The 72089-nt window shown below is 37.5% G+C and overlaps 3 protein-coding genes and 1 long non-coding RNA gene across 9 annotated transcripts; 2 read left to right on the forward strand and 2 right to left on the reverse strand.

Annotated features, from left to right (window-relative positions):
• The first annotated feature begins 4662 nt into the window (after window positions 1–4662).
• Window positions 4663–16315, forward strand: LOC149966700 (trehalose transporter 1-like protein). Of its 5 annotated transcripts, none has more exons than XM_090172209.1 (5): window positions 4669–4813; window positions 4891–4927; window positions 4997–5317; window positions 9333–9605; window positions 14961–16315. In XM_090172209.1, coding segments are annotated over exons 3-5 (1512 nt in total). In that variant the 5' UTR covers window positions 4669–4813; window positions 4891–4927; window positions 4997–5316; the 3' UTR covers window positions 16199–16315. The 5 variants fall into 5 exon arrangements, 4 of the variants coding, with proteins under 4 accessions (XP_090028335.1, XP_090028343.1, XP_090028354.1 ...); XM_090172217.1 differs by having other exon boundaries at window positions 4894–4927; XR_016480383.1 differs by lacking the exons at window positions 9333–9605; window positions 14961–16315 and adding an exon at window positions 6025–6219 and having other exon boundaries at window positions 4663–4813.
• A 15123-nt stretch (window positions 16316–31438) lies between these two features.
• On the reverse strand, window positions 31439–44518 carry Galphai (G protein alpha i subunit). Its single transcript, XM_090153822.1, has 7 exons — window positions 44043–44518; window positions 39524–39566; window positions 37701–37845; window positions 36516–36673; window positions 35453–35581; window positions 35095–35378; window positions 31439–32394 (listed from the first exon to the last, which is right to left on the reverse strand). The coding sequence occupies exons 1-7, from the start codon at window positions 44161–44163 to the stop codon at window positions 32204–32206; spliced, it is 1071 nt and encodes a 356-aa protein (XP_090009948.1). The 5' UTR covers window positions 44164–44518; the 3' UTR covers window positions 31439–32203.
• A 1757-nt stretch (window positions 44519–46275) lies between these two features.
• Window positions 46276–47727, forward strand: LOC149966702 (uncharacterized). Its single transcript, XR_016480387.1, has 5 exons — window positions 46276–46388; window positions 46478–46705; window positions 46768–46858; window positions 46930–47077; window positions 47237–47727. It is a non-coding gene; the product is annotated as an uncharacterized LOC149966702 (long non-coding RNA).
• A 16577-nt stretch (window positions 47728–64304) lies between these two features.
• LOC149966703 (uncharacterized) lies at window positions 64305–70827 on the reverse strand. Of its 2 annotated transcripts, none has more exons than XM_090153834.1 (2): window positions 70779–70827; window positions 64305–70715 (listed from the first exon to the last, which is right to left on the reverse strand). In XM_090153834.1, the coding sequence occupies exon 2, from the start codon at window positions 70138–70140 to the stop codon at window positions 67906–67908; it is 2235 nt and encodes a 744-aa protein (XP_090009960.1). In that variant the 5' UTR covers window positions 70141–70715; window positions 70779–70827; the 3' UTR covers window positions 64305–67905. The 2 variants fall into 2 exon arrangements, with proteins under 2 accessions (XP_090009960.1, XP_090009957.1); XM_090153831.1 differs by having other exon boundaries at window positions 64305–70719; window positions 70779–70820.
• Window positions 70828–72089: the final 1262 nt, after the last annotated feature.

Consider the following 72089-nt stretch of genomic DNA (forward strand, 5'->3'; position numbering starts at 1 on the left):
TATTTCCAAAACCAGGTAACTCGAAAAAATAATTTTCTATAAAATTCATCTTGGGTTTATTAAGTTAAGGTATAAGATGATGAAAATTGGTTCGAATTTAAATTTAATATTTAAAATATAGTTATAACATCGGGATAATTGTGTGTACTTAAATGTCCGCGACATCTTGTTGTAAATTGGAAAGGGATGATAATACCAAGAATGTATTTATTTATATTTAGGAAGAATGATTATGTTTCGACAATCGCCGGGCACGTTGAACGCCTTTCCCCGTCTCGCGCGGGGGGAAAGACAAAACGTCACCGGCATTTGATTTCCATCGCGTTAGGTGACGTAAATTTTAGGCAGCCAATGAAATACCGGGACTATTCGTTTTATTTTAAGTGGAGGAGCGTACTGGGGGGACCAACGGGTGGATTGAGAGAAAGGCTAAAAACCGTCTCGACATAGACATTCTCCCTAGGTATAAATAAATACATTCTTGATAATACTATAACACAAAAGATTGGGACGAACGCATTGCGTCGTCTTGTAAATATGGGTCTACTACTTGTTCGCCTACCTAAAACAAAATCCTGGTAAAATAAATAAATTACATGTCAAGCTAAGGATCGAACCTTATGTTTACACCGAGAGGTTCGACATTTGCTAATTTTTGCGTACGGGATTTTGAATCTCAAAGTGATTTCAGAAATCAGAAACCGATTCTGAGATTTCAGAGTACGATTTTCTTGTTAATTTCGGGTTTTTTAGGCACATTTCGAGATTTGAGAACTGATTTTCACCCAGATTTCGAGTTTTTCGAGGCAATTTCTAGATTTCTAAAATAATTTTTCTATAGATTGTACGGGATTGTTGATAATTTCGGACCTTTATTATCTAAAATTTCGCAAAAAAGACCGCCTTGTAGCAATGAAATAAATTCCTGTTATTTCTTCCAAAATGAAACAGAATCGACCGCTACCTCGAAACCGGACAAGATCTATTTTTCGTCAGATCACAGCGACTGCAATACGCCAAATACATTTACAAGGAAAGCGAGCAAGTGTCCCAGTTGTTTGAGCCGGCCAGAGCGGTGGGACTAGCGCCAGTCTTCAAAATATTAATCATTGGTTTGACTTGTTCTATAGTAGTTTGTGTAATAGAAGTGGATTTATTTGGTATTACACTTCGAAATGAACTTAAAATCACTGGGCTTTTATAAATTATTATTATTATACAATAATAATTACAAATTTATCTACGTTTTCTGAGCATATAAACAGTGTTCCGAGGTGGTATTTCACACTTTTAAATATTGTTATGGAACAAAATGTGGTAAATATGAAAGATAATGGTAAATAACGTTATGAAATGAAATGTAATCTATGGTAGATAATGGTAAGTAACGTTATGGTGTAAAATGTGTGGGGTGGCAGAGTGGTTAGCACTTTCGCCTCGCAGCAAGAGGAGCCGGGTACGATCCCAGCTTGTGGCACTAAGTGAAAACCGAGGGGTAAGACACTCTGCGAACTCGGTGTACACTGCCGTACCTTTGACAGTGCTAAATGGAACTCGTGAACTCTGGAAAATATGTACCTTTAACAGTGCTAAATGCACGAACTCGGTGTACAGATTATCTGTGACTGTCTTACCCCTCGGTGAAAACTCGGAACAACTCCTGCGTTGAGTTTGCAAGTTATCTCCCCACTGGGTTAAGGTGTTTTTCCCCGAGATCTTCGGTTTCCCCTTCCATAAAACTTGTTGAGGTTAACCGCAATAGTTAGTGTAGGAAGCTGTTAGCTCGCGTGGCATGCAGGGCTGGCCACCACCCTCCTACGCTTTGCAACCCGGCCACCTGAATTAATGGCTCTTAAAGTCGCTTGATGACTTAGGCCTAAAGGGGTGCCTTGGGTATTAGCCTAGCTGATTATTATCTGTACATATGGTAGGTAACGTTATGGTGTAAAATGTAATCTGTGGTACATATGGAAGATAATGGTAAATAACCTAATGAAATGTAATCTGTGGTACATATGGTAGATAATGAAATGTAATCTGTGGTACATATGGTAGATAATGAAATGTAATCTGTGGTACATATGGTAGATAATGAAATGTAATCTGTGGTACATATGGTAGATAATGAAATGTAATCTGTGGTACATATGGTAGATAATGAAATGTAATCTGTGGTACATATGGTAGATAATGAAATGTAATCTGTGGTACATATTTTAGATAATGAAATGTAATCTGTGGTACATATGGTAGATAATGAAATGTAATCTGTGGTACATATGGTAGATAATGAAATGTAATCTGTGGTACATATGGTAGATAATGAAATGTAATCTGTGGTACATATGGTAGATAATGAAATGTAATCTGTGGTACATATGGTAGATAATTAAATGTAATCTGTGGTACATATGGTAGATAATGAAATGTAATCTGTGGTACATATGGTAGATAATGAAATGTAATCTGTGGTACATATGGTAGATAATGAAATGTAATCTGTGGTACATATGGTAGATAATGGTAAATAAAGTTATGATATAAAATATAGAAAGTGGTAAATATGGTAGATGATTGCAAATAATAAATTACTGTGAATTATTTACAAAAATAAATTTAACTGAACGTTTACAACATATAATGAATAAATTTCTGATTTTATCCAAAATTATTTTGTATTTATCAATTATATTTACCGTTATTTACTATTAACATTATGCATAATATTTGAAAGGAAAAAACTTTAAAACACTGAAAACGAATTTTACAGCTGCCACCTAAGATATTCCAGGTTGAAGTTAAAATTAAACATTTTCTTCAAAACCATTGCCATTAAGAAAAAAAATTCATGTAATGTTGGTTAGACATTGAATCTCTTGGAAATAATCCGTAGTTCTGTCTGTTCTAATTCTGCTTAGAACAGCATATCGGCGCTATTTTGATATATTAATCTAAGTGAGTGTAGTGGGGAATTTGAACTCGAGAACTTCCTTTATCTGAAATTAGTTATTTAAGGAAATGAGTACCGCTATACCGTCAATAATACATGAGCCTCTTCAATCACTAAGCACTTCAAAAACTGTGAAAAAGGTGATTGACTTCGTATAAGATTACGGGAACACAAGAATGTGTATTTTTTAGTTCTAATGTAATGGCTTGTACGATTGTAATAGAATACCCCACTTCAGAATTTAATTGTGGCGCCATCTACGTCCGTTTTTCGAAAATTGATAGTATTTAAGGTTTGTAGAATATTCTCCTTTCTGATAGTAGATGGGGCTAGCATAAATCTTATTAATTTAATGTAATGTAAATTTTAAAAGTGTACAGTTTTACCCTAAAACGATTTATTCGCCTGTTCCGGGGATGAGAATTACTCCGCCCCATCAGGCCCAAGGTTCGTAAAAAAGGGGGACTATATAAGGTTGCCTCGATCCCATGGTTTATTTATCAAAATATTGCGGCTTTTGCGTTGCTAGGAAAAATCGTGACGTCACCCAGAGGAGATCGTATTGAAAATCGACGGAGACTCATCTGGGTGACGTCATCAATTTTAACTCGTACAGAAATGATTCCAAACATCTTCTTGGTCGAGACCCCCTTTGCATCAGGCCCGGGTTGGCCAGGTCAACTGGTCGGCGGCCCATAAACTATTCGCTTGTTCCGGAGTGTTAGAGCTACTCTTTTTACTCCTTCTGAAAAGGAGGTGGTTATGAGTAAATCGGATTTTGTCGTCTGCTAGCCAGAATTTATCTGCTAAAAAGGCCACAGGCAGCTATATTGGAATAACGTTTTTACTCCGACTCGAACTATTCGCCACCACAAAATCGGTGTAAAATGACGTCATAGCCTTACTCTTCTTACATTACTCCGAAATCCCGGAACAAGTGGAGGGGGGGGGGGAGTTTATTCTTCGAGAATGAGCCATGAGTGTTATTGGGATCCACGCTAACAATCTTCTCAAGATAGTTATTGTCTGTTGATATTGGAAAAAGTCTTGTACATTTGTACATTTATTAATTTGAAAATTAAAAATTAAATAAAACCACTATTGTAAAACAGTTTAATTTCAAAACCATTACGGCCGTTTCGACGCTCTAACCAGCGTGTTTGTCAGGCGAATACCAAAAATAAATTTCACCTTGACGCAAAAATTATCCTGACACGCGTTTTCCGCGTCGACACTCCCTTTTACAAGGACCATATAAAGAGTAGCTTGCACGCCGAGGCTTTATGTATTAATACTTCCTAGCAAATCGCTAAATGGAATGAATTTCTTTAGCAAGCGCCAAGCAGTCAAGCACTCTTCTTCCTATCCCTGAATCCCTTTATCGAGAAAAATATGCGTAACAGCGATTGCGCAAGTGCGCAGGTATCACAAGGAGCGGCCATGTATAAAACCTGTAGAAGTGTAGACGGAACTACGGATTTTTCCTTATCATACCCTCGCGCATGCGCAAAATGAGCTACGCACATTTTTAGTCGGGAGGAGGATGGTAAGATAATAATAATAATAATAATAATACTTTTTTTATTTTGAAACAATAATTGGTTTATTTACAGTTTGTAAGGGCTAAGTCGACATAGCGACTTTTATGCCACACACAGTCGTAAGTTTTAATTTGCTTTGTAGGTTTTTTTTTTTAAATAATTATACAATAACTACCTATGTTACATGTTTAAAAGATAAAATACAAAAGTTTATAAGATGTAAGAAGTAGTTGAGCTGATACGTCCCTGTATTAATTAGTCCCAGGTAGCATCATTCAGTAAATCTTTCGCATTGAAAATTATCGGATTGGACACACTTTTGGTAATTATGTAACTTTTGGTAAAAGACTATTAATTTTTCTTATTTGCATTCGTTTAATTGCGCTATTTCACGATTAGAAGTAGCGGTCTCGAGAATTATTATTTATTTACCGAGGTAAGGCTAATGCTCCGACGCAATCGAATAATCTAATTAACGGTAAAGGTTTGTTTTCATTCTTATTAGTGATCGGTACGCCTTGGCATTCCACAGCTTGCGATCGCAGTCGCCTATTCCGAATAATTCTCTGGCGATGAGGAGAGGTGCCTCTCAAAGTGTTCCAAATTATATAAGTAGATAAGACACTTTCAACGTCAATTAAACGGCCCCAAATTTGAGGCCAGTAATGGCATTCCGAGCTGCTTTCTCGAGAAAATCGTTTTAGACGACTTTCATTTTCGGCGACCACGAGTTCCTCACTGTCTCGGACATTTACAGTTATTCTCCTCTTTCGTCGCCCGTTTTTGACCTTTACAAAGAAGATTCATCTTCGGAACAAGTTTCAAAGTACGTTTTTTTTTTCAATTTCCCAGTTTTGAGATAAGATGTAAAATTAATTTATCTCGCGCCACAGATTATCCAGGGCTGCCCTAATATTTTCAGATTCAAATTCCTCTTTTCTGACCTTTTTAAGGGCAAGGTTTACATTTGAATTCCCTGACCTTTTTAAAGACCCAATCAGTAATTTTTTTACTTTATATTAGGGCTATCTGAAGTTAATGAATTTACAACAACTTATATTTTACTATAAACGTGATTCTTTAGGTTATATTTAACTAAATAACGTTTTTTTTTGAAATTCCAACTTTCAAAAATTATATGGAAGTTTAACGATTTAAATATTAATCTCAGAATTGAACAGTATTGCATTCATAAAATTATCAATATAAATTTATATTCCCAGACTTTACAAATTATCAATATAAATTTAAATTCCCAAACTTTGCAAATTATCAATATAAATTTAAATTCACAGACTTCTCAAATGATCAATATACATTTAAATTCCCAGACTTTACAAATTATCAATATAAATTTAAATTCCCAGACTTTACAAATTCATAAAATTTCCTGACTTTTTACCAATTCATAAAATTTACTGACTTTTTACCAATTCTTAAAATTCCCCGACTTTTTACAAATTCTTAAAATTCCCATAATTTTCCCATAGCGTACCAATTTTTAATTCCCTGACTTCCCTGTTTTCCCCATAGAAATAGAAATGAGTCACTGCGCTTTCCGCCAATCCCAAAGGAAACGGGCAAGCAAGAAGGCTGCCATTAGGGTGGAATCGGGTTTTCCACGCCATCTGACAAGCGAGCGCCTTAAACATTGTCGCCATGGTTACGGCGGAAATCTTTAAGGTGGCGAGCCATTTGCGTATGCATTTTTCGCGTCTATAAACAAAACCATGGAAAATTAAAAATGGTAAAAAATTGCGTTTTCTTTTTGCACTGTAAAAACAGATTTCGACAATAAATAAAATTATCATTTCATATATAATATTATAGGAATTATTTTATACTAATCTCGGAATATAAATGTTTTCCATTTTCACCGAGCTTAAAGACTTGACAGAGACCAAAACCTGGAAATGAAAGGGTTATAAATTAGACATAAGCTTTCTAAGCTTATTTTATTTCGAGGCCAGTAAATTTAAAATGTGTATAAAATTGGCTTACCTGTAATTTACGGTAATGTAGATTTTTGTGAACGTAATGATCATGTCGTTGAAATAATAAATCTGTCTTTTTTACAACTCAACAATGTTGAAAACCGATCGTGATGGAAGAACATAAACCAACCAGACGACGTTGCATACATTATTCCACGTGATCATATTTAGTTTCAATTTATTTTATTAGATGGCGCGGATATGCGCAATTCCACTCTAATGGTGGCCTTCTAGCTGGTACATCAACCAAATCCGATTGTGGTTCTAGTCTCATTTCTATTTCTATTATTTTCCCTGACCCGATAGCGTACCGCGGTGAATTTTAATTTTATTCATCGACTGAAAAATATACCTTACGAAAATGTAAAAACTACAATTTGTAGGAATATTTATGACCCATGTTTTGCCCAGGTAATACTTTCAGCCAGTCACTACTATTGTGACTTTTTTCCCTTACACATTTTTTTCAAGAATTAAGGCATTATTACGAAATTCTTGCCCGATTTCTATAATTATAGATTAATTAATTAATTTTACGATTTATAGAATAATCTGTTAATATTAAGATTTTCTTTTAATGATTTTCTGGGTTTTTACAAATTACGAAAATTTTCGCCGATTTCTAAACATTTTGTTTGATTCAAAATGACTTTATGATTCCTAAAATAATATTTTATTTTTAAGATTTCTATTAAAGATTTCCCCATTTTTCTGGATTTTTTGGTTTCTCAGATTAATTTCGGTTATTTTTTAAATTAACTGATTACTTAGGATTAAGAAATCTTTAGGTAATTTTATTTGATATAATTGCTTATTAAGAAATCGGGTAATCGATTTTTTTTCTAAACGATTTCTCGAGTTGCTGGGCTTTTTTGAGAATAATTTAATAATAATTATATTTCTTGAATAATTGCAATTTCAATCTAATATTTGAAATACAATAAAAAGAAAGTTATAGCATCATTAAAAATTAAGTATTGAGTCAACCTAACACTATAAATACTACAGGAATCTTATTTCGAGTTCCCCAAACGTTGTTGGTCTTTTTACCTCTTCAACTAGGTTTGAAATACTATCCCCTAAACAATAATTCAGAAAAACTGCTAAGCATAACGTATTACCCTCTCCAATGATATGATAATTATTGTTTTCAATGTAAATAAAACCATAAAAAGTCTTTGGAAAACAATTAATTCTCTCATCATTAAATTCGTGAAACACTTCCGTGTTTGAGTTATCGCTAGACGCTTCCATTGCAGCAGCAGAATTAGCCAGAGCAGACAAAAAATCAGACGTGTTTTTAAGCAATTTACACCGATTTCCCCTACTACCGACGAGGGGTAAGAGGTGTAGCACCAAAAGTCCCAAATACACCGAAACTCTACCATTAGTTTACAGTGTAGTGTATTTTGGGTAAAATTGAGACGCGAATAATTTGCAAAAGCTTAAAAAGTATACACTTTTCGTCCCGGTGTAAGCGAATAATTTTCGCCAACGGATATATTTTCCAGTGGAACACGCTTGGAAATTTTAATCAACCTTCTTGTGAAGTTAAAATGCCGGTACTACAAAGACAAGGCTTAACTACTTACCTCGTTATCGTCATAATTCATAACCACATCATTTACATAATTAATAATTTTGAGTGCATAATATTCTAACGCTATAGCTTCCAATTCTTCATCAGAGCTGTCAGAAGATGACTCCAATAACAGCCGAAATTGAGAATTTCTGTCTTTAGCAGCCGACATTTCACTCATAATAAATGCTCCCAATTTGTTGATCTGCCAAATTTTCGGATCAACTTCGAGCGCTCGCTGCTAGATCGCGATCGCCAGTCGAACAGACGAATCTCGGCGAGACCTGCTCTCGATTTCCCAGTGGAACTTAAAATCAAAAATCGAGCGATCTCGGAGCGCCCGAGATCAGCCAGTGGAACGCGCTACAAGAATTTTCCAATTTGCGTGTGAAACAAGATTTTCTTGAAATGTTTTCTATGACATACTTCTGAGTGATTATATTACTCTGCCTCTCACCTGTCAGAATGATAATGATTCTAATATAATAAAACATTCATGATTTCCATACCTTCTCCATTTTAAACCAAAATAATTTTATAAAATATTCCTGTTATTTTCCTCCGTCAGCGAAATGAAAACCATGGTGATCTAGAAAATAGCTGCTCTGAAATAGTCTATCGCAATGGTCTTAGGAGCACTCTGGGAGCAATCGCTGCTGCCAATATTTATTTATAACTCGCAAATTTGAAGTTTAGAGTTGACCAAAACGTTGGAGGGGTAAAAGAAAAAGTTTGCGGTTGCATTGACAAGTGTTTGCCCTATTACTATGTCTATATTTTAGCCTTTCATTCGGAAATCCACTAATAAGTCACAATTTTTTTTCATAAAATAGTGGTTTATCCCTATGAATGATTTTCTACGTCACTGGCTGTATCTATTATAACCAAAAAAGGGGCGGTTGATGGTTGGCTAACGAAGCGATTACCCACTTCCGGCACGAGACCCACGAAGATAATAGGTTCAATCGGTTGCTTCAGTGCTATTTATTTGCTTTACCACCACGGAAACTACGAAGCTTATTTTTCGGAGTTCCGGCAAGAAGTGGGTAAACGCTATGGACTACGCGCAAGGAAGTTATTTCGAATCTAGGGTATGAGCAAAGATAATATAGGCAGAAATCTAAACCTTGATTGCCCAATAGATCTGAAAATCAGTTCGGTGATAATTTTTGCTAATTGACATACTTATAGTTATTATGTTACTTATGCTATGATCTATTTGATTGATTGTATTTTTGAAAAAATGAAGTTTTTTTCTGTTTCTGTAGTGCCACTCAATATTACCCAGAGTAAAGGATCAGTGACTGATCGACCAAATGAAGATGGAAGCACCCATTCTCGGAAACTTTGGAAGATGTACCTCGCCGGGTTGAGCGCTTGTTTGGGGTCCATGGCAATCGGTGGAGCCATGGGATATTCCTCACCGGCTCTCGTCAGTATGGCCAAAAACGATTCTAACTTTGAGCCTCTGGACAAGGAGCAAAAGACGTGGATCGGAAGTATCTTGACTTTCGGCGCTTTGCTCGGAGGACTTATAGCTGGTATGTTGAAGTCCTGTTTAAGATTGCCCTGGTTCGCACTTCCCTCACGTCTCTACAAAAAAGATTACGTACTAAAAATGTTATTACACTACAAAATGTCAAAGCAACTGATCATTACTCGTTCTCAGGTGCTAGTGAAGGTCAAGACAATGGGCCCCTATCTTACCGGGCCCCGGGTATTTTGACCCCCTCTGCACGGCCCGGTTTTTATTTAGTTCATAGATGTCCTTTGAGTTAAACGGAAAGAAATTAGCCTCGAAATATTTTTAATTTCAAAATGCGGGCAATCATTTTAAACTTCTCCAAGTTCACCGAAATTTTCTCCCCTGAATGAGCTTATGCTGCAATCTATGCTGGTAATTTGGCATTTAAAAATAACTCTTTGAATTTTGTCCCTTCGGTGCAAACATACGGCATGGAAAATGAACATATATGAGAAAGTAAAAAATTTTCAGTTATATATATTTCGACGTCTATTCAGTCCCGGGTCCCAGTAAAACAAATCTTTGGGGCCCCAGAGAGCCGCCTGCGGGTTTCCTGGGATAATGGTCCAAATCCAGGGCTCCAGGTTAGAGAGCTGCAACGGAGCGGAAATTATTCCGTTTCCGCGGACTCCGTTCCGTTCCGCGGCGCTGGAATGAAATTGGAGCTAATTTATAAGAAAGTAGAGGAACGGAATGGAATCGGAGCAAATTTCCGAAAATTTGTTTTAACGGAACGGAATCGGAGCAATTTCCGAAAATTTGTTGTAACGGAACGGAATCGGAGCAAATTTCCGAAAAATCGTTGTAACGGAACGGGATCGGAGTAAAATTTTCCAAAACCTTTCTAATGGAACGGGATCGGTGCAAATTTCCGAAAAAAACGTCGTATATTGAAGCATGGACACTGTTTTCATTTCTCTCTTGGCTGCTGATCGGGTCTCCCACTTTTCCAGACAGTGAGATCATAATTCCCTTTCTTCGCCGGCTCGTGGGAAACATAACTGCAACTGAAGCCTTTTTCTCTACGACTACGTTGCGTACATCAATGCGCAGTATCGCAAAAGGTACAAAGGCCGTTTAGCGAAAAGGGGGAATAAACTGGCGGGGTGACCCGGCTTGCGGTAAAGTTTTAGTTTTACATTCAATTCAATAGAAATAATAATTGTTTCTGTAAATTTCTGTATTCCGGAAAATAAAATAATTTTTCCTCAATTTTCAAGACTATAGACTCTGAAACGCGCCTTCCCAATCGACCTCCATTACCTTACAGTCTACGGGGAGGGTGATGAGATAACCGGTTTTGGGGGGATGAAATTTCTGCGATAGAGGTCTTGCTTGTTGGTTGTCTGTACGATAATGGCGGCGCCCAGTAAACGTTTCTAAAAAGAGTGTATACGGAGGGAAAGCAAAATATAAAACGGGAGCGGAAATAAATATCAAGTAATATAGACGATTAATGAAACTGAGCGGAACACGAACGGAAATAATATCGGAAAAACAAACGGAGCGGAAACGGGCGGAAAATATTGACGATAAATGAAACGTAGCGGAAACGGATCGAAATGATAGGCGACAAACAAAACGGAGCAGAAATGGACGGAAATAATGGGCTAGAAATAAACCAGAGCGGAAACGGACGGAAATAATGGGCTAGAAATAAACCGGAGCGGAAACGGACGGAAATATTGGGCTAGAAATAAACCGGAGCGGAAACGGAGCGAAATAACGGACGAGAAACAAAGCGGACCGGAAACGGAGGGAAATAACGGACGAGAAACAAAGCGGACGGAAATAATAGTCGTGAAACTAAACGGACCGGAAACGGACGGAAACAAAGCGGACCGGAAACGGATTTATGTACCATACCGGGAAACAAAACGGAGCGGAAACGGTATGGTATTTTCGCTGCTCTGCAGCTCTCTACTCCAGGTGGAAGCAGCTCATTTAACATATACTTTTAAGAAACGCATTATAATACTATCGGTAAAAACAAAATAAGCAAAGTAGACCCACGAGGGATAATACGTTTTTAACCATGAAGTAACAGTTTCTTTTATTTAAAAATTTGACAATGTTTGTTCACAGTTTTTTAGTGTCTTTTCAGAAGAAATGACGACAAAATTTTTCAATATATAGCGAGTAATAGGCTCCGAAATGGGTAAGGCATAACGCATTACACACGTTTCTGAAATTTATGAGCTACTCGAGCACAGCAATTTTGAAGGATCTACCCTTTGAATGTTATTCAGATAAAGCAAAGCGATTCTGCGGATTATTTTTCAATTTTTCGGTTAAAATACGTTTATACATCGACCATATGTAACATAATTACTCATAAGTATGCCACTGTACCTTTATTCCATTCAAAAATCTTCACTAACGGTTTGTTTCACCACGAACCAGTAAAAAGGTGGACTACGTTAGATTTTAACCTTTTTATTAATCCTAGTAATTTTGGAAGTCACACTATTGGCTACTAACATATTTATTTCAGCCATTGGAAAATCTCTAAATTGAGATGGAATTTTTTGCTTCGGAATTTTAGTCAGCCCAATGTAGCGCTTCATGAAATTTATAAACTCGCTCGGTTTGTGCGGATGAAGTTAAATAATGAGTAGTTTAGAAAAATAAAAGGTTGTGGAAAATGACCAATATGGTTCAGTGATATCTTTCCAAAAATGTAACAAGTCGTCGAAGTGGGATATTTCCAAAACAATCTGCAAAGACTCCAGGCTTGTATAGATGCCCCAGAAAAGCCTAACCTGAATTTCAACAATTTTTTCCAATAAACCTGCTTCTTAGCCTTCATTTATTTGACAATGCAAATTTATTTTAGAACCTGAGTCTACGAAAACTTCATTAATTTGCAAATGCATTGCATTAACCACTGGACACTATTGTATCTCATTTTAACTCCTAAGCCTTGGTTGTTCAAACAGGTTTGTTTACTAAAATAATTGCCGTCGATTTATCAGACGTAGAGGTAATTGTGCGATGGCATAATCGGCATTTGAGATTCGATGACGTCAAATATGACATCAAATATGACGTCAAATATTACGTAGAGTACGGATGACGCAATATCTGTGAAACAAACCGTTACGCTCGGTCGAACCGTTAGTGAAGAAATAGAGCTAGTGGCATACTTAAATTACTTATGAGTAATTATTTTACATATGATCGACGTATCTCAGTAACTATAAGGGCAAGAAATAAACGTATTTCAGATTCTAACAAAATTCAAATTGAAAACCTACATGTAAAATTGGTTGACAACATTGAGTTGGGAATATTAATCTAGAGATCCAATCAAATTTGCTCCCCGCGATACAAGTTTTTGAAAAATACGAATGTGCCGTCTGCTCTAAAATAACGAGCAAACGTTATCATATGACCCGTGGCGCCATCCATTATTTTGAAAAAAAAAATCTTTTTCCCGGAAAACGCGTCATATTTGAACGAACCATTGAGAGATAGACGGCGCCACGGGATGAATGATAACGTTTTCTCGTCATTTGGGACTCCGATGGGAGCAGACGACAGTATCCTTATTTTTTAAAAACTTGTTTCGCGAAATACTGAAATCCGACGTATTGATTGGACCTCTAGATTAATATTCCAACTCAATGGTTGACAATGCGTTTCTGAAAAGTTTGGAATACATAGGAAAATCATAATTACCAATTGGGTCAAATGAAGAGTTTTTAAATGAATGTTACTCGCGAAGTGCAAGTTATGACTCTTGGGAGGTAATGAAGTTAGAAAGTAGAAAATTATAGTGTCGCCTTGTGAGGGCTTCGAAAACTAAGGAAGCGCTGGAGAAGGCTAGCAGACTTAATGAATTTTTGGACACTCTATGGAAACGCTACTGCCATCTATCTACGTTTTAATACAAAACACGAAATAACAAACTAGAAAGTGGTCCATCCCAAGCCACGGTCCCCATAGAAATCTCATAGGTAACTAGAATGCTGCCGCCTACAGCCGAGCTTGTCGCCAGTTCGTTTTGAACCTTAAGCCAATGAGAGGCGGTAGAGTGGTTCCGCCAAGGAGGATAATAATCCTCCTTGGTTCCGCTACTATCGCGGTGAAAGGTGACGTCATTCTCTCTGGTGACATTAAATTCTTGGCAGAACCACTCTTTGAGCTCTGATTGGCTGAGATCTGGCTATCGTCTGTCACGGCGTTTGGTCCATTTGCCAGTTACACGGCAGCATTCTAGTTACCTATGAGATTTCTATGACGGTCCCACTAGAGCTTAGAACCCAGTTTATGTCGGTTTGAATGCCAGTTTTGACCGCCGACGATTATTCTTGGTTCACACGTGCGAAATCGCTTCACCGCGGTTCGCTTATAGCCAAAGCTTAACGTCATTTCAAATTATTTTGAAAATACTAAAATTTTTCCCAAAACAATTAGTTAATCATGTTTACTATACATACAATAATTTTATTCGACATTATTTAGAATTTTATTCCCATTATTTTTGAAAATACGTGCAATTTTACTACCCCGTCTTGTCGTTTTGAAAGCGAATCTAAAACGAAGTGAATTTAGGGGTAAGTGTGAAACTGTCTCAAGTATAGCCTAAAATACGATTTGTTTCAATAGTATTATTCGATAAATCATAAGCATTGGAGAGTGTATAGGTACTGACACACCTTTTGTTATTATGTCACTTTGGTATTGGTAAAGTATGAAATACTCTTACGGAAGAAGTATACTATCCTGCTGATGTTATTCGCTTGAAACATATACCTTCCCAGGTTCCCGCTGATATTTCAAAATGCTTTTTAGGAAGCAACCGTAGTACGGGACTAAATACACCCTATTGCGAGTTCTAAAACTATTCGCGACCGAAAACTATCGCTACGCCCCCTTTGGTTCGCCATTGAAAGCTAGATAGGTAGCGGCTAAGCCGACGCTATTAGTTTTTATTCGTAAATTTAACTTTATAAATAATAATTCTTGCATTATAATATAATTTTGAATCGTTTTATTTTGATGAGTTTATTTTAAAAAACACTTATGACTTTTTAATTGGCGCTACCTCGGGGAAGCTAGCGCCGTTACGCCACCTTGACTCGTTTCGGTCACGAATTACATCGGGAAAATGTTTTATTAATTAGTAAGTACATTTTCCTACGCAGTATAATTTTAACATTTTACACGTTAGGAGAAGTAGTACGCGTGGTAAATTTCGAGTCGTCATGCGATGTACACATCCGCGGTTTGACGGTAAATTTGCAGGCCATGGCATCTGTGTCGAGCCAGGAAGGTACATGTTTCATTTTTATGCCCTAGATGTATTCTACACTTCCGATACTAGGTAAGATAAATGGAATCTGTTTTGAAATCGATTATTTAACAGGGCCTTTGATTGATCGTTTCGGTCGCAGAAGTGTGTTGCTCTTCTTTGTGGTTCCTTTCATAATTGGTTGGATACTGATAGCTTTCTCTGGGAAATTTATTCTGATGATGATTGGCCGGTTTGTTACCGGTATTTGCTGCGGCGCACTATCACTCGTGGTACCAATCTATCTGTCGGAATCCTCCTCCGCGGACATCAGAGGTTTCTTTGGATCGTACCTTCAGCTGTTTGCCTTCATTGGCACTCTCGTTAGTTTCGGCGTGGGAATCGTTGTCGAATGGAAAACGCTGGCCTTGGTCTTAGCGGTGATTCCGTTGACGCTCGCCGCCTGCATGTTTTTCATGCCAGAAAGCCCGCGCTACCTGCTATTCAAAGGGAGAAAGTACGACGCCATCAAGTCGATCGAATTTCTTTACGGTTCTGACTGCGACGTCGACTTGATTTGCAACGAGATGGAGCAGACTTTCAAACATCAAACCACCAGGAGTATCTCGCTGAGGGAGGCCATGGAACCGCGCATTCTAAAACCATTAGCTCTCTCATTGGCTCTAATGGTTTTTCAACAATGGTGCGGGTTCAACGGAGTTCAATTTTACGCCGGGGATATATTTATCGAATCAGGCTTCGACTCCATCGACCCTTTAGTGAGCGGCATCATTCTGGGAGTAGCCCAAATGGTCAGTACTTTCGCGTCTTCGTTTCTAATTGACCGATTCGGCCGCCGTTTTGTTCTTCTTGTGTCGGGTGGCGGAATGGTCGTCGGTTTGACGGCTTTGGCCATTTTCTTCATAGTGAAAGAGAAAGTCGGAGACGATTTAGCGACGAACTACGGCTGGATAACGATCGTCAGTTTGTGCCTCTATTGCGCCGCGTTTGCCATTGGATACGGCCCCATCGCGTGGTTAATGATGGGCGAAATGCTGCCGGTCCGAGTGAAGGGTCCTGCCAGCGCCATTTCAACGGCCTTCAACTGGCTCAATTGCTTTTTGGTGACCAAAACGATCGAGTCCATGAAGAACACCATGACTATTTACGGAACTTACTTATTTTACGACGCCATTTGCGTTGTCGGGTGTTTGTTCGTTATTTTTCTGTTGCCAGAAACCAAGGGCAAAAGTTTGGAGGAAATAGAAACCCTTTTCGATTCTCGAAAGAAAATTGACCATGAAAGCGATTCACAATCGAACGAGTGCGACGTTAGTAGTACCAATCTTCAAACTCGAGCTGGCGTTTACTAAATTGGATTCTTGGGTTACGTTTTTATTAAAATTCAGTTTCGTACCATTTGGGTATTTCATTAAGCTTGGGCACGGTTTCCAGAGCTCAGTTGCGTTACGTTATAATAAAATTGTACCGGCAGAAGACTATCCGTTTATCCGTAAATATTCTATACAAAGATAATATAATCCTCGTACCCTAGATTAGAATTCTGAGAGCTTTCCGATTGACGGTTTTGTAACGAAACGTTTACCTACTTCCGTGACCTCCGAAAAATCGGCCTCCATAGGTCGCTGTATCAAGATTTTTTATTTGCTCGTACAAAGTAGACCCCGACGTCGCCGAACGATTTTGAACGTAGCGCCGCCGACAGTTTATAATTTTTTTTTAACAGGGCTACCCGATTTTCGGTTGATATCAGTCTCTTTGCAGCTTTAACCATAATGTAGTTCTTTCTTTATCACATTCTAGGTGTTTACGCGAACGTCTCAAACTCCTAGATAAGAGATTGCTAAAATATCCTACAATGAAAACAAAATTTCATATAAACGCCGCGACAAAAAATTAAATTATAATTTAATTTCTAATACAGACAAGATCAAAGTAACTCGTTTAAATGGTACTTTTATTTTAAAATGCTACCTTTCTAGCTTTCGATTTTGCCAATATATTTATTATCTCTTCCCATCTGATTTGGTTTCATAAATTCGTTTCTATGGCGAGTAGAGCTAAAGAAGTCTTTCTTGCGAAATTGTTGTAGTTTTCAACTCTTTTAAGAGCTGAAAAAGACCGCTTCCCAGAACAGTTACAACAAGGCAAAGATATAACCATAGAAATCTCATAGGTAACTAGAATGCTGCCGCCTACGGCCGAGCTTGACGCCAGTTCGCCTTGAACCTTCAGCCAATGAGAGGCCGTAGACTGGTTCCGCCAAGGAGGATAATAATCCTCCTTGGATCCGCTACTATAGCGGGAGATAGGTGACGTCATTCTCTCTGGTGACATTAAATTCTTGGCAGAACCACTCTTTTAGCTCTGATTGGCTGAGATCTGGCTATCGTCTGCCACGGCGTTTGGCCCATTTGCCAGTTACACGGCAGCATTCTAGTTACCTATGAGATTTCTATGACGGTCCCACTAGAGCTTAGAACCCAGTTTATGTCGGTTTGAATGCCAGTTTTGACCGCCGACGATTATTCTTGGTTCACACGTGCGAAATCGCTTCACCGCGGTTCGCTTATAGCCAAAGCTTTCTATGGATATAACCGTCACACTATCTCGATATTAGTAAATGCGCCAACTAATTTCTTCTCAGTTAACATACATCTTTAATAGTTTTTGAACATTTAAATATTATTTAGTTTTCATTTCTGATGAAGAAAGTTATCTCTTGGTTGAACCATATTTCAGCATAGCATTAACTCCTGGTACCATCCTCACAGCTTTTGTGGAGAAAGTTCGTCTGCATTTAGGGGGCATTCAAGGTTATACCATATAGCAAACTTGAATTTGAAAGCAGACGAATTCAAGCTACAAAGGCTGCGAGGATGGGAATCAGAATCATGTAGTCCAATATTCTTATGAACTTCAATACATTCTTGGTTGAACTTATGAAGTCTTCTAGCGATTTAGAAACTTTGACGACTGTTAAGAGTTCCACTTTTTCGAATTGTAAAATCTTTTTAATTTTTCTCTTGGGGTTTTAGCGCTTCGTGGCGGATCGCGGATTTTTGCGAATCGTCCTCGTGTACTTCATCTAAAGCGTCTTTAACTTTATTGTAACTATAAAAAGAGCTTCGTAAGCATCGTCTCTACTTTCCGGAAGCGACTTAACAATTTTAGATCAAATGATTCTTAAGTTTTCCAATTTCCAATCGATGTGTTGCAGCCGAAAAATAGTTGGCTTGCAAAAAATATGAAAAAATCTGTGGAGAGTGTGGTGCAGTCGGCGACACAATTTCCATAGAGGTTAAAGGGAAAAAAAACGGTATTGACCCTACTTATTTTCCCAAAATTTACTGTTTATCTAGGTTCTGCATAGTGGCGTCATCACAATTTTGCGGCCGCTTTTGTAATTACTTTCAAGGTTGAAGAGGGTGCGGGATTTATGGGTTTGGCTAGAGATAATGTGCTGAACACGGCAAGTAATCGGCTTCTCCTTGAATACGTCCCTGCAGGCCGTTTTACAATCCTGACATATTGGCTGCATTGTCATAAGATTGTTCCCTGCAGTTTTTTATATCTATGCCGTGCTCTTTAAATTCTAAGAGAATTAAGAGCTTGAAATATTTCAAGGCCTTCATGTCCAATCGATGACAGAAACTTAAAAAACCTCTCTTGGAGAACATATATAAAAATTACAGTTAACTGATCAAGTTTAGCAATGTCGGGAGTCGAATCCACAATAATTGCAAAACATTTTACATTTTGCATTTCTAGCAGTATCACTCAAACATGGGCAAGATGCGATTGCTTAGATGTAAATAATCACGTTCAAAAAGTAAGCCGAAAAAAGTTCGTGTCCGTTTGCTTAATAAAAAAGCAAGCTAAGAAACAATATTTTTGTTGTTTGTTTGCTGAGCTATTACACATCGATTTCTTAAAATATCACAAAATTAACTAAAGAGGATTTGTAAGCGAGCGAGCTAAATCTATGCTACACAAAACCGCTCTCTACTCGTTCGCTTTCTCTTTAGCGAGCGAGCTTTCTCTAAACGTGGAGATGCCGCGATCACCGGTAGCCGCTTACGGCGCGACAAACGAGTCTGTCGCGAACGAAGAGGATTTTTGCTCGCTTTCATCGCTCTCGCGGACGTGGGCAAAATTGTGAGTACAAAATAAACAGTGAGAATTCATGTGTTGAAACTTTGCTTCTTTTAAATAGAGTTATTAAAGACGGTTAGTTGAACCAACGGATCTCTATGTGAGCAATCTCAATCTAAGCTAAACGAATCCCGCTCTCTCCTCGTTCGCTCTCTCTTCAGTGAGGGAGCTTTCTCTAAACGTCTAGATGCCGCGATCAGCTGGTAACCGCTTACGACGCGACGAATGAGACTATCGCGAAAGAAGAGGGCTCTCGCTCGCTGAAATCGCTCTCGGCGCAGAGATAGAACGCGCCCGAAACCTCACCGTCGCGTTCGCATTGAGCTGATTTTTTATTGAACGATGGGGCCCTTCTCTTTCGCTTCCATCTTTCCAATGAAATTCAGTTTTCAAAATAAAGCGTTTTATTTGACCTCGGCCTTGACACGGTGCACGGAAACAATTTCGAGGTTTGACGGTTAATAGGCCATCTACTTGGGGTTTTCGGAATTAAATTTGTATTCTTTTTACGATAGTATAGGGACTTGGCAGTGCTACGTCACAGTTTTTTTTTCAATAGTTTTTATCCTGGGGAGAAAAAGTATACCAGAATGGCGGCCATGGCCAAAGGTACGGCGTGACGTCATGCTTCCAAGTCCCTATTAACCTTTAAAATTTCCTAGAAAAACATTTCATATAGTTTTGAAATCGACCTTGAAAATTAGGTTTGGCAGTTAAAGCGACATCTACTGGGATATTTAGAGAAAAATGGCTTTTGGGGTGCTGTTATGTCAACCCCCTGAGAGGAGAACGGTACTGCAGCTTTTACCTCCAATATTGGACCTTCTTGCCAGTTCTTTTATTTAATTTGGAAACCGATTGTTCAATTAAGTTGTGGTTAAAAAGTCTTAACCTAACTCATTTGGGCAGGCAGTTTAAAAAAAAAATTGTTGACTAAGATTATTGAAAATATGATGAAGGTATACTTATTTGTTGCCTAACTTTAAATACACATTAAGCTTCAACATTTATAAATAAAACTTAAATTTTATATTTAATTGATTGTTTCACCGGTAGTTAAAATTCAAAAATACAGATCATTAAGTAAGAAACATAGTGTGATTATACTGCACTATTAAATTATTTGCAATAGGAAACGTAGAATAGTAATAGGCTTGGTGATAAAAATATTTTGAGTATGGTTAATTTGATTTAACAAACGCTTTGTTTTAAAATCTGAATTTCATTGGAAAGATAGAAGCGTGAGAGGAGACCCCATCGTTCAATAAAAAATCAGCGGCATGCGAACGTGACGGTGAGGTTTTCGGGCAAGTTCTCTCTCTGCGCCGAGAGCGATTTCAGCGAGCGAGAGCCCTCTTCGTTCGCGACAGAATCGTTCGTCGCGCCGTAAGCGCCTACCCGTTATCGCGGCCTCTCTACGTTTAGAGAAAGCTCGCTCACTGAAAAGAGAGCGAACGAGGAGAGAGCGGGATTCGTTTAGCTTAGATTTAGATTGCCCACATAGAGATCCGTCGGTTCAACTCACCGTCTTTAATAACTCTATTTAAAAGTAAAAACGTTTCGACACTTGAATTCTCACTGTTTATTTAGTACTCACAATTTTGCCCACGTCTTCAAGAGCGATTAAAGCGAGCGAAAATCCTCTTCGTTCGCGACCGACTCGTTCGTCGCGCCGTAAGCGGCTACCGTTGAACGCGGCATCTCCACGTTTAACGAAAGCTTGCTCACTGAAGAGAGAGCGAACGAGGAGAGAGCGGGATTCGTTTAGCTTAGATTGAGATTGCTCGCATAGAGATCCGTCGATTCAACTCACGGTCTTTAATAACTCTACTTATAAGTAATTAAAGTTTCGACACTTGAATTCTTACTGTTTATTTAGTACTCAGAACTTTGCCCATGTCTGGTATCACTTGATGAAAATGTACACCCATGATTTCTAAAAAATTCGTTACATATAGTAGAAGACACGTACGAAATGCGTCCTTTCCCCATATTCGCGTGTTCTTCAAAATGTTTAGCCAAAATCCCAAAATCCTTAATTAATTCCCGGGATCCAAGTTAATTAACATTAGGTTTAGACCCAATGGTCTCGTTTTCTCCTTTAAAGGCTAGGCCTCTTGAAGCTAAAAACTTTATCGTTGCAACTATTCTTTTCTAGACATTTCTCCAATATTGTTCTTTAGTTTCAAATTGTAACTTTAAAAAATTATCTACTGATTAAATTTGCGATTACAGTATCTACAGCGTAAAACGAGCTTACTGTGAGGAACCGTGTGAGTTTTATTTTTGAGTTAATCAAAACTAGGCGCAATAATGCCATCTGAAACCTAAAGAGCATTTTGTAGTTCGGGTTTCAAAATAACAAACAATTCTGCCTTAATTCAAGGTTCTTACAAGCGGCACTATAGAGTAGTTTCAGTTCGTAGCTTTGGCTATGGTCGCCATTTTGTGCAGGATTTTTTCTCTATGGGAAAAAGCATAGGTGACGTCGTGCCACGTGATATTGAAATCACTGTATAAGGTTGGCGCACATAAAAGTGGCAGGAAACTAGTTTTCGGCAACCGCGCGGGAGGGTGAGTTTCCCCTAGTCTGGTGACGTCGTTGGTTAGAATAAAACGAAACAAGACTCCGCGGGAAATGATATTGGTTATAGCAACACTGCGCAGGCGCCAAAGTAAAAAAGGGAAAATTAAAGCTACAGGTCTTTCAACTTATCGTTATAGTAGCCCAATTTGGCTATATACAACAAAACATTGAATTTTTATTTACGTTATAACACTTTGTATTTAACAGCACTATTTTGTTCGTTGTTCGTATTTTCGAAAAATGCCTATATCATTCTGTATTTTTAAACTGATTAATTTAAGGTAGTAGAGCGAAACTTTTATTTTAATTTATATAATTTTCTTTGGCGGTATTTATCATAAAAGGCATTGGGCCTGGTTCAAGGTTATTTTCCGAGATAGATCTTTTCGTCTCCTTTATGATTATCTACCAAACACGTGGCCTCGTTTCCTGTTAAAATTGTGTATTTTGTAAGTAATGTTTTAATTTACAATTAATTTTGATTACACTACGGAAATCTTTAACTTTTTTTCAAAACTTATATATTTTCATATCAATGCTGTATATTAGGCCGTATTCTTAAACTAGCTCAATTCATGAGATTTATTACTTAGAATGTTGGTATAATATACTAAAAATTATGTATATAAAAATATCCAAAAGAAACTATTTTATCTCTGTAAAGTTCTTTCCAACTTTAAAGGAATTTTTTTTAACTCCACAAATTATATCGATTTTCTAAATATCTACAAAATTAATAATACTTCGCATACCAGAATGAAACGCGACTTAAGAGACAGACGAAGATAGAGACAAACGTAGTTACCCTATAAATCGCTCTCTCTTGAAAATGTAGCCAGTGACGTCACTAGTCAGATGCCTCGCTACCTCTCTCTCTGCGTTTCGACCATAGATATAACAAATGTATATAAAGGTCTAGATAAATTTCGGGACGTCTAAGACTAACATAAAATACGGAATTGACACCTAGCTAGCAGACACCGAGGAAATCACGTGACCAAGAGCGCGAGCTCTCTAAGCATTTTAGTACTAAGTACTTGACCTTTCCGCAGGCCGTAGTCTTTAGACACCATCTGTGGGTGACCTTTAGTATAATTTTTAAGCAGGAGACAATGGCTCTCGCGACGATAGCACGAGCTTTTTTAGATAGCGCCTTATAAGGATAGCCTGCAGAAATTGCGCGTTTCTGCTAGCTGTCACCTCCCTTTGAAATATTTTATCTAGACCTTTATATACGTTTCCGATATCTATGGTTTCGACTTTCTCTCCAAAAACGAGTATCAGAGATGCGCCCCCGTTGGCCTTAATTCAAGCTCCTAGAAAGCGCTTTCTATCACAATAAATATTGCAATAAGTTTAGAGAAAACCCAATAGGCCTAGACGCTTCAATAAATCATCTTCCCAGGAAATCCCCAAGAAGTAATATTTCGGAGAGCCAACCTCAGCCAGGTCCTGCAAGTCACTGTATATATATATATAGTGCTTGTTAAAATAATGGAAATTTTTCACCTTTACGGCAGCACTGCCGTGCAAAGCACAAAAGCATTAACGACCAAATTTTCGATTTACATATTTTGGTTTTATTTCTCCTTATTTTATACGGTAAATTCAATTTTTAACTAATTTTCGAATTTAAAATTTTTGTTCTTAGAGAAATGACTTGTTGCAAAACGCATTATTTTAGGTTTTTGCATTATTTTCAAACCAAAAACGCATTAATGTGTTTATTTTCTTTAAAAATCAAATCAAAACGCATTTTTTCGCGTTTTAAGACATGGTTTTAATGATATTTCTGAAATATCGTTTGGCCAGTAAATTGTTCAGTATCAGAATATAATTTGAGTGGAAAAATCCAAGTCTACTATATAAACTTGAAAGATGTAAGTTGGGGTATCTTAAGGCCAAGAAAGTTTGAATTTCGCGACTTTTCTCCATATTTTGGTTTTGGTCGTTAATGCTTTTGTGCTTTGCACGGCAGAGCAACAACCGTTCCCTTTTAACCAGGTAGCTTTTTTTTACATATTAAGGCCGTAACGTCAAACTGCCATTACTCTATAAATATATATAGCAAATTCACGAGTTTTAACCTTTCTTAGGTAGTATTTTCTGTAAATCTAATTAGTTTTAAGAGTAAGAATCTTAAAACTAATATAATTGAAGATATAAGGTGCTTAGGTACATTATTGGAACTTAATAGGTAAAAAATAGAAATATTCATCACAATACCTTAGTGTTGCGTACCATATTATACATCAAACCATGTAAATAGAAAAGACCTACCTTTTCACGAGTTTACTAACGAAGAAAGCCTTAGAAGTTTAAGGTTAAAAAAACATTAGTTGGGATGATTTATACCAAAAGATACACAGATGGTCTGCAGCCTGCATTTCAAGGAGGATGATTTCTGTTCAGGTTTGTAACTTTATTATGGGAAAAATTTTCAGTCAGATAAAATTACAAACCGGCCCTTACTAAATATACAATATTATTTTAGGTTTAAAAAGACGAAAGCTTAAAATTTGTTGAAACCTAAAATTTTTTGCGCTTATAATATATTTTAACTTAATATTATTTAATTAAAAATGTTAAAATAATATATTTACCCTGAAGTTAGATTGAATCTTCTTTTCACTTTTGGTTTTATTTATTTATTTACATGTTTCAAGTGTTACGCAATAATACTATGTTATTGGCGGCATCTGGAAGAAGTTCTTGGTTTCTGTTTAACTCTTTTATAATTTATAAACACCGTTAAAAAATTATAATCTTTAAAAAAATATTATACTATTATTTAAATATTAACCTACATTCGGTTCAATTAAATGTTTTTCAAATTCATTTAGGAAAAATCAACTAAAAACAACTTTTTTTATCTGACTAATGTTAAATTTTGGTCGTAGCGGAATCCTGGCGGGAAAATATATACACGTTAAATTCACGCGATTGACAGGGCCGCTAAAGCCCGGTACGCGAAATCGAAGTTGGCTGTGCCCCGGACGTCAATAAATTCAATAACACAAACGACACTCTTACGTTAGTGAGGGCGCATGGTTACAAAAAACACCCGAATTGTTCGGAATTGGTATACAGCTCTGAAAATTGGTATACACGTGCCTTGAACTTTACTCTCGACTACCTAATTTTTATTTTTCAAAAAAGACTACTGTAAAAACTTTTATAAGCAGAAAACCAGCTTGTTGCCGAGTGGCGAGTATGCGTTAATGTGTGTTTTTTTAATGCACCGCATCTCCACAACTTTAGAAATAAAAATGGTAAATCTCGCGTAGCTATAGGGTAGTAAGGTGGTAAAAACCCTGATAAAAATACCTTGGGTCTATTACCATAACTGTTTTTTTTAAATAAAGTTAATAAATAAAAACCAATAGCAAACAAATGAATAACATTTATTCATATTTAGTTCGAAAAAATCGAAGATAATTTTCTGAAGAAAAAAACAAGTTGGTACTAGGAGGCAATGGTTTTAGAACCAATTTGTTTTTTTCTTGACCTCATAACTCATTTTAAGTAGACCTATTTCGTCCGAACCAACTTTATTTGGACGTTTTCGGATGTTCTCTACAACTTTCTCATTGAACATTTTGGTGTACCGCCTACCGGTGAAAAAATAAATCTTTCAAAACCGATAAAAGTTATTCGGTTTTTTTTAATTTAAAAATTGAAGAGATCTATAATGAAATTACACACCCTGAAAATTTCAAAAATTTACGTTAAATAGTTTTTTAGAAAAATAGTCTGATCGAGCAATTTCAAACACCCTGTATTTTATAGGGCCCCATTTTAATTGCTTAGCTCTTGAAAACTGTGGCTTTTATTGAAATGTGGGCGCTTTTAGGAGAATTACAGGGAATTCATGATGTCACGCTTAGCAATAAATTTTATCTGAAATTTGGCTTGGAATTTTTCAAATGATGCTGTGGCTATTTCGCTTTTAAAGCCCCTCAAGACGATGAAACCCTAGGCGTGATCTTTGTCGTTTTTGAAATTTAATCTTCTGTGCCACGACTATTGATATTTGTAACTTCGTTTTCTAAAATTCAAAACATGTTTGAAACACAAATTACCTACTAGAAAATAGATTTGAAAATCTGGTGGAAGCTGGTCTCCTCTGCACCTTCCTACCCCCATTTAAGAATTGGAAACGTTACATTTTTTACTACATTAAGTACTTATTTTGAAAAGTAACATGGTAAGTTATGAGGAATAAAGAAGGTAATCATCAATAATGGAAATTTAGTAAGTAATTAGCAAAATTAGTAATTTAGCACTGTGCCAAATTAGTAATCTCAAAATTATCAAAATTAATCATTTGCCCTTTGAAAAATTAATAATTATATTATACATTTTTGTCAATTGCAAGATTATTAATTTAGTAAATTGCTAAATATAATAATTAGTAAAAATTAGTACATTAGTATATTGCTAAATATAATAATTTGCAAAAATTATTACATTAGTAAATTTCTAAATATAATAATTGGCAAAAATTAGTACATTAGTAATTTGCTCAATTATTTATTTGCATGAGTCAATTTGTAATTTGTTATAATAATAAATTAGTTAACTTTACATAATTTAGGAAGTGGATCATGTGCTTTATTAAATTGGTCATTTATTTAATAAGGAAATTAGGCATTTGCTTTATTAGTAAAGTACTTAGTAAATTAGTAGTTTGCTTAATTAGTAAAGTACTTAGTAAATTAGTCATTTGCTTTATTAGTAAAGTACTTAGTAAATTAGTCATTTGCTTTATTAGTAAAGTAGTTAGCAAATTAGTAGTTTGCTTTATTAGTAAAGTACTTAGTAAATTAGTAGTTTGCTTTATTAGTAAAGTAGTTAGTAAATTAGTAGTTTGCTTTATAAGTAAAGTACTTAGTAAATTAGTTGTTTGCTTTATCACTAAATTAGTAGTTTCAAAATTGAACAAAGAAATTATTCCCACGCAGGACTTTTAAGAATACACTGAAACCTTTTGAAGTATAGTCTGAGCCGTCCTTTTTAATTTTGCTTGACAACAACCTTGCAATTTTTTTTCAGACTTTCAAAATCATAATGGAAGTATCTTATGCATTCGGTTAAGAAACAAATTTTAAGGCAATATAAATCTTAGAACTTTGTCTTGTGTCATTGAAACAACATGATATCAAATTAGCTGCTGGACAGTGTGCTAAGGATCTAGAATAGCACTACGAATGCTATTCATGATATAAGGCTGTATAACTTACAATCATCAGTGTATTTAATAATAATAAATTATTATGGATTTTGAACACAATTCTGAATATTTTATTTTAAAATGATAATTTTTTGTTTCCGAAATAAAAAATATGGCACACCATGGTTCAGTGTTTTGGGTACTCCTACACTCCAGGTTCCAATGATACTGGTGTTGCTTTTCAGTAGATGATCTGCATTTTGAAACGCTCTCAAGGAGCGTGGTCAGATATACTTTACACAAGCCTTTTGGGCGATTTCCTGGGTGCAATACAATTCCATGGCCCATATGTTGCGAAGGGTCTACTAGTGTGAAAACATTCATAATTTCCCTACAATTAAAGTGCATCAAAAGTGGTATTTGTAATTAGAGAAAATGAAACTGGGATAAAATCTGCTCAAACTTTTATGGCCTGGTTTTTGAACAGCTAAGGCATAGAGCAAGTCAGCTCCCAAAGTTGGAAGTGTCTATGTCGCTCGATGACTTGGGCCTAGGTTGGTGCCTTAGGTATTAGCCTTTACTGATAATTATTATTATGTGCTTAAGTCTTGTACAGGAGCTTTTTTGTTTTTGAATGAAGAGGAATCATTGAAGTGGGGAACTACTAGACCTATATTGTGTTTCCAAAAGCTAAAACCTTTATAGTTAAATAAACCGTCTCTAAGGGAACTATAAATAAAGTTACTTTTTATTTGTAAAAGCATTTATTGGCAATTTAAAATGAACACGCTTTAACAGCAAAACATTTTCGCAAAAGTAGACAAACCATTCCTTATATAAAGTATATGAAAATTTAGTGTAACAAAATAACAACCTTCTATAAATTCCTCTGCAAGTGCTTTCTCAGTTTTTAGTGTGATGGGGGTGAGGATTTGACCAGATTTTTCTTCAACTAGGGAGGCTAAGAAAGAAAACCTACAAACCAGGTGGCTTGGTGAAATATGTAACTTATGGGAGAATTTTTTAAGAAACTAGTGTATACAGTGAAATAACGATATATCATTAGTTGTGTAAATATTCCATTTAAAATATTGCTATATTTTTAATTCTACTGTTTTCAGGAAGGTCACCTTAGCTATATACAAAAAATCAAACATACTCCCAACACTTTGTAAAATCCTAACCAAAATGACAGAACATAAGCTGAATTTTGAAAAATCTAAGTCACAGTCTACTGAAGAAGCACATAGTCTTTGTCGAGGGTTTTGCCGCTTTAGGTAGGAATTTATAGATGGTGTCCATTTCCAGCACTATATGGCTTCACATGTGAAATATATATGAAGTTTTTGTACAAAAAGGCTGCAGGAAAATTCTTAGAAAAATACACTTTTTTTTAACAAATATACATCTTAACATGTTATATAAGAATACAATTCATTTCATTAGAAAATATACATTTCATACAAATACACATAACAGTAGCATTAACTGAGCTTTTTGCTAGAGAGGTTTGATGCTGCAAAAGTAATAGATATAGGAATGTCATTTGTATTTTAAAATTGGTATGTCATTTATTACTTTCAAGTCACATGCTTTATTAAATGTAGACCATTTTACTCATGTCACAGTGTCACCATGGGCATAATTAAAATACTTTTGATGGTTTAAGAAAAATGTTAAATTTATAAAATATGAAATTATCATGGTGTATGGAAGAAAACCACAGATAAATTTTTAAATTGCAACCAATCATTGTCCAAAAATTGCCCCTACCTTCACAGTAGGTTCAACATTTATATTTGTAAATTTTTTATAATTATATTGATATAATTGATATGATATTATTTCGATGTCAGAATTTCAATACAGCCACCAGTTTGTAACTAGAATTTAGTATGAAGACTGATTAGTCACAAGAATTAATTGTCAAAGTAGAATTTCCCAATGACTTAAATGGTTTGATTTATCTATTATTGTCATTTTGCCACATCGGACATTCATATAATACCAAACAAATTTCATCCCTAAAAGCATATGGGCTCCTGCTTACATATTTATTTGCTCTGTTAAATATAATGTGTGATTAAAATTTTTAAATTAAACCTGTTACAGGTAAGAAAATTAAATTAAAGACAAAATATGGAGCAGGTTTCTTTGAGCATAAAGGAATATCAGCAACTAGTTTCACAATTATAAGTAGAAAATTATTAGAGTTAATAAATCAGTACTAAGTTACAAATCGTAAGGTCACTTTATGATCTAGCAATGGAAACTTGGGGGCACTCTAAATGTTTTATGGATCAATGAAGTGAGCTTAGAATCTCATATACTGACATAACACTTAGCATTCTAACAACCGTATAATTATTACCGAGCAACTTAATTTACATGGAAAAAATTATATAAATTTAGCAACGTAAATACTTTTAGACTAATTTTCAGGATAATAATTTTGTACCCAAAACTGAATGTGAAAAGCAATTACTATTGACCTAAATTCAACTAAAATGTTAATATAGATATTTTTTAAATTCTCAAACTTAAGGAAGACAATTTTGATTTTAAATACTGGAAAGAAGTTTATCATGAAAAGGTACGGTAAAATAAGATCCATCTAACAAGGCTTGTAATAATATTCATAGAAATATGTCAAGTTCATTTTAAAGCCCGCACAATGGCAATAGGTACCTACATACTTTCTGTTAATTAGAATTAATGAGTGCTATTATATTTATCCATAAGAATTATAAAATTCAACAATGGAAAAATGACAGGTTGGTAGTATATTTGAAATATAAAAATGATGTTTACATAAATTTATAATTAACAGTAATCACTTAAATTATTCATATGAAATTTGGAATTGAAAAAGGGTTGAATTTTCATGTCAAACACAAATCCTTCTTTAAATATGATTTCTTAACACTAAGCAATGAAAAAGTAGTAGCAATAGTGTATTTTTTCAGTCTCTCATTTTAACTTTTAAAGTACAATTGTACTTATTATCTTGTTGAAGAGAAAAGATCTTAGTAAGCATAGGGTGGATACTTCTGACATTTCAGTAAAGCGAATTCTCACCTTCGTTTTTTCTAATATTTTGGGGCAGCATAACAGACCTCTGGTCAAGGTGTCCAGGTAATCTGGTCAAGGTGTCCTGACATGATTACCTGGTCACCCAACCCCTAATACCAATATCATATTATATTCATAACAATATTAATATAACTCCTGAAAAATAGTGCTTGAAAACTTGCAACTGAAATTTTTAAAATACAAATACTTTTTAAATTAAATCTTCCTTCACCCACATCTTGATTTTCAAAAACAGCAAAGGAAAAAATACATAACAAACGAGCAAAATAAGAAAATTGCACATATGACCAGAAGAGGGTAAAACTAACATCGCCTAATGTTGGGTTCAACTCCACAATAACTAAAAAATATACAAATAAAAAGGGTTTTATTTCCTATCTGAAATAGTTTAAACATAATAATGTGCCTTTCATGCTTCCTGGAATCCTAAAATTTCATTAACTATTTACTGCATTAAAAGCATCACCGGAGAAAAAAGATGAAATATTAACTAGGGCAGACTGGCAATCCAGATCTGCCTCAAACTTCATGTAATTGCAATTTAAGTAGGGATATATGTGACAACATACATAAAAAATTATACCAATTTTCCATACATTTTCGAGAAATCTAAAATTTATATTGTATGAAGAATAAGTCTTTGGCTTCAATATAAATGACTGTCATATACAGTTATACAAATTTTAAAAGTAATGTGAGCAATAATTTAGACAGTGTAATTTATAACTACAGTGATTCTCTATTAGTAAAAAAGTGGGAAAATATCGTCAAGCCTGCAGAAATCATGCACTTCTCCAGTTTAAGATCATATATAAAAGTAGTATCAAAAGTTTGCAAAACTGAAAAATGGTCATCTCTTGATTTTACAAAGAGAATCTCTTCAGATTTTGCTGATTTCAGATTTAAATTCTGAGGGGGTTGATGTTCAGCCTACATGCCACTAGTAAGATCACTTCACTTATCGGCATACTGCAGGCTGGGACAAATTCTAACCCAATTTTTAATAGTTATATATTCTCAGATTTGGGTGAGAGTCAAGTTCCGCAAATTATGTGCTCTAATTTGCACTCTGTTTTCTTAAACTAAACAATTTGGCACAAATGTCAGTACCATTTGACAGTACAAAATTCAAGCTATGCATATTCTGTGGAAATTAAATTTTAAATATAGAAAACAGAGCTGCAAAGTTAAACATCAAAGAAGAAAGAAAATTTATTTGAAAAATTGTTATGTTCTGATCATTGCTACTAATCACTTTTGACCATCACAAAGACCTACCATTTTTCCTACAAAACAAATGTTACTTCTAGCCTAACAAATTGGACAACAAACTGCGATAATTAAAAAAAATGTTTTAATGACCATTTTGGAATTGTTTTGGTATTGTTTCTAATAAACTAAAACCAAATTAACCTTTCTCAAATTTAATATTGTATCCAAAATTTTACGAATTTCTCGAAAAAAATGTCAAAAACGATCCTTTGATATGATAATTTATGTTATTTTGCAAATTGTGGCTATATTCAGCAACCTTTCAATAGCATTTGGATTAGATAAAGAAATTTGCCATGCCAATTAAGGATGCATTATAAAAATTACAAGGGAGGACCACAATCTGAAACGTTACAAACTAAAATTTTAAATACATGAAGTAGTTATAAAATCCAAATGAAGGGGGTGGGAATATTTTCATTAGTTGCTAAAAATTGTATAATTTCCACTAATACTGAACATAAAGATAAGGAATATACCAATACTAAGAAATTTCAACATTCAACAGGAATAAACTTGCAGATACACTATTTACTCAAATATACTTAATTTTTAACTATAACAGCCCTTCAGCAATATATTTCAATATTTATTATAAAAATTTCAATAAGCTTCGTTAATTTCGAACCAGTTAGTTTTTCAGCATTTTATTGGCAGTTATGAAAAATTTGAGCTAGAGCTATAAGATAATGCATACACAATTCTTAAGAGCACCAGTAATTTAATTTTTAACCATCAGAAATCAAGAGGCAACAACTTGAAAGAATTCATAATGATTGATGATTAACATTTCTTGGCCAAAAGAGCCCCTGCAAATAACTATTGGCACCATGATGGAAGACCATTTATTTGGTTTCATAGTAAAAAAGTTGAACGTTTTTCATAATATGAAGATAGCAAACAGTCAAAACTAACATGATTGGCACATTTTATGACTTCCTTAATTTATATCTCAGACAAATTTAAAGAATAATGTAAAAATCTACATTCTACCCTTTAGCAAAAATAGTTAAGAGGAGTACCAGTTTGGTAACTGTCCTCAAATTTAAATACCAGCATTTCCAATGCTATCATTACTTAGAAAAGTCCGCAGTCTTTTAAATTATTTTTTATAATAACATCAGTAACTGCATCAAACACAAACTGAATATTATTTGTGTCAGTGGCGCAAGTGAAATGCGTATAAATCTCCTTTTTCTCTTTTTGTTCATTGAGGCTTTCGAATTTCATTTGAACATATGCAGCAGCTTCTTCATACGTATTATTTCCTATATGAGAAAGTATCATTTAGTGAGGGTTTCTTATTTTAAATACTACAGTTTTATCTTTATAGCACCCATCAAACAGTCAAATGGTTACATTTCTTTGATAAGAATATCAGTAGTAATAATACGAATTGGCTCTGAAAATGTATTAACACTTGGCTAATTGGTGGTACTCATTGCACGGATAAGCAATAGCATTCATAATACCATGAATTAATGTTAACTGAGAATATAGCAATAGCATTCATATTACCATGAATTAATGTTAACTGAGAATATATTCACCCTGTTTTTTTCGGAATAAAAACCATGCCTCTTTCCTTTCTGCAGCTTAAGGGGGAAGATAAGCTAAGACGTAAAATACCTGTCTCGCCTCAAACTCCCAAGCTCTCTCTTTCCTATAGGTGGATAATATAGTCCTTAAATTACAAAAGTAGAGGCTAGAGTTGAGCCTCCACATTCTCAGTTAATGTTATGTCATTCTTGCTAATTATCATAAGACTATCAACGGCCCCTAAGTTTGAATTGGGCATAAGAGCTCATGTATTCAGCACTAGACAGGCGAGGTAGAAAAAATAATAAAATCTACAGCAAAATATCAACGCATGTCCGATTTTGAAATGAAAATTCGCGGTCGAGATATTTGTAGGGGTACGTAAGGGTCAAGGTTTGACCGTTGAGCTCTGTTTGTCTGACTGAATTAAATAACCGAATTCACCAAAGGATTTATTCTTAAAAACTCTTTATTAAGCCAACCGATTACTTCGTATACATAAATTAAACTAATACTGGAGGTAGGTCGATCGTTGATCGGACCCCAGATTCGTAATGACCCGCAGTCTCACCAGCCTGTTCTTTATATACCATCTGAAAGAGCCCGCCGCCGCTGACCGTTGAACCCCAGATAAGCCGCCTCTCCACTCCAGGATGTACTGTAAAGGTAAACAAACCCACAGAGGCTTCCCGATACAGATCCCCGTTACAATTTATTTTGTAAAATTAACGTTTTTTAGAGTTACTTTGTGTTAAAATTCGGTAGCTTAATTGTTGTAGGTGAAGTATGTTACACTGTAAGGCCAGATTTCGCCCTAGTCCAAATAAATACCACCAACGGCCGCGGGTGGCGCTATAGTGTAACCCCATTACCATATAAATAGTAAAGTGTTAGCCTATTGAAGGGAAGTTGCTCGAAGGAAGCTGAGGTGAAGGGTTAACAGAAATTATGGTAGTGCCGCTAACTGGAAAGATACCTAATAAGAAGGCCACCTCAAGAGGACAATACTCAGACCAGAAATTTTGGTGAGAAATAAAGGGTATTTTGTGTTATGATAAACTTTGGGTAATTTATTCACCTATGTTAAAATAGTCCCTTACAACACTATAGGGGAAAAATACCAACACAGCAAGGCATGTCCGTTTTTACAATGTTTTTTTTTGGATACTTAAGACAATACTGAACATTTCTTAGTCAAAATTAATCATTAACTAACGGCACCGCAAGTTCGCTTCGCTCTTGTGCGGGGGCCGCTAAGCGCCACCACATACCCATTCTTGCTAATCATGATGAGCCATCTAGCATCGGGACCTAGAGGACATAAATAGGTAGGGTGGCGGAGTGGTTAGCACTTTCGCCTCGCAGCAAGAGGAGCCAGGTTCGATCCCAGCTTGTGGCACTGGGGGAAAACTCGGAACAACTCCTTCTGCATTGAGTTTGCAAGTTCTCTCCCCACTGGTTTAAGAGGTTTCCCCCCCCCCCCCAAGATCTTCGGTTTCCCCTTCCATAAAAACTTGTTGAGGTTAATGGTAATAATTAGTGTAGGGAGCTGTTGGCTCGAACGCGTGGCATGCAGGGCTTGCCACCAACCTCCTACGCATTGTAGGCCTAAGGTAGTGTCTTGGGTATTAGCCTAGCAAAAAATAAATATACTTTGTCCTCACCCAATATTCCACAAAACGGAAAATTGTGTCTCGTACTACACCACAAACGGAAAAGTAATACTAATTTTCAATAGAAAAAGTTAATTTTCAAAAATAAAAACCTCCTTGAATTTTTATTTCCACAAAATAATTGTGACACAGGAATGTTCAGTATCGTCTAAAGTATCAGAAAAAAAATGAACTTGTGTTGGTGTGTTGATATTCAGCCAAATCTATGCTACCTGGCTGAGAAAAAGAACAAATTCTGCCTATCCCCTTCACCCCTACCACTTATACTACCTCTTGCCATTCGGTAACACGCATTGGGGGATTTTAGCATACGTTTCAGTTTTTCAACACCAGATGGCATCATGTAGCCAGTTTAGCCAGTCATTCGCCTAATGTTAAAATCCCATTCATTTCAAACTTAGGGGGGGGGGCCTTGATAGTCTTATACTATTACTTATAAAGTAGTGATGGACTGAAACCAATATGATACTGATTTAAAAAATACTGCTACAAATTTATTTTTATCTCAAAAATGCAGATGGCACTGCTAACCTTGACATTTGGCTTTGATAATTCAGCTACCGCAGGGTCTCGATTATTTTAAGTTTACACCACGCGTCTTATAAGGGGTCCTTGAAAATTATAAGTATCTGTAACGATTTCCTCCAATACGGATAAAATAATTAGTATCGGTAAATTCTCAAAATCGGTATCGAAATTGGTTAAATTACGATATCAGCCAACACTATTATAAAACTTACAAATCATTATACCAACCTGTGTATTCTGGAAAACATATAGTAAGAGGAGAATGTGCTATTTTTTCTTCAAAGAGATCTTTTTTGTTCAAAAACAGAATAATCGAGGTTTCCGTAAACCATTGATTATTACAAATAGACTGGAAAAGTTTCATGCTCTCAATCATTCGATTCATCTCTTCGTCTTCAGCTAGTACAAGATCATAACCACTCAATGCAACACAAAAAATTATAGCAGTTACTCCTTCAAAACAATGAATCCATTTCTTTCTCTCCGACCTTTGACCCCCAACATCAAACATTCTGAAAATACATCGATAATCAATATTTTGAATTTCAATAACTAAACCTAAACATTAAGAAATATGATAACATACTTGAAATGGAGACCTTTAAAGCTGAAATGAGTTTCCACAATGCCAGTTGTTTTCACTCTGGTTCTGAGAACATCTTGTTGGATAGGTACGTAATTTGGCTGTGAAATTCTTTCTAATGAATTCAAATAGCTGAAAACCAAAATGGTAAGCTTATTCTTTCAGCAGGTAATAATTAACAATACCAAAATAAGAAACACTAGCAAGTTAAACAGTAGATGTTTATTTTTTGTATCTCAAAGCTTAAGCTAACCAAGTTGAATAAGAATTTATTCTAAATGAAAAATGAGTAAACTAGCTTTGAGCTGGCGAAGACGCTATTTCAAAGGACTGTTTTGGCTAAAGATAAATTATTACTAATTTATAGAGATTTGAGTCAAGAAATCAATTTTTTTTTTCGTTCAATAGTTTCCTGTTTCAACCAATTTTCATCAACAATACCGTAATTACTGCATTCATTTCAAGGTTAGTTTTTAAAGGATCAGTCTAATAAGGGGGAGAAACAAGTGCCCCTCCGTAAACTGTCCAACGAAGGAGATCTGGTCCACCCATCGGTGGGAAGTACCAACTAAAGATCAGATTGGCTACGCGGGGACGCATGTTTATCCCCTACCATAGCTGTTGGAACCCTTTAAATCAGGAAATTATTAAATTTAAAATTGATTTACAAAGAAAAACTATGTTAAAGCCACCGGTCATTGAAAAGTATTGGTCATGCCAAATATTGATACTGAAAAGTGAAAACTAAGACTTTGTATAATTAATAATTCACTGTAATTTCAAGTAAATAGGCTGTTCTTCTAAAAATAAATGAAAATAAAAATTACGTTGGCCAACACAATTTTGGTACTAAATTAGTATTAGATCAAAAATTACTATCTTAAACAACAAAAAAAGAACTAGAAAAATTACTATCACTATTTAATTATCATCAAAATATTTTAGTGTATAATTATGAGTTTCTTGTTCGTATTTTTTCTACAACCAATGACATGATCTATGCAAGACACCCGGACTTTCTTTTACAGACTTGGTTCTAGAACTGTGGAAATTAGGACAAACTTACTAGGAAGCTGAATCATTGAGTTGGTATTCTCTAGAACGAGCGTAACATTCTTGCACGCCTTTATCCAACCAAAGACGCTTCATAATTGCAGCAAGATCCGGAGTGAGTTCCCCTTCATGAGAGGCACCAGCAATAGTAAAAAACTGACGGGCATCATCCTATAAGACCATTTCATAATATAAATTGTATTACTTTATAAAACATGAAGTTAAGGAAAATAAAAGCAATTGTTTCTACAGTAGGAATTCATAAGAAAATCACATTTAAATCTTGTGTTTAATTGGGACTCCAAAAAATATACATTCGGATGTTGAAAAATGAATTATGAGTCTCTTTAAATACATAAAGCAAAAGTTGATAATAAACACCCTTCAATGGGGAAGTATATCTACCTACACATTTCCTCAGTTATGTCCTTTTGACTAGACTTGAAAGTAGGGCCGGCTGTCCGAGTCATTGACCCTCAAAGCAAATGTTGAGACCCTTGCAATAAACCCTTCATAAGGGGTTGAGGGGTCAGTAGGTCCCCCAATTTAAATAGACATTTATAGAAAATTTTCAGATATATTTTACTCAAAATCTAATTTTTTTACTCTTGTAACGAACTTAAATCGCATAAGGAATAATAAGGCAGTTAATCACATTTAAACTCCTTATTACAATAATCTCTCTAATGAATACCTGGAGGGGTCGTTAAGGTTTAACCTCCTGACTGCTCTAACGCCACCCAAATGTCTCTCCCCTCATACCAGGCTTTACCGGGTTAATATAGCGGTTTTCTCCTAGCGGAGTACAGTGGATTTCCTTTTTGTGGGAGCTAACCCTTACACTGATTTTCTTTTAAATAATTTATTAATATTCATCTCCCATTTCACCCACACAGATCATAAGAGGGGCAGAGGTTCCAAAGGACCCTTGCAAAAATATAACTATTTGCAATTCTTTTGCGAACCATAAGAGTAGCATGTTGATAAATAAGGAGTTTGTCTTTTCAGCTCGTAGGCGATAAACAATTCGAGAATAGTTTAAAAAATTTCCCAAGATAGAACTCTAAAGAGGACTGAACTCAATGCCAACAATTACTATGAATTTTTTTAATCTTTACGAGACCAACCCAAGTATGAAAGTGGTGCATATTAGAGATCACTACTGGAGATAATGTAACTTAAAGATAATGAAACTTACTTTTCTGGCAGAATCTCCAGCAAATTCTATTTTCAGCTGACCCATTGCTCTAATAATGGCCATTAAACTTTGTATGGTGTTACTATAGACTACAGGTTTGTACTGTAAACATTCTTCTTTTGTATAGCCAGCTTCATGAATTATTCTATAATGAAATGTAATACATGAGTTGTAATTATTTTTACACAAAGTATTATAATCCAACAATTGTTGTTATTGAGAATGTGGTCAGGTTGGCCTAAATCTGCACTTAAACCTAAATATGAGGACAGCGGACCTTTCTGATAACTCCAGGTTAATTGGCTGATCTTTATGAAATTTCACATGCTTGTTTGTATGTTCAAAAAACAACGTTTCCTAGATTTGAAGGTAAAAATATTAAAGAAAATGAATTGAGTGGATTTTTAAGTGAACCCCCAAATTTTATGATTTTTGCAAAACGTTTCGTTCACAGATGCGGTTAAGTCTTTTTGGGAAACCACTCTTGTTAATTCTGCGAAAGGTCGCAGAAAATTCACAATTTTTTCAATTAACGACCATTGAAACTTGGTGAAACAGTTAATCTTATTTTCTGTGCTATAGGCATTCAACACATCGTTGTAGCAAAATTTTACTGCTGACGGCTTACTACTTTCGCCAACTTTCCAGATTCTTCCAAAAATTTTGAATGCTCCTCTTTGATATGTAATTTTAAATGAGAAATCATATTTGATGTAGTATCGGATTTTGCGGTAGATCCGCCTCTGGAAACCAGTTGTTCACAGAAGTTACATTTTGTTTTTGATACATTGATAGTTTTACTGAAGTAATTCCATATGACACTCTCCATAATATCGAAGTTTAAGAAAATATAAATTATTTTTAAGGCAAAAAGCGAAAACACGACCGGACTGAACGTAGGCGCATCACTAGTAATGGATAATAAAAGAATGACAGTTCGATTGCTATTGTGGGAAAGAATTTTTCTCCTTGTTTTATAGCCTACATCGTCAGTGGCAGCTAGCTATATTGTTAGTAGGCCAAATTATATTATATTTGGATTGCACAGGCTTTTAATACTAGATTCGATATTTAGTCTATACCAAGAGAGCTTTTAAATTAGATGTCTCTCCAACTGAGCGTCGTAGTCATCTCCCCTCCGAGCGGCTCCTTATATCCTATTGTAAATTGGTGGAATAATAACTACTGACTTAATTAAAAGTATTAAATAATTTATTAGTCTTATGTTAATTTAAAGTTTCAAGTTATTAATGAGCGAGCAACTGGGGTATTACTGTTCAGTTGAACATCTACTGAAGATCTGCTCTCCTACATAGTTGCCAGCAACGCCTAACTTACATTATATACACACCAGTCTAACAACACTTCGATTATGCTAAAGTACACCACAATATAACAACATACCCGACTTCCTTTCCGCCAAAACCAGGTATGTGGCGACACCCTGTGGCCAGAGCTCAACCTATAACAGCCCCGCAGTTTTCCATGCCCGCAGCAAAGGACCCCATTACACCATCTTTTATATAGATTTTATCATACTACTGTTATGATAGATGACTTTGTTAATATCGGCCCATATATCACTGTACCCATATCGGTGCATACCTAACTGAAATATCATTGAAAGATACTGACAACTTTTACTATTGAACTGAAATTGTCTAAGGACACTATAAATATTAAAACTTTTAGCCATGGTTTAGTATAAATTGTTAAATTTTAAAAAAGCTGCTACTTCATGACTTAGAAAAAAACTTTATTTTATTCGGAGCTTTCGGACCGTGGTCCTTCTTCAGCGAGTGACTGTTAAAGTGAAATCTTACTTCATTTGTTTCACGATCGTACTTTTTCCAGATTCACCAGCACCTAAAAAAAAATTTAGATTTAGTAACTAAATTTGTAAACTTATAAATCGATGTTAGGTCTTGGAAGATTGATCTGATTGTACTTTAATAATTAAGAAAAATTGTAATGAAAAATCTCAGACCAAAATTTCAGGTAGATACCACCCTGTGACTCATATCATTCTTAAACTTTTTAAATTGAAAGCGTTGATTATCTTCTAATACATTTCGCAATGAGAATGATTAAAAAAGTCATTGGTTATTGTTCATAAATGAGGCTTAGTTATTCTGAAAATAGTCAGCTAGCACTATCTTTTAATGCCTTTAATAAGTGATTCCAATAAAGATTGTTGGTCACATGATTTTGTTATTTTCAGTCAAATATTTAAGTATTTGAGCACAAGCTTCTTTTTTCAATTTCAAGGCACGCAAAATCGAAACCGAAGAACTCAGGGAGAAAACCCCATTAGCCAGTAGAGAGAGAAAAGAGTTGACCCCTTTGTTAAAAAAAACTCTAGTTTTGTTAAGTCTTAAAATGTAAATAGCAAAAATTTCTGTAACCAGTGCCCTACTGATTTGTAAATTATTATAATTTGAAGCGGGAAATATTAGATTCTAACTCAATTGCAAAAACCGCTACAAATAAATTCTAATCAAACTGAAGAAAAAGCTAACAATATTACAATAGCATGTCACATAATGGCACCTCGGCCTACTTCAGTGTTAAGCTGTTTCAGACTTTGTGGTTAAAATAAGTACAAAATGAAATGCAATCATTCACTTATTAATTACTTTAATACCTATACATTAGTTTCAATAAAATAAGGTTTAAAAGTTTGTAATTAATTTTAAGCCATTGTTTAATTAGTTATTTTAAATTATACTTCTTAGAATAATTTAAAATAAATAATTAGCCTAGTGCAATATTTAATATTAAACCTTGAACTATTGTTTTATTGGGAGGTGTCACTCTAAGACTTGGGTTCCCCGGGTTTAATTTAATTTCCTAGAATATCTTTCTCATTGTGGCCAGAACACCAACACTTCCAGCATTGGCCACTCCATTACATGGCTTTAGATATATCCGGCGCTATAGTTAGTGAATTCTTCATAAAATTGTTAGGGGTCTTCCATAAAAAATGCGTTGAGGTTATAAAAGTCTTTTAATCCAATGTAAACAGATAAACTAAGTGTATGATCTCTCCTCAGTTTGACAATAAAAAAAGGTTAGCAAGAGACAGAAATGGGCCATGAATTCTATTTTCGTATTGGGCAAGCTAGTTTGTTTGCACTGGGTTGAAATAACATTGCCGATTTTCAGGAGGGACGCTGTTAGGTGGTGAGGGGACAGGGTATTTTTCTGTTTTTTCAAAAGTGAAATTAAAATATTTTTTAAATAAAAATCACACACCATGAAAATTACATTTAATTTATTAACAGGAAATTCGGTTAATAAAGTTTTCATCTAAATTCTGATTCTGTTTTCTAGATAACCATTCATTAAAAGATTAGAGCAGTTTTTTACTGAACACTGCATGACCTTATCTTAATTCGTTACCTATGCATTTTTATGTTAACCTTTGATTTATAGCACAGCTGTAACTTATTTCATCAAAGATTCTATTGCTCCCTTGACCTTCCACTATCTTATATCTAAGTGCAGATCATTCAATCATTTTGCAATTGCTCAATAATTTCACTAAAAGTTTTACCTTGAACCCATAAATACAGAGTCCATGTCAATAGTTCGCACGCCATTAGTTTGCCTTAACAAATAGCTCGCCAACAAATAGTTTGTTTGGAAAATAGTTTGCCTGGTCAATAGTTCGAATACTAAAAAAAATCATTTATTTCATTAATAAAAAGAAAACACAATAGCTCATAAAGATATAAATTCCACAGTGAATGCGAAAATAAAGGAGGCCGGCGATTTCTTCGATTTGGTCGCCCTATCCAGACATCTTCAAAATATTCCAATATAGGCTGGGCTTCTAGAGGTAAGGGACTCGTTTCAGATGATAATAGTTCAAAGTCGTCAGCTACAAATGTAAGCAGAATAAAGGCCAATGCGGGTATCATTCTAATTGCAAGGGCAAACTCGACGTCAGATTCGTATCTTTTTTGTAAGCCGCATCTCTGAACTTTTCGGTATACGCATTGGGTTAGATAAAACAACCATTCATTTCTACCTCCGGAAAAATTCTCCGACAAGCATTTATTTAACTCTGTTCAAAATCCGTCATAATTGCTTTAGGAGACAAATTTGCTTCCTTCTTTTTTAATAGTTCTAATAACCGATAAGAAATCTAACGGCATGCTGAAAGAAATGAAACCGGAGATTTTTCGTTTGTTTTTTATCATTTTCCTAATCTAGTTTATTTACTGAGTATGCCGTTAGATACATAAAAATAAATTATTGTGGGCATGTTGCTTGTTTTTTATTAATGAAATAAACGATTTTTTTTAGTATATAAACTATTGACCAGGCGAACTATTTGTTGGTGAGCTATTTCTTAATGCGAACTAATGGCGTGCGAACTATTCCCGCCAAATATTGATGTGCTACCTAAATACATTTGTTCACCAAATAAAAATGTTATAAAAACTTGAATTAAAAATTAGAAATAAGATAATTTCAGAATACTCATTAATGTATATACGCATATAAAAATTTAGCCAATAGCTTGGATGTAAAATCAACCACACACTTTTAAGCAACCCATTCTTTTCCCCCCTCCCTTGGTAAGCCCGATGGCTTTCGCAACATAAGGCTTGTCAAATGGGTTAAATTAAAATAGCTATAGTGTAATTTTATAGTGTTGTTTTTATCGATTATTGTCATTTACTTTATATTTAGTTCTTTGAAGTGATAAATTAGTTTAATAAAAAAATAATATAATTTATTATATATAAATTTTTAATAAACCTAATCCACATCAATGACCCAAAATTTTGGGCAGCCCCCATCCCTGACAAAAAAAAAATGCCACCCAGTAAAGATTCTTTGAAGTGCCATTATTGTAGAATATAAAGTTTACGAGCTAAGAGGAAAAATGCTTCAAGAAAGAAACATGTATATTACATGTAGAATATTACAAGCATGACTATATAGAGCCTTCACAGTTGAGCCATTTGGTGTTCTGGAGTTTATCAAGCTTTGTTATTTGCATTTCTCGAGAATGAATTCTGAGTAAGCATCCTGTTATATGTTTACATACACCATACACCTACTTTTTTATCTTTTATTTCCTGAGCCATAAAAATACCGTAAAACTGTGGTTTTTAATGAAATTCTTTAGTGAAAGGCTAAATACCACCAACTTTTCATTTTTGCATATGGAAGAAATTTCAAGAAAACTACTACTGTAAAATAAATTGAATGGTACAGTACATTATATAGTCGTATAGCCCTAGCTGCCATAGTGGAATACATAAATATTTAAAACTCATACAAAACCAGATATTTTAAAAGAAAAGGTGTTCATACTGTTAATTTATTGCCCAGTAAAACTTGTATTAAATTAAGTTTCCTTTGAGTTGTTAATATAGATAAAATTATTGTTAGTAAAACAGATGTTTATGGGTAGGGTTTTACTATAAACCTTATTAGAAATATATAGACTACAGATTTCCAACTAAAGGCATTTCCTTTAATAAATGGCACAATCCCCTAGCACAGTTTTTGCAGGAAGAGTAACGGCTGGATGTCCGTTTCGATTTAAATAGAAAAATTCCTCTCAGTTTTTCCATCCTATTTCAATAAGCTTGTAGTTTTGTATTATTAATATTATAGCCTATTTTGACTCCACCACATTCCGTGTTCATTATCCCTATAGCATTCGTAGCTTACTTGTGGGTGTGGTTCTTTGCCATGATTACAAGTTTAGGTTGGTCATCACATTAAGATGTGATAATTTAACGACGGGCATCAGTGATATTAAGTTATATGGATATATTTCACTGTATATTACACACATGTACACCCTTTTGTAACAGGGCTGCTCCAGAAATACCAGAGCACAGCATTAAAAATATCAAATAATGTCATGACCGAATATTCCATTTCACCTTTTTGATCATGGATCAAACTCTGGTGTAATTAAATATATTTTGATTTCTAACTCTTTCGCTCCGAAAAATGGGTAAGAAATTACACAGAGAAAGGGTATTTTTTTTATTGGATATTTTAATCGGAGCATGTAGCATGCACAATGTGAAGTTATTTAGCTTTCTTAATCCTTTTTATTTGCTCCCACTATTCCATGAAACCATGATTAACTCCCTCAGTGAAGAATATAGACTCTAGTCCTTCGACTGAGGATATAGAGAATACAAATTAAAGTCTGAAACCTTAATGTAGATATCCCCCACGAAATCCACCATTTGTTTTTAGTCCATGTGTCTAGTATACTAGTGAAATTGCAATAAAACAAGAACACTATTTATTTTCCAAAACTAATTTACAAGTTATTTTTGAAATATGCATGTTGAAGCTTACCCAATAGTAGAAGCTTTACTTCTCTAGCTTGACGTTCCCCTTCAGCTCTGAGATCTTTGTCAATTTTCTTTGACCTTTCAGCTGCTTCCTTGTCAGCAACTGAACTTACTGCACAACCCATTATGTTTTTAGGAAATTGGCGATAAAATGAAATGATTGAACCGAACAAGGCGTAGACAGTAGACTTGTCTATTTGAGGTAGAGTTATAAACCAAGTTAACAATGTCAAAAGGAAAAGTGGTAAGACCACATCAGGGACTAGGCATTTAACATTTGAACACTAAAAACAGGTAAAAAAACGAAATCCATATCCACATTTCTAAGTTATACTACGGTCCCTATCAGATTGAAACAAACCACTAAACTAAATTTCCCAAATGAAATTCTAGGCCTAAAACTCATACAACCGAAATTTGACATAACCAAGTACGGGTACTAACCGACAACTGACTTTTTTGCTTAAAAAAATACGATGGTGTCGGCCTGACACCGTCCTTAGGCAACAGGAGTTCTTTTTTTTTTATTATTTTAAGTCGTCTGGTGTCGGTAGGAGAGGTGTTATGCAGAGCGTATTTACTGAGGTCGAATATTCACTCTTTTATGGATGATTTCATAGTCATTGAGCGCAGCCATATTTAATCTCTTCAAAAGGTCCGCTTTATAAGGGCCTATTTAATAACTATAACACACTTTTTTAACTCTTGAAATTGTTTTCAACGTAATTGGAATTCGGTTTCCTCACCCTGGTACATGTATATAAGACCCAGGTACAATCAATTTTTTTTTTATGTTAGTGTAGTGAGTTAAAGAGGGGAAAAATTAACAAAAGGGTCAATTTTATCGTTTGTTTGCTATATTCATTTTGAAAAGCTTCATAAACCAAAGATAATTTAAACTCGTACCCTAGATTCGAATACTGAGAGCTTTCCCATTGACGTTTTTGGTACGAAGCGTTTACCCTTTTCCGGCACGTGACCTCAGAAAAATCGTTCTCCATCGGTAATGTGGCTCGGCCAACTTCGATAACGCGCTGCCACGCTATTGGCAGCGCGTGATCGAAGTTGGCCGTGGTTGCGGTAAGGCGCAAACCATGGAGCGAATTTTTTCTGAGTTCCGGCGGGAAGTGGGTAAACGCTATCGGCAACGCACGAGAGAGTGATTTCGAATCTAGGGTACGAGTTTAAATTATCTTTGCATAAACCAACCACTGTATTCATTCTGATCAGGCAATAGCCTTTTAAATAAAACATCTTCAAAGAAATCACCAAGAAGTAATATTTCCGTATATCCGAGACCCAGGAAATGCAGTCACTGTTTATAGTTTGTTGAAATGCTAAGCCTTATTATGTCAAAAAAGTTACCTAGTTAAAAGGGAACACTTGTTACTACCGTTTAGGTGAAAAGTTTCAATTATTTTAACAAGCACTTAACAGAAACTTGCAGGTCCTGGCTCTCAGAAATTTTACTTCTTTGTAACTTCCTTGAAGATGTTTTATTGAAGCGTTCATGGTTACAAGCGCCATCTAAAGGCGGATGCACACATAGCCTTCGCGCGCGAAATTTCGCTGGAAAATCGCGTCGCGTCGCGTGACTTAAATAGAATGAAAGTCATGGAGCATTGGCGCGGGCGCGAAAATTCGCAGGCGAAATCGCTTGCGAACCGTATGTGTGTTTGGGCCTTCAAGGCGGATGCACACATAGCCTTCGCACGCGAAATTTCGCTGGCAAATCGCGTCGCGTCGCGTGACTTAAATAGAATCAAAGTCATGGCGCATGGGCGCGTGCGTGAAAATTCGCAGGCGAAATCGCTCGCGAACCGTATGTGTGTTTGGGCCTACTCTCAAAACTTTGAGCGCGTTATGGTGCGTTCAACGCGTTCACGTTTCACTACCTTATTTCCAGAGAGGGTAAAGTCGCCGCTTCGCTATGAGAGGCGCCTCTTCCTATTCCTGTAATGTTAAAATTTGTAAGAGATTTTTGAAGCGCGCGCTTCATGGGGGATAGTTCAGGTCCCCAAAACGCGATGGCGCCAGTGAACGAGTTTCATACTTTCATTACAATATGTAAGGATCCGGAAATTGTTTTCTCTAAATTTTCCGATGGTCAATTTTATTATTAAAAAGACATTTCATGAAAAATATCATTAGTGAGGACAAGAAATTTTACTATTTTATTATGTTTTTTACTATGACAACCACTAACTTTTAATAAATTAAAGAAATTCATGGAAAACTGTACAAAATGACCAAGGCCTAAAGTGATAACATGGAAAGAATAATTGTTTACGCTTATGTATATGAATGAGGATGAAATTATTTGAAAAATGGTTTTCCTAGAAATTCCTGGGTATGTATTTAGTGTTGAATTTTCATCAATTTTCTGTCTAATCTTTTCTGAGATTTCGCGTATTCATGGTCGATATCTTGCTTTTTCAGTGCGCTGTGAATACAAAACTCAATGAAAAAACCTATCATGGTTTGAAATGTAGCTGCGCATGATGAATTGTCTGGAGCAACAAACCACTTTTTTTCAATACGTCGTGTTATAAATCTTTCTAAGCGGCCTCTTACATTTGTCATATGAGACAGTAATTGAAAACTGGTGTCAAAAACTTCATTGGTCTGCGTTACAAATTTCAAGAATGCTTCTGTTGGTACAATAAGGTTACCAAAAGCATAGTTTTTCTCTGTTTTATTTGCTTTGTAATAACTGAGAATGTTGGTAGGATCAATCATTGGATTTTCAATTTTAAGCTGACCAAGACAAGATAAACATTGGTGATGTGAAAAGCATCGGTGGATTAAATACCCTGAAATGTAACTTAAAACCGTTTGCTTTAGTAGGTTTATGCTTTCAATTGATTTACAAATTTCCAAGTCTACTTCAGAGCAATGTCCTTGGCTATGCAGAACTTCGTGACTTTCCAAATTTGATAAATCTTCATCTGGTCCTGGAGCTGGGGTTTTAAAGGAATCAATATTCAAGATGAAATCATCTAAATCGTCAATGCAATTTGAATCTGGTGGCTTTAAAAGGTTGTTTACTGATGCAGCTCTATATGCAGCCCGGAATTGCTGAGGATTTGGGTGGTCTCTATTCCCTCCTTTTTGACGGATAGAACCAAAATAATTCTCAACAAAATCTTGGCTTAACCTCCCAGTTAATAAGAACTTAAATCCAAAATTTTCTTTTAGGTCTTTCCACAAAAAGAGCAGTGATTGAATGGAAAGTTTCCATCCTTCGATACAAGGCAATTTTTTATATTTGCAGTTTTGGGGTTTCCATGTGTTAAACCATTGCAATTTCTCACTCAGCATTTGCTTATGGATGGATGTGTCTGACATGGCTCTTTTGCATAGCGTAGCACTGTTTAGGGTCCTACTATTGAAACAATCAAAAAGATCATTCATGTGTAGTAGGAACTCCGCAGTGTAAGTACTACGCATGGTAAGATCCCCTAACCCCAAAGAAAATGCTGCTTGTATACAATTAGCTACGCTTTTGCTGAATACTTGCGCTGCCAAAATAACTTTCATGTTGGAAAATGCTGGTAAAGCGATATGCTTTCGTTTCAATTTATGCGCACTTCGGAACTTTCCAATCTCTTGGTCTAAATTGAAAAAAATTTCCAAGTCTTTCCATGAAACCTCTGTGCCTTCCACCAGAAATGGATATCTTTTAAAATTATTTCTGACACTTTTCAACAGATGGGGAGGGTCAAAGAAAAAATGAATTTTTTCCTCATCAATTTCAATAAATTGTTTCTCCACGGATATTCCCAGATTTTTGTATAAATTTTGATTGCCAGTTCCTTGGTCGCAAACAATAGCCTTGACTATAAGTCCGATATCTTTTAGGTGCTTCAGGCATTCATTGAGCAGCAGCTTCAAAGTCTCCCCGTGGCAAGCATCTCTAGTAAGGAAGTAGCCTATGGGTTGCTTCCATTTCACCTTCAAACCTTTAACCATGAAAACCAGGGCTTGATTTGCGTATTGCTTTGCTCTTCCAAATGGTCCATAGTCTACATAGCCTTCTATGATGTCACTTGAATGATCATATGTGAGTTTCTCTTTCAAACTCATTTCATCAAATGAAAGTACTATAACTCTCTCACATTTTTTCTTGTTTTGAAATTTCATTTTCAGGGCTTGCAGGGTTTTGTGGTCGAAACCAGGGGCAATTTCCATGCGAGACAACCATTTCTCAAGCGTTCGTTTTGTTGGTAGACACAAAACTGCTTGCCACATTCTGTACGCTTGAGGGCTGTGATAGAAGAGCGAGAGAGCCCATTTCTTCAACATTGATGAATATCTCCTCCCTTTTTTGTGTCTTTGCCTAAGTTTTAATTCGGAGTTGAAGAGCTCTTCAGCAAAACCGTTTAAAAACCTCTTTGCATCAGAAATATTGGAAATATTTTGACTATCTGCCAGTTTTTCTTTTAAACTTTTCAATTGTTTCTTCATTCTGTGAATTTGAACACTTTGCTTATTTAGTTTCTTAAGCAGTCTTGCTTCTTTCTTTGTTTTCAATCCTGAAACTTGCACAGACTTATTTTCGCTCTTATTTGAAATGTCGACCTCAATTTCTGCTCCTATATCTGGCATCAGTAAGATAATGATTAAAAAGCTTTTAATAAATGAATTGCATTAAAAATATTAATGTATCGTATTATCTAACCATTTCCACAGTTTTGATTTGACAGATTACAATAATTATGGTCAATCTGAATTCTTTTAGCAGGCAATCCAATGTTCTTTTCCGATTTGAATTAACTACAGCCACTGCAATATATAACCAATAAATGTTCAGTGGTTATCACTTAGCAATGATGAAATCTCACATTTGAATTACCATTTTCTGAAATTTCTAATGAAATGGTGCTTGAAACCATTTCATCATTAGTAAAACTGTAATTGTGCTCTACCAATATTTCTTCCAAAGTGGTTTCTTTTGGCCTTATATCTTCTAGTCCGATCTTACACGTTGCATCTCTGTACACTATATTTTTGGTTTATTATTAGAAGCTATTTTAACTACCCCTGCAAGTAATTTCTTTACCTTCATTATCACTTTCTAGGGTTTGTTTGTCACTATCATAAAAAATTGTTGGAACAGAGGAATCTGTCAGTCTATTCTTGGTTTTTATGTTCATAAAACAATTGTCAGTAAAATGTTTAGCACATAGCCTGTGATTAGCGTGTAGGTATTCCGTTGATTTATTTATTAGCTTGTCACATTTTAGATTTCCAAGCCACAAAATGGAACTAAAATTTTTCAGTAAGAATATTAATGTAAATAAAAATATGCCTATGTTTTAAAAACGCTTATTTACCGGTCTTTTTCTTTCGGAAATTTGAAAAATGATAAACGAGAGTTTTTTGTTTTCGCTGACAAACAATTCTTCGCTGAACAAACTGGCCCTGGCATATTGAAAACTTTAATAAAGTCGTCAAAATATTTTTGCGTCGTCAAAAACGCGTCTTCAAAACGCGCGCGAGCACACTGGCAATGCAAGTGGCGCCCTCTGTCAATGGGGACCTATGGACGCTATTGCGGCAAAAATATTATTACGTGTTTTTTTCGAAAGAGGCGCCTCTCATAGCGAAGCGACTTTACCCTCTCTGTTATTTCCAAAACCAGGTAACTCGAAAAACTCCTCTTGGGTTTATTGAGTTCATTTACAAGATATTAATTGAAAATTTCTTCAAATTTAAATTTAATATTTAAAATATATTTAATACATCGGGGTATTGTCTGTACTTAAAACTAGTCCGTTGTTAACTTTGTCAATGTTAAGCAGACGACCAATCTAACAGACAGTTGCAGGGTTGGACCAAAGATAATTTAAACTCGTACCCTAGATTCGAAATCACTCTCTCGCGCGTTGCCGATAGCGTTTACCCACTTCCCGCCGGAACTCAGAAAAAATTCGCTCCATGGTTTGCGCCTTACCGCAACCACGGCCAACTTCGATTACGCGCTATATAGCGTGGCAGCGCGTGATCGAAGTTGGCTGTGCCACAACCGATGGAGCCCGATTTTTCTGAGGTCACGTGCCGGAAAAGGGTAAACGCTTCGTAACAAAACCGTCAATGGGAAAGCTCTCAGTATTCGAATCTAGGGTACGAGTTTAAATTATCTTTGGTTGGACATAAGGATATTTTTTTGTAGTCAGTCTGACAGTCCGTGGTCTGACTAGTAAGCCTCCTATCTTAATTTATTTTAGTAGTCATTGACTAGTGGGGTCAAAAATGCGGGAATAAAACCAGAAGGACAGCCAACATTTTGCTCTACCACGTGGCCTTCTCGTTTGAATCATATGTAACATAATTACTCATAAGTATGCCTCTGTATAACATTTCCATTGAAAACAATTCAATGAGACCTTGTTTCACGCGGAACATACATTAAGCGGACCCAAAAAAGCAAAAATGCTTATAATCCTTGCGCTATTGAAAAGGTTACTAAGGAAACAAAATCTCGTGATCGCGAGACACGAGCTAAACTTGACATGGGCAAAGCCAGAAACGCGCGAGGAATTCTCACTAACTGCCGTTTCCAATCAGTAAAGTTCATGACGCGTATTTTGTCACGGAATTGTAAGTGACGTAATTTACGTCATATCTCGTGAACAAGGTTTCATTAACGAAAATACTTTTATGGCATACTTATGAGTGATTATGTTACATATGTTTGAATGTAGCTACTTTAACTTTGGTAATATTACGAGGGCTCCAAAGTTCGGTGGCAAAATGTGTGTAAAGTCAATAAAGTGCGAAATTTACGGTTGACTCTGCCCGCCTCTGCCAAGGCGCCGAGTGAGGGGTTGGGGGGGGGGGAAAGCATGCTCAATTTTCTTTTTTTTTGCCACCGAACTTTGGAGCAAACCGCGCGTGTCGAAACTATTCTAATAAAGCTATGACTTCGTGACGAAAGAGCAACATAAAAACAAGTTCGGCAAGCGTAGTAGTCAAATGCCCAAGGTTCGTAGAGAAAAAAATTTACACTATGTCTTATGCCCAACCCTGGACAGTTGTTCGATTTCGTTAAAGTAGATGGTAATACCACGGTTTATTTACAATAAGCCGTGATAATATTGTTAACGTATGTTAGTAAAATTAAAATTAAATATATCTCATACGTCTTATCAAACACGGCCCCCTACACTCGCTTGTTCCGCGTGCTCTCTGCTTATGAATATGCCGGTGCAAAGAATTCCCTCCGTGTATTTTCACGACATTGTAAATTTTAGGTAGTGGTGCTGGCAGAACATTCAAAAATTACCGCCATTTTAACATTTAAAGGTAAGCTTTCGATTAAAATCGTTGGTTTTTCAGAAATTATAACATTATTCTCTAAGATTTTGTATGGTTAAGAGTTTTCAAAGAATCAAAACTACATTTAAAAGTGAAATTTTTCGTAATTTTTTATTATTTTATTTAAAAACTTATTAATTACTAATAAATAATGTATGGTAAAGTTTTATTTATATGTTGTCAAAACTCTTCCATTTAAGAAAAATATATTAGCCTACTACTGTGAGTGTGTGTTATCTAGGAGCATCAAAAACACAAGGAGAACGCAGCTAGCCATTTCATGGCTTAGCCGTTTCTGGCCATAGATATAGGAAATGTATATAAAGGTCTAGATAAAATATTTCAAAGGGAGTGAATACGGAGGTGACAGCTAGCAGAAACACGTAATTTCTGCAGGCTATCCTTAAGAAAGCTCGTGCTATCGTCGCGAGAGCCATTGTCTCCGGTTTAAAAACTATACTAAAAGTCACCAACAGATGGTGTCTAAAGACTACGGCCTGCGGAAAAGTCAAGCACTTAGTACTAAAATACTAAGAGAGCTCGCGCTCTTGGTCACGTGCGTACCTTCCTCGGTGTCTGCTAGGTGTCAATTCCGTATTTTATGTTAGGCTTAGACGCCCCGAAATTAATCTAGACCTTTATATACATATCTTATATCTATGTTTCTGGCTTACAATTTTCGGAAAATTTTACTTTATGGGAACGTGTGCAGTAGAACACGCGAAATTGTCCTTCACTAATTTCCTAGTTGGGTGGCCAATTAGTTAACCCGGAAATGGGTCCGTCGCGTGTACTACATATAATTATGTATTTGTTCCCCGCCGTTCCGCTAGGCACTACGGCGGCCTACAAGATTAACCAGGCCAGTCGAACTATGGTCCACAGAAAGTTTAGTATGGTTTGCTTCTTGTCCTACGATAGAGGCCATTCCAACGAAATAGCTTCGTGTTGGCCTCTATAGTAGGATTCTTCTTGTCCTACGCTAGAGGCCATTCCAATGAAATAGCTTCGTGTTGGCCTCTATAGTAGGATTCCTCATCGCATCTCTATTCTAAAAAAAAAAATCAAGTCACCATTTGCTCTCATCTCTTCCTCATCACATCTTTAAAAAAAAATCACCATCCGGTATCCGAGCTCTACACTTCAGGTCATAATTGGTTCTCATCTCTTCCTCGTCTCCTCCTCAACTTATCTCTATTCATCACAAAACAAAAACAAACAAAAAAAATCACTTACCACCTCGAGCTCTTCACTACAATTCACTATTTTACTACCCACCTCCGATCACTTCACTTCAAGTCACCATTTGTTCTCATCTCTTCTTCATCACCTCCACATCTCATCTATAACCTAACCATAAAAAAAAACTCACTTACCACCTACGAGATCTTCGCTTCAAGTCACCATTTGTTCTCATCTCTTCCTCATCGCATCTCTAATCTAAAAAAAAAAAAAAAAAAAAACAACAAAATCACTTACCATCCGATATCCGAGCTCTTCACTTCAGGTCACCATTTGTTCTCATCTCTTCCTCATCTCCCCCTCAACTTATCTCTAATCATCAAAAATAAAAAAAATAAAACCTCACTTACCACCTACGAGATCTTCGGTTCAATTCGCCATTGCTCTCATCTCTTCCTCATCTCATCAATAGCCTTATCTTAAAAATAATAAATAAAAAAAAAAACACATACCACCTCCGAGATTTTCGCTTCAAGTCACTCTTTCCATTCGGCCTCATCTCATCCTCCTCTCTTCAAAGAAACTCAGAATCATCAACTAACACTCAAATATGGTCAAGACCTTCAATAACAAAAAAATATTTTCTTCAAGACTAACAATTAACGAGACCTTCATTAACACAAATATATACTCTTCGTGGTCTTCCAACCCTTCTAGACCTTCAGTAATCCTCCAAAATCTTCACCTCATTTCTATGAACATTCTGTAAAATAAATAAACCTCTGGTTCATCACTCAACATCCCCGAGACCTTCAATCCAAGCCTAAGCTTCGGCTTTTAATGTTCACATCACATCCTACTTATCAGTAGCCTTATCTTCAATACCGAAAAAAAAAAACCCCTTCTAGACCTTCTTCTAAAAAAAAAACAATCATCGCAACCTTCACCAATAACAAGTCCTTCAAGCCTCATTACTCACCTAACCTTCGATACCTTCATATCAGCACTATAATATATTTTTGGAACCTTCACAATCATACTAACAAAATCCTACTCTTCGAGATCTTCACAATCAAATAATACTAATATATACTCTTCGAGACCCTCATGACCACAGACCCGCTTCAAGACTCTCACGACTACTTCAATACCTTCAAGAATACTTCAATGCTTCATTAAATTCTTTCATACATAATATATATTCTTCGAGAACTATCTAATATTCTGTAAAAAAAAAAAAAACAACAATGTTCAACTATGTATTTCTCCATCTTCTTTGTTAATAAACTTCAACGGCGGCTTCCGGCGGTGTCCCGCTTGCGCTTCGCCTCTCCTGTCCTTTCGTGGGGTTGGATTGGGGTTTGGTTCGGCCGGGTGCTCCTTCCTCGCTGTCGCTGCTGGTCCTTTCCATTGGCTTTGTTTTCGCTTTATCCTTACTCTCAAAATTTCTTCGGCAAATCATTCCTTCTATTCTACACCCCCGGTATGTATTAATTTACGGTACGGGGGTATATAAATATATATAACGAATGTCCTTGCTACAGCGGCTCTAAATGGGTTAGAGTGTGCAATAACTGGTGGCTTTACCGGGGAGTCGGGGTCCGGCTCTTGTAACCCATAAGGGCGGTGGCGCACTGGGAGATGTTAGCTCTGATCAAATGGTCCTATCTCCACCTCCGACTTCGGTCAGGTTTGGGCTGGATACTGAACTTCGGTTCAGGCTAACGGAGAGGGTCCAGGCAAACTGGCCGCCTCGGCGGATTGGGTAGCCTGCTGTGGGGCGGCGAGCCTCCATATGCGGGCACGGCGGCCCTGTTTCCCGGCCTTTTGGGGCCCACCGGGATCTCCGGTGCCAGCTGTGCCGGGTTACTTGGGCTGCTGTGTGCTCGTCGTTCCCCTTACCTTCATAGGTAGGGTGTCGGCTGGTTTTGCTATAGCATCCATTCTAAATCCCACTGCTGTGTGCGAAGTGGGGATTGGGCCACCCATTGCTGCACCTTCTGCTGGGTTGAGTGGCTTGCGTCAAAGGTGAGACCATCAGTAGTAGGGTACTACTACCCATGCTGGATTTGTCACCTGTCCGGGCTAGGTGGACGCTGGTGTAGGGCACTATGATGATAGGCCTCTGGTGGTATGGTCTCTGTTACTAGGTACACCGGGCTATAAATTCTGGCACACTGTCCTACGATAGAGGCCATTCCGACGAAATAGCTTCGTGTTGAATAGAAAACAAACGAAATATAAAAACATGACCTTCTTGGAAATAATTATGTAACTTTGGCCAATAACAAAACCCAAAGACTATAAAGAAGTTAAATACAATAAATCTAATGTGACCACCGGCCATCACTGGTCGTTGTTCTACCCATAGAAATCTTATAACATAGAATGATTCCGTATAAATACAAAATGGGCCAATTACATTTTCGGAGGTTTCGTCATTATCAGCCAATCACGATTGAAAGAGTTATTACGGCAACGACTCGTTGCCATCTAGTTTGAGTTACTGAAAATAATAATTCGATTTTACATTACGTCACCTTAAGAACCCGCATTTGATTGGCCCACGTCAATCGAGTCACGGCCCCCTGCACGCGCTCACGTGAGCGCGTGCAGGGGGCCGTGATCGAGTTTAATGTAGTTTTTAAACATGGTACTGTTCTTTACTTAAAATTTAGGCCCATGTCAGGCCTAGACTTAAATATTTTCAAAGCGAACCTAAACGAAATCTTATTTATCTTCATCACAATGGCATTTAAATATTCCTTATAATAAGTAAATATGAAACAAAACAAAAAGTAAAAAAAATCTTTCCACTATTATTAAATAAAAATCCAAAAACGTTGAAGTGATTCATGTGAAAAAATTCCAGCAAAAACCTATGGGAATTCTGCGAGCTTGGATCGGATGGATCCTGTAAAAATCGTCTGAGCTTCTACTATTTTTAACCGCCATGTTATGGCGCTAGCGGCTTGCCGTAATTAATGAATGGCTGCTGATTGGCTGAAGCTTAAGCAAAGACTATATAATCATTAGTCGTTGCTACAAAATGTCTTGGCGTCAGGTTCTCCCGTAGACCGGAGCATTCTAGGTAGGAGTATAAGATTTCAATGGTTCTACCCCTGTGAGAACAGTGTGAGAATCTGAGAGGAGGTGAGATGCGCAAAACTTATTATCGTAATTATTTAAAAAAAGTAGAAAAATTTAAAATATTGTAATTACTTACTGTCAAAAACTTATTTCTAATCAACAAATTGTCTCCCGAAAACCACGTGTTCGTTTGTTTAAATTACTTGGTAACGGTAGTAGCTCCCTTCCGTAAACTGCAACCTTGAACCTCTTCGTGGTGGAAGGGAGTAACAGGTGGGGAGGCAACTTCCCACGCTGGCCAATCATGGCTCTGCTTCTTCCTTAAGCCAAGGTGGGAGGTATCGTGCTGAGGGCTGAGTGGTACCGGGGAAGCGAAATAACGGTATCGTTAACGACCCCCTGGTGTACCAGGCGACACCCCGTTGTATTTTAACCTTCCGCCCGGACAGAGGATTAAGAGCGCTGACCTTCTATTTTCCTCTTTACTCGTGGGATCTTCATGTATTCCAATTAAAAACAAAAACAACAAAAAACCCTCGAGCAAGGGTCTTTCTTTGACAGCACCCGGCTCCAGCCAGGGGTAGGATGTATCTCAGGATACTACCCTCCCTTCAACAAGTTCAGGTCATGGGTCTGTCTTGGAAGATACCGAGCCTATGTTGCTAGGGTCTGCCTCCGGCAGTACCCAGCATCAGAAGCAAGGGTCTACCAAAGACAACACTCAGACTGGGGGAAGCAAGATGAGTGCTTTTAAGGGTCATACTCGCAAGAGGAACAAGCGTCGCAAGACTCTAAGGAAGTTGGCAGAAGACTCCTCTTCAAACAAGAGATCAAGGGAGTCGGAGCACGACTCGCCAAGCTCTCAACAACTGGCTGCGAAAAGGTCTAAATCACAGACCTTCAGTGAAACTGTAGGTTCGATGCGGATGGCCATCATAAAAGATGGTTTTCTTTCGAATTGCTTAACCGAAGAAGAAATGGGAACCATCCAACGTGGAGTTCTGGAGAGGATAGATGGGATACCCTCTTCCTCGATTCTGGCAATTTCAGCTGAGTGGGGGTGCCCTGGTTTACCTGTGCAAAGATGACTTAACAGGTAACGAGGCTTTTGGTTACCTGCCGAAACCTTTTAAGGTCGCTCTCCGAACAAGGGACGTCTGGACGAAGGACCCTAAAGTCCTTCTCAGCCGTCTACAAACCTTCAACGGTGCGTTGAACACCAACTGTTGGAAGGTGCTAGGCAAGTTCGAGGAACCGACTGTTATGTTCTTTAATTAAGTTGTACTACCTTTAAGTCGAACATATTTAATAACACTTAAGATTTACATACTGATACAGCTCCCTCCATAAAACAACATTTAAAAAATTTCTTCTGGAACCTTCTACCTAAGAACTCAAATTTGGAATTTTTGGAGCGTATCTCATGTCTGCAACTCTGTTTCTCGAAACTACCCCCCCCCCTACGCGGTTGACTTTCAAATAGTCGTATGCCACTTCCGGTCACTAGCAGACAAAAACTTTAGTCGTGGCTGGACGGGAACGGCTGCCGGCAGAGAATTGCTGCCCTACGTATAACTTGTGTTTATTGGACTGTCTCGAGCGATGCGCTAAGGGTCCTTGCTGGTATACAAACGTTAGACCTGCTGGTGAGTCAGGAAGCTGCTGTATTCAGGTCCTTCTGTTTCAGAGAAGACAGCAAGATGAAGTTACAAGGTGGTAACTACCTCTACCCAGGTGACCCACGGGAGGACCACCCAGCGGTCAAGGGCAACTACCAATAGGGTAGAGGTGTTTAATGACGGTTCGTTGTCCAGAAGGGATGCCAGCGTGGCTTTTGTTGTGTAAAAGAACGGTGTAGAGGTCTATAACGTGGTCAGTTGCATTAATGAAAAGATAGATGCGTTTTATCTGGAGTTCTTAGCAATACATGAAAGTATTTGCTGGTTAAGGACGCAAGGTCAACGTCCAGGTGATGTTGAAACGGTTTTTACGGATGGTATTTTTGCTATTAACGCAATAAACAATCATAAAAACAATCATGGTTTATGCCATAAAATGCGTAAGATGTTGCAACGGATGGTGACGCCGGTCACGTTTACTTTGATAAAATCACACACTGGGTATGTAGGGAATGAGAGGGCTAACGGAAAGGGACCGTGCAAACTGGCCGCCTTGGCGGATTGGGTAGCCTGCTGTGGGGCTGCGGGCCTCCATATGCGGGCACGGCGGTCCTGTTTCCCGGCCTTTTGGAACAACACCGGGATCTCCGGTGCCGGCTGTGCCGGGTTACTTGGACTGCTGTGTGCTCGTCGTTAGTAGGATGTACCCCAATCTTTGGCACTTTTCAATGTAGAGGTAGAAAGGGGGTCGGCAACGGAAATCCCCGCTTCCTTCCCCCCCTCCCTAAACTAGGTCACAGGTGGCGCGGTGGGGTCGACATTTTCTTCCCCCCTCGGGGTAAGTCACCGAAGGTCATTGACCTCCGCTGAGTGGCGCGCGCTGATTGGCGCGTAAACTACGCGACGCGGATACTGCACGCTGATTGGCTAGCGCGGCGCGGCGCGGGAACTACGTGGTTACCACGCGCGTGTACTGCGCGCTAATTGGCTGGCGCGAAATTGTTCAAAATGGCGCTGATTGGTTGGCACTGGGTGAAAACTCGGAACAACTCCTTCTGCGTAGAGTTTGCAAGTTCTCTCCCCACTGGTTTAAGGGGTTTTCCCCCGAGATCTTCGGTTTCCCCTTCCACAAAAACTTGTTGAGGTTAACGGTAATAGTTAGTGTAGGGAGCTGTTGGCTCGAACGCGTGGCATGCAGGGCTTGCCACCACCCTCCTACGCATTGTAACCCGGCCACCTGAATTAAGGGCTTTAAAAGTCGCATGATGACTTAGGCCTAAGGTGGTGCCTTGGGTATTAGCCTAGCTGATTATTATTATTATTATTATTATTATTATTTTGGCGCGAAAAGGGGTCAGTACTCCTTTAAAGGAATTCCCAGGCTCGCTATACTCGGGCATTGTTAAAGTGGTGACAGGTTTGATTGATTACGAGCAGGTGTTTATCGAGGAATGCGCCGTTGCTAGGTTACCCAGTACGCTGTTAGAGGAAACTCCAGATTTGTATTCGGGACGATTTCGTTGTATACGTAAATTTCGAAGAAAAAATGGCTACGGTAAATAGCCACGATATTCCTTTAAAATTTCTTTCGGAAAAAAAACGATTAATGAGTTTCGTTAATTGGAAGGTACCAGGTGTACATAAATCAGACTTGGCCGCGCAAGGGTTTTATTCGTTACCAGACAGCGTTTCGGTCAAGTGCGCCTTCTGTCCGCTAGTCATAACCGACTGGAAAAGCGTAGCACTCATTCGACACTTGGAAAAGATACCGCTTTGCCCTTTCATGAAAGGAGAATCTGTAGGAAACGAAACGAATCTCGAGTAGGGATGACGGTAGCTTACTTGGTAGGACGAACAACTTTGTAAATAGCAAATTCAAATAGTCACGAGTTCGAATCCCCTCCAAATAAGAGACCGTCATTCTTTTTATAAAAATGGACGACTTTTACGTAACTCTACCGAGTAACGCCTCTAGCGACCTCTATCCGGCGAATACTCAGTCAAACTTTAAAGTAAACTTGGGTCGTTCTATAACACTACCGGACAAATTTGTTGTTGGCGTGTCGGAAGTAATTTTGCCTCCCAACTGGGAAAATATCACGGATAAAACTAATAATTTTCAATTAAAAACTGTGGCGGTTGATTATTATAAAAAACGACCTTACATTTATAAAATCTCATTAAAAGTCGCTAAATTGGAAGCCGAAAAAGACACTGCCGGATTTGTCATCAAATATAGTCTGGTTAAAAAAGTTGTACGCGCTATTAACGAAGGAATAAGGGAAAATGGACTGGACGCCTACATTTCGTTCAAAATCTGGGAAAAACCCGATGGACTTTATTGGATTTACGATCCGACAATACATAATCCGGCTGACCCGACCAAGAAAAAGAAGACCAATTTCGAGTTATTTATTCCTGACGGACCTTTGAAAGAACTGTTATGTTTCGAGAGCAAGGATGACACGGGATATCAATCGGGGGTATATCAGCCGTCAAAACCGGTAACCCCCTATACGAGGAGCATAATTTTAAATCATCTAAATTATATTGAAATCAAAGAAAATCATCTACGCGATATGACTTTTACACGCAACGTAGAAGTTGACTGTAATATTCCGATTGGAACTTATTTAAGTATTCAAGCAATATTAGACGCCATGTCAAACACTATCCCTGATCACGTGAGAAACCTTGTTCATTTCGGTATAAACCCCAATGGCACAATCCATGTAGGAGCTGATCACGGGGCTGTGACTATTTTCTTCAAATCCAGTAAGAAAGGCTTAGGCGAATTATTAGGATTTACGGATTTTGATTTTGACCTGGTTGGTCACGACAGTACTTATCCGGCCGATTTATCTAGAGGCGCGAGTACGCTTTATCTATATTCGAATTTAATATATCCCCAGTATACCGGAGATACTTTCGCTCCTCTCATGAAAATTATACCGTTAGCGAGCAATGATCAGTCTAGTAATAAGTCTATTATATACGACAAAATAGACTATTACCCGGTTAAAGCAAGAGAGCTAGAGTTGATCGAGATAGACTTAAAAACTGATTTTGGAGAAAATTTGATATTTAACGCGGGGAAGACGGTCGTTCGACTTCATTTCAAGAAAGATGTCAGAGAGTGACAGTTATTTCCGTTACTATAAGTCTCAATATGGGGGGCGAGTGTTTGCCGGCCCCGTTTACCAGAGAGGGCGTGGTTTGGGTGGAATATTTAAGAAATTAATGAGATATATTACACCGATGGTAATACCTTTACGCAGCGAAGCGCTAGGTCTCGGAAAGCGTATGTTCGGTGATCTGGAATCCGGTGTAGATCCGCAATTGGCTATCCGCAACAATTTACGATTAGCCGGAAGCAATTTGTTACATAAAGCCGCTGACAGAATGAGTAAGCCCCAGTCAGGCAGTGGAACTCGTAAGAGACGCGCGCCTCCTAGACAACGGAAAAAGAAAACGAAAAAATCAAGGACGAAAGACGATTTTTTGGGATAAGAAACAATGGCGCTTCGAGAAGGCATGCTAAGTTCGTTAGACTTGTTCGAACGACCCGTGTTAAATACCAATATATTAGCTACAACCGAAATACGATATCTGCCCACGAATAACATAACCGACAATGGCCCTCTCGAATTTTTTATTCCGGCATCTGATGACTTATACATTGATTTATCCAAAACTATGCTCAAACTAAAAATGAAACTCGTGCATTTCGACGGTACAGACGTACCAGCCACTGAAGTGAAAGTCGGGGTCACGAATAATCTTATTGGAACTCTTTTTTCGCAAATCGACGCGTATTTGGGCGATACGTCGGTACAGTCTACAAATAATCTTTCGGCGTATAACGCGTACTTGGCGAAATTGCTGAATTTTGGTGAAGATGCTAAGAAAACGCAACTGGAGAATGGAATGTATTATATGAACGCGGCCTGTAACCCGCAAGACATGTGGGAACCTGCTTTTAACAATGATCGTAACGGAATGCTGAAGAGATGCGCGCGAACGAAAGAATCGACCACGTTTGAGTTAATGGGCCATTTACCCCTCGATATTTGTCACATGAATAAGTTTATTGTAAATCAACTACCCGTAAGATTCCGCTTAGTAAGAAGCCCTCGTTTAACTTGTATAATAGCTTTAGAGCAGGGAAAAGATTATAAGCTAATTTTAGAACAGGCGTATTTATACGTTACTAAAGTCAAGGTGGCTCCGCAGATAAGTTTAGCCCACGCTAGGATGCTAGAAAGCGGAATACCAGCGATTTATCCCATTACGCAAACAATTATGAAAAGTTTTTCTATCGCTCAGGGTCTAAAAAACATAAATCGCGATAACGTTATACTCGGGAAAATACCAAAAAGGGCAGTTGTAGTTTTTGTCAAAGAAGAAGCTTTCAACGGGTCATTGACCACAAATAGCTTGAAATTTGAACATTTAAATATCACCGACTTATCTTTGTCAGTCGGACCGGATAGATACCCTCCTGACGGCTTTCAAATGGATTATGCAAATTCAAATTACTGTTTACCTTTTCAGTCTTTATTCGAGTCAATGGGCATAGCTTCCGAAGATAGGGGTAATTATCTAAATTTTGCGAATTTTAAGGAGGGGTACACCATCTTTACTTTCGATATGTCGCCGGACCAGAATGCTTCGGCTGATCATACGAGTATTCCTCGACAGGGGTCTCTACGTTTAGATGTTCAATTGAAAGACCCCCTACCGACTAATGTCGTGTGTATAATGTACTTTGAATTTGATAACGAGATTTTAATTACCCGGGACAGAAAGGTGATATATAGTATCGAATAAAATGAGCCACCCTGTTTTCTATTCGATTAGTTCGACGCGAGCTTTTGTTTGAGAATGACACGCCCCCATTTTCTCTCCAACCAACTCGACATTTTTTTATCGGCGAATCTCGCGGAGCCTGAAATTTTAATTAACCGTCAAGGACATAGAAAATATGTCAATTTTAGCGTAAAAGTGTGGAAGAATCTCTGGAACTATGAACAAGAAATTGAAAGATTTTTCAATACCACTACCGAAGCTATACGTTTTCACAGCTGGTTGTCGGATAGTGTCAAGTTGGAAGGATTCTTCTGTCAGCGTGGAAGAATTATTGATATTCGCGGCTATATTCGCGGGTCTAATTCAAATTACGACGTTGTGTATTCCTCCGCCAACGGGGTCGCCCTAGATAAAGAAGCCTGGGACCGTTTGAAGATTATCCGTACGAGTCTCGACAAAGAAATAACTGACCGAAAAGACGCTTTTGAAGGAATGAAAATGTCTATTTTAGACGAATTAAAAAGTGTATTATTTACGTTAACCGAGGCGTGCCCAAACCTGCCCTGCCATAATCAATTGGCCCATCACATTAGCTGCAAACCGATCGCGTCACATTTCTGCGAAAGACTTGAAAAAAGTGTCAAGATGGCGATACCCCTTATGAACTATGACAACGTAATTAAGGCATTTTACGTCAACTTTCCCGACTATAAACTGGGGGTAGAAAATTTATATCATAATATCATGCAAAATGAATCTGAAATTTTATCAGAGCTGATGTATTAAAAATTTCCATTAAAATGTATAAAAATGTAAACTTTGCTGGTCTTTCATTTAATAATGTAGCACACTTTGAACTGTCAAGACATGAATATAGAATCGATTTATTTTGACCCAGAAAATCCCGGAAGTCTGGGAGGACTAAAACGTTTATCCGAACAATTACCCTCTATTTCCAAGAAAAAAATTAAAGATTGGGCGTTGACCCAAGACGCCTATACGTTGCACAAAGATAGAAAATTTAATTTTCCTAGAAATAGGACTTATGTCACGAGCTTGAACGAAGAACACCAGGCTGATTTAATCGAGTTAAACGAATTAAAAAATATTAATAAATTTAATTATATTCTTACTAATATCGATATTCTGTCCCGATATTTATTCGCTATTCCCGTGAAAACTAAGAGAGCGAGCGATATATTAGCTGCTTTCAAAAAAATCCACAAACAACGTAAGCCTTTGAAAATTAATACTGATCAAGGTTCTGAATTTTTAAATCGTAAAGTGCAACGCTATTTCAAGGACCAGGGAATTAAGCATTTCGTTTGTTACGGCGATAAAAAAAGCAGCGTATGCGAGAGAGTGAATAGGACGCTTAAAAATAAAATTTACAGATTTCTTACCAAAAGTAAAGGAAAAAAATTTATAAAAGAACTACCAAAAATTGTAAAGTCCTATAACGACAGCATTCATCGCACGACGGGATATAGACCTAGCGAAGTAACCTTAGCCAATGAGCATCTTGTTTGGCAAAAATTATTTGGAAAGAAAGCGAAAAGAGAGGAACCGAAATTCAAGATTGGCGATCACGTGCGCCTGTCAAAAACCAGCAAAGTATTTCGTAAGGGATTTAAAGGATATTGGGGTAAAGAGGTTTTCACCATATCGAAGGTGATAAATAAACCCCGCCCACTCTACCATATCAAGGACAAGAATAACGAGAAAATATTGGGGTCATTTTACCCCGAAGAAATTCAAAGGGTTTTGCCATGAATACTTTTCAATTGGACGCTTTTTTAAAATGCGACCCGAGAACCAAACCTTTTTTTATGGGCACATTTTCCAAAGATACTTTACCTCGAGATTGTCCGAAAAAAAAGCCCTTTTGTTTGGTGGCCAATGTACAAGACTCATCAATGCCGGGAAGCCATTGGATAGGAATCTTCGTCAGTGCTAAAAATAGGAAAGGACAACGCGTGGGAGATTTTTTTTGTTCTTTCGGTCAACATTTTGATGTCTACGGTTTTAAATTGGATCATTTAGCTCAGAAATGGTTTTATAATAAAAATATAATTCAAGATATGAACCAAGAAACTTGCGGTTTGCACGTTGCTTCGTTTCTGTTAAATAGGTCTGCTGGATTAAGCTTTAAGAAAATTTTAAAAATGTATAATAATGAAATATATATGAACGAAGTAATTTCGCTATTGGCATTGTGTGTACATTTATTTAATCACGAAAACAGATTTTGTAATCAATAGTGTTTAATAAACATGGTTTTACAAAAAAACATTAATTTTCCCATTCATTAATTTCCCAATCATTAATTTCACGATCTTTAGAATACGCCCGGCGTCTTTCTTTGCGACCTTGTCGGGTTGGCAATTCCTTTCTTGTCAAGAGCGGTCCTACGAAAGGCAAGGAAACAGGTTCGGTCGTATTGCGAAGGGTGGATTCCGAAGGCTTATAGCTGCTGTCTTTGAAAGTTGGCGTGCTATATTCATCGAGACTCGTTTCGCTTCGAGATTTACGTAGCTCAGCTCGAGCGGGCGAAGTGAAAACGTTGCTAGCGCCGTTCTTCCATCTTCCCTTTTGGTAGCCTGGAGTACTCGCAAAGTCAGGCTTGAATGGAATATTTCGTGACGTCACGAGATGCTGTGGGGCTGCAATTAAAGTTTTATGGGCGTAATCGGGCGATTGACTTTCGTCCAACCCCGAAATGCCGGAGACACTCTGCCATGGTGTAGAAATTCCAGGATTTATCGGTGATGCTGGGAGGGGCCTGTTAATAGCCATTTCCAGTTGGTGGAGAGGTTGCTGTACGGCTCTTTGCACCTGTTGCGGCGCGGCGAATAGTTGATGGAGCTGATTTGGCGTTTGGGGAGGCGAAAAAAAACTTGGCGAGGCGAGCGGCGGGTTACCGAATGAACCGTTAGGTACAGCGGGAGGCTGGTAGATCGCACCGTGTGCTAACTGTATCGGCGCTAACGTACTCGAAGAAGGAGGTAAAGGGGGCGGTTTTATTTGAACGGCTGGAGCGCCGTCATAGTCTTTAATTCTGAGATACCGCGCCAACATTGCCAGATATTCTCGTAGTTTTTCTTCTTCACTACCGTCTCGAACGGATTTGTTAAGAATACTATTCATGTGTTCTTGTATTAAATTTAGCAATTTTTCGGTATCGGATAAATAGCTATCCGCGGGTAGCAAGACAAATTTCTTCATCGCGCCGGATTAATTATACGACCCAAGATTGGCGGGATGAGCGAATCGAGAATCGCTCCCCAAAAACCGCCCGTTTGCGAGACTAGAATTCTTCGTCGATAACAATCACTGAGATCTCTTTGACCTAGTTTTCTAATAGATTTTTTATATCGTTGTAATTGCCGTCGTTTATGCTCGCCAACTGGTAAAGCTCCGCGGCAAATATTATGACAGATATTCGCGATTGAGCCAACCTGATCTCGCGTGGCGTTCTTCAGTAAAAATCGTCTTTGATTTGGGGAAGCCTTTTTTAATAAAGTTAGATACGGGCGGCTTTCTATAATTGACCTGGGCAAAGGCATTTTACAGAATGACGTAAAATTCGAATAAACACTTTGTTATATATTCTGATTATTACAATAATATACATTTTCCTCTACCAAAAATGATAAATACATAAAATAAAAAATTAATTTTCGGTAAATACTAACATTGGTCCTTCTTCCATGAGGCATTGCGTTCTAACTTTTAGAAATTCGGGAGTTTTTTGTTGCAGGTCAACAACCACGTTAGAATAGGGCGTATCCGACGTTACGTAATTATAAACGTTGCTCAGAAAATTAGGGTTATGCGGAAAGATCTGACGACTTAAATGTTTTATTTGTGATGGATCACGGGGGCTTCGGAACAGGACTATAAATGAGGCGTTAAGCGAAATGTCGCGAGAAAATCTGCCCTGACCAAAGACGTTCTGGCATAAGAATACAATACTCAGATTCAGATGATGCGAACACACTCGAAAAAGTTCAGATACCAGCGCGTTGTCTAAGCACTCGCTCGAAAGATCGTCTAGCACCAAGAGGTTGTTTTGTCTTTTGTCAAACAAATCTTCGGGTTTTTCACTAAAGAGTCCCTTATGGAATTCAATTTCGGGGGCGAGGGTTTTTAATTCGTCAAATTGATCGTTCCAAAGATTGTAGCAATATAAAATTTTTTGGGGTGGATTGTCGAACATTAAATTTTTATTTTTCAAGAGATTAAACGTCCAGTGACTTTTTCCCGACTTACTGGGGCCAGCCAAAAGAAAGGTACAGGGGGTTTGAAATTTTAGGCGTGTGAGTGACATGAATATCCGTAGGGAATAGAAGTACCGTCTTTGAAAAATATACGTTTCGTCGACGTAAATCCCACTAGTTTTTCGGCTTGTCTGAGATACAAGTGCCCGGTTTTTTGTCTTTTCACGTTAAAGGGAATCTCGACACGGTATTTTAATTCGCGGTTCTCGAGCGCCAACTGCTTTATCGTGTCAAAGTTTAAGATGGTCTGATTTTTTTTAGTAAGAGTGACGCCTTTTATCTTGGTTAAAATTTTGCCCGATTCGAACAAGATAGAGTAACCCTTGGGGGCTATCGTGGTAAAAGCTTTAATGGGGTCATTAGGATATTCATCCGTAAGTCCGCCCAAGCTGCTTGATAAAGTTAAATCTAATTTCTTATCGTGTATCAGAATACAACTGTCCGTATCGCCGTAGGCCAAATTAGGCCCGATTTTAGCCATTAGATTGTATAATTTAATACGCCCATAAGAGGCGACGAAAATGCCCACAGTTGGGGAACCTTTACGATAAGCCGGGACGTGGTCTTCGTGATATTTGGTCGTCACGAGAGCCATTCCGTTTTCTAGGAGTTTTAAATCGGTCAGCTCTTTCGTTTTATCAGTTAAAATTTTAACCAAGTCAGCGTAGGAGTTTATAAAAGAACTATTATTTTGACGTAATTGAATTAGGTGACGTCCCCAAAGCTGGTTAAGGGAAAGCTTGCCAAGCGCTTTGAGAGCCGGGTTAGAGCTAACCTCTTCTAGGCCTATTTTTATCCCGTCCTGTTCCCAAAAGTCGTTTAAATATTTTTGTTTTTCTTCTAAGGAGTCAACGTTTTTAGGAAAACCAGCGTATTGGGTTTTCATTTTGTAAAAATCTCTGACATAATCGTCAAAAACGGGGCAGTCAGAGTCGAAAGTTTCGCGATAATGCTGCACTTCGTGAATTTGTAAAACTTTATAATTATATTGAAGGGATAAATAAAACTCGGGGGTAGTGTACGTATCCGTAATCGCGCGTTCCGCCTCGGTATGACGACAGTCGGCTAGATTATAGAGGGCGCACGTTCTGCATAGCGTAAACATTAATTTATCGCCAATCAGGGAGCCCAAGACGGGGAGATATAGATCTTGGGGTGGGAGAAGAGTCGCTTTGATTAGCCCGAAATAGAAATCGGGTTCGTAATTAAAGTTGCTAGTTAAGATTTCGGGGACCCCTTTGGGGTAGCGGTAATTTTTGGACATGGAGACCGATGGATACATACTGTTAAAATCGTAAAATTTAATCGGCCTCTCGGGGGTGGATTCTATATACAGTAAAAAATTTTCAACGCGCCCACCCCTCAGAGCGCTTCGCGAATTGATCGGATCGGAGAAAGCCAGTTCGTCGCAAAACGAATTTATTTCGGGGTTATCTTTTAAAAACGTGTCCCATTCACACTCCCATATGGTAATTAAACGCGCGTTGGGGTAATTTTGACGATAAAACTCGATTTTGTCGAGAGTTTTTAAGTAATTATTGATGTTAGATTCTTTAAGTTCGTAATTTTACCCATTATGGTCAGTGTGATTGGGACACCCGTGCCAGAAACACCCGAAAAATTCCCCAATTATTAAAGGGTCAGCGCTGTAAATGTCGGGGTGGTAAGGAGCTAAATACTTTTCTCCCTCCAACGATCGCGCCGTTTGAAACTTTACGTGCATTTTTTGCTCCAAGTAAGCCGCCCATCTGAGAGCTTTAACGGAATGCTTACCCCTGTACCCTGCTGGCGGGATAATAGCTATGGTATTTGGTTTCAGATACCGGCTCAAAAATAAATCGGTTAAAGCTCCGGGTAGAGTCACGCTTTTTCCCGCCAAAATGTCGAAATTGACCTTTCCTCTAAAAAGATTTCTGAACCGGTCAAAACCCCTCTGTAACAGCTTGACGTCATCAATGGCGTACTTTGTCAACACTTCTTTTAAATCAAAAACGGTACATTTTTGGGCGTCGTACCAAGTGTCGAAATTTGCCAATTGGTCGGGGGTTAATTTATCTACTTCGAAAAAGGATTTTTCCGGTACGACGCCGATATAGTCTAAGGTGTCTTTTTTTAAGAAAGAATACGGGAAAAATCCCTTGCTTTCGCTTAAATTAAAGGTTTTGGAGAAGCTTCTGAGAGGGGCTGGAAAATAAGAAAAGCTATCTATAAATCTTATATTGTATTTGGAAAGAAACATCGCGAGAAGTTTGCAGCCTTTAAAGATAACTTCGGGGATTATTGGCCGGGTCAGAACTCCTTTTAAAACGAGTAAACTATCAAATCCAGACCCAAAATGCGAAATGCACGTAATGTTTTTGAAAACTGGTTCGACCTTTGAATATTTGGTTTTACCCTTTTTTGCAACGATCTGACTCTCCAATAAGTAATCTAAAAACGTCTCGACGCAATTAAAGCCGGTAAAGGTACGGTAATCGTACGTTTCAGAGTACGGACTGTCTTGCATAGCGCTAATTAGCAGAACGGGTTTAATCTCGTCATTGTCGACTAAAGTTTCAAAATCAAAGTAAAGGATTCTGGTGGAATTTTCCGGTAACGTGATAGGTTGCACAAAACACGCATTTTTCGGGTGCTCAATTTTGCAGTAATGACATTTCAAATCACATACGTGCTCCCCTTCAAACTCTTTACCGCAAGTTAGGCAACGTTTGAGTTTGTCGCACGTCCCTAATTCTATATGCTTTTGTAAGCACGTATTCCCTGCAAAATATCTAAAGCAGTTGGCGCAACGCTGACTAGCTTCGGTATGGGAAACATTCGTGTCGAGACACCGCTTACAATTAACGGGGCCCTCGCAATTATGCTGCTTTTTTACTTTGCTACTCACAAAAACTTTCAAACAAAATGGACAGTACCCTTTTCCCCCGAACATGGCGGCGTAAGACCTCACTACGTGAACGTGGTTTCCTAATTTAAGGAGAAAGATTTGTTTGGGTTGAAAGTGGCCTAAATAAATGGGGTCAAAATTGGAATCGGAATCGAGTAGGATAATTTGATAATCGGGCAAGACATTTTGGAATTTAGGAATGTCTTTTATTTCAACAGGACCTGGGGGAACTTTTGATAATCTGTGTAACGCTAAGGCCGCTTTTTTTTGTTTTGGACAGTTAACATTACGAATGTACTTTAGATCATGCATATTAAAATTTTTGGATTGGCCTTTATTTTTTAATTCTTGGTAGTCAGCGAGACACTGTCCTACCGCTACAGCCCTCGCAAAACACAGATTATCAGAATTGCGAATTGGAATAAAGGTATTGCCCTGTTCAATATAATTATCTAAGCACTCTATAGTCCTATTACGAATACTTTTTTGACTACCACTCATATTGGTGTCTTGCAGAAGAATTACGTCGAATTTTAGGGGGGCCTCAAAGTATAAATTTTTATGGGACTGGGCTACCTGCTCGATACCGCTTAAAATTCTATCGGCCGTCAACTCGTTTAGGTTCATAAATTGGAAATTAATGGGCTCTTCGAGTTCGTCCGAACTGACCGCTATTCTGATACGACTGTAACCCTGATTTTCATCGCTAATTTCGTTTAATAGGGATTGGAAAATTTCGTTTAATTGGGTTTCTATTCGCGCGTGGTTGAGATCGTCCAAATTTTTGAACTCGCACTTGAATTCTAAAGTTTTACATTTGTATTTTTTGGAAGTCCGAGAGATAATTTTAGTAACCGAATAATAGTTCTCAGGTCGAAACCTGGTACTTAAATCGAGAGGGGCTTCTTGAGTCATTGTAATTTACGAATATCGTCGTAGCGTTGAGTCACTTCCCTCAATAACCGCAGGACGTCGTGAATGTCTCTTCTGCCGTATAGGGTCAGCGATTTTGCAAATGAGGAACCAGAATTTTTGGTCAAGCAAGTGTGACCGGTGGCCTGGCTATGGCGAATTTCTAATTTATCACTCTCAATTAGATAAACGGCGTCTTGGTCCTTGACGTCTTCTAAGGCTGCTTTAAGCTGGGGTCCTGATTCTAGTTTAACGCATACACCCTGTTTAGTCGGTTGCGGAAGACTGGATGCTACGTGCGTGGCGTAACGCCTTATATCTATATATATTTTTTGGTCAAAGGTCGTTATTTTAACGCCCAAATCTCCGAGCTCGGAGAATTCTAATACAATCTCGTGCCAAGTGGTATTCTTTGTTAATTTTTCTATGTCTTGGTTAGCCCCTTTCCCCGCGAATAATTGTCGAGGTTTATTTTTTTTTAATTACTTCGCCGACTTTTGATTTTCTAGCGTATACTTCGGGCAACTTCACTGGTGCTGTTGGGGGAGTGTCATAATCGAGCTTAATGTCGTCTCGGGCTGCCTAAGACATATAGAGATTAAAAACTAATCTCGCTTAAAAAATTTCAAAAACATAATTACCATCTTGCTGATTGGTCGTCGGAGAGTGGGTGCGCTGTTAGTCGCTTCTGCGAAATTGACCGTTGGGCGGTTTCTTTTATACTCGCAAGGTAAGGGGGGGGGGAAGAACAAAATAATCGCGTGACAGTCCTATTGTCAATTTGTCAAAATGATTAATTACTTAACGAAAGCGGAATGAACCGGTTCAACCATGACTATGCGAAAGGATTGTTCACTAACGCATTTCCAGCGCGACTCAATTTAATTCGATGACATAATTAATAGGTTTTTCTCTCGGTATTGTCACTAAAGGTATTTGCGCCGCTCAGTTATTTCTACGCCGAATAACACCTGCTCAATCAATCAAACCTGTCACCACTTTAACAATGCCCGAGTATAGCGAGCCTGGGAATTCCGTTAAAGGAGTACTGACCCCTTTTCGCGCCAAAACACCAACCAATCAGCGCCATTTTGAACAATTTCGCGCCAGCCAATTAGCGCGCAGTACACGCGCGTGGTAACCACGTAGTTCCCGCGCCGCGCCGCGCTAGCCAATCAGCGTGCAGTATCCGCGTCGCGTAGTTTACGCGCCAATCAGCGCGCGCCACTCAGCGGAGGTCAATGACCTTCGGTGACTTACCCCGAGGGGGGAAGAAAATGTCGACCCCACCGCGCCACCTGTGACCTAGTTTAGGGAGGGGGGAAGGAAGCGGGGATTTCCGTTGCCGACCCCCTTTCTACCTCTACATTGAAAAGTGCCAAAGATTGGGGTACATCCTACTGTCGTTCCCCTTTAGGAGCTCTCTCCAAAAGGTTTGACTAATTACCTGTGTAGGTAGGGTGTCGGCTGGAGTTGCTACAGCATCCATTCTTAATCCCACTGCTGTGTGCGAAGTGGGGATTGGTCCACCCATTGCTGAACCTTCTGCTGGGTTGAGTGGCTTGCGTCAAAGGTGCGACCATCAGTAGTAGGGTTCTGCTACCCATGCGGGATTTATCACCTGTCCTGGCTAAGTGGACGCTGGCGTAGGGCACTATGATGATAGGCCTCCGGTGGTATGGTCTCTGTTACTAGGTACACCGGGCTATAAATTCTGACACACTGTCCTTTCTACAGCATTGGCTGTTCTGTCACCTGTCCAGGCTGTGGACGCTGGCGTAAGGTATTAGGATGATAGACTTCCAACGGCTGCGGTTTGACGGAACGGTTTTCTGCGGCTGCGGCTGGATGAAACGGCTAGCTGTGGCTGCAGCGGTTGGGAGCACCGGTATATAAATTCTGATCACATGGCTGCGGCTGGACAGAACGGTTGGCGGGGGCTTGGAGCACCG

This window comes from Leiobunum rupestre, chromosome 1 (genome assembly GCF_980474605.1).
Source record: "Leiobunum rupestre chromosome 1, qqLeiRupe1.1.hap1, whole genome shotgun sequence".
In the NCBI taxonomy this organism is placed as follows: Eukaryota; Metazoa; Arthropoda; class Arachnida; order Opiliones; family Sclerosomatidae; genus Leiobunum; species Leiobunum rupestre.

Excerpts from the sequence above, each read along its gene's own strand:
- LOC149966700 (XM_090172228.1), top strand. Across the intron at positions 9,606-14,960 it reads GCTCGGAGGACTTATAGCTG|GGCCTTTGATTGATCGTTTC; the intron begins GTATGTTGAAGT and ends ATTATTTAACAG.
- Galphai (XM_090153822.1), bottom strand. The coding sequence starts at position 44,163 with ATGGGTTGTGCAGTAAGTTCAGTTGCTGACAAGGAAGCAGCTGAAAGG. Across the intron at positions 36,674-37,700 it reads CTGGAGATTCTGCCAGAAAA|GATGATGCCCGTCAGTTTTT; the intron begins GTAAGTTTCATT and ends ATGGTCTTATAG. Across the intron at positions 35,379-35,452 it reads TTTAAAGGTCTCCATTTCAA|AATGTTTGATGTTGGGGGTC; the intron begins GTATGTTATCAT and ends ATGTATTTTCAG.
- LOC149966703 (XM_090153834.1), bottom strand. The coding sequence starts at position 70,140 with ATGACTCAAGAAGCCCCTCTCGATTTAAGTACCAGGTTTCGACCTGAG.